This window comes from Nicotiana attenuata, unplaced genomic scaffold (assembly GCF_001879085.1).
Source record: "Nicotiana attenuata strain UT unplaced genomic scaffold, NIATTr2, whole genome shotgun sequence".
NCBI lineage: Eukaryota > Viridiplantae > Streptophyta > Magnoliopsida > Solanales > Solanaceae > Nicotiana > Nicotiana attenuata.
The window spans coordinates 94,445-166,533 of NW_017671758.1; the positions used below are offsets into that span (position 1 = coordinate 94,445).

The window sequence follows — 72,089 nt, forward strand, 5'->3', positions numbered from 1 at the left end:
TTTGGCTGACCCGAAATTGCCTCTTTTTGGGCTCCCATTTAACCAAGTAGGTGACACACCTACTTGTCACCTAGCAGCCTGCGCAGTCTTGAAAAAATACATATATCTCTCTACTCCAATATCGTATCGATAAACAGCTTAATACGTTAGAAACTAGACTCATAGAGATTCAATTTGATGGGTAGAACACCCCATAACTCTTAGTATATTGGGATAAAACCGCAGTTACATTTGACCCAAAGTTTTAGCAAAACTTATAAATGTAACCAGTGATGACTTTCATCGACTTTTGTTCCACAACTCGCTTGACTTCAAAACATAACACACGACTATCATAAGACTAACCTAATTCATAACATAACCTCCTTATCATGTTAAGCACCCTAGTCTCACCCCAAAAGTACATGTTATAACATTCCCATCTTGTCGACTTTCGATGAAACATTGTTTTTATCCATTCCTTTAGGTTCTGAACCTTCCAACCCTCTTTGTACTTGTTGTTCATGATCTTCAATATTTGTAACCTCCAAGGTAGCATGATTAACTCACTTTATATACTTTCAAATATTATCTCATTTTTTAGTCCTACATTAGTTTGCTTACGACACACTATTACGTATGTAAATATAGGGTGTAACAGAACAATAAATGAAGAACAATAAAATGAACAAGAAATAAATATGTAGAGTAATCGTTTAGCACGTTCAGGCAAGAAAAACAGAGAATATAGTGTTGCATTCAATATTATGTGTTCCACAAAATGACAAGGGTCCCATTTATATAGGAGGGGGAATCCCAACATAGTACATGTCTAATAATAATGAGGAAATCTATTGGTACAGCTATACAATGGCTCAGTACGGATTTATGTTACTCCTGCAGACCTGGTCAGCTCTAACCATGTGTATTTGGGAGTTTTATCGCTTTTCCATGACGATCATTGATTGTACTGCTTCGAGATCGACCATAGTGAGCCTTCAATGTGCTCCTTGCACTACAAGAAAAGAGGTCTTTAACGACAACTTCTTTACGACCGGAAATTAATCCAGTCGTTATATGTATACTTATAGTGGCCAATATTTATTCTGGTCGTTAAAGTCATTTTTTACTGTATTTTTTACGAGGGAATAATTTTCGGTCCTTCAAATTGTGTCAATCCCCTCGTTAAAATCTGAATAAAATGAAAAAAAGGAGCGCTCATTTTTCCCTCCTTTTTTTTCTCAACCAACTATCAGCGCATAACCCCAAAAAACCCTACAATCTCTCACTCTAGCTAATGTTATCCCAAAACGTACAACAGATTCAGCAAAAAAAGAGGCAAAGAATCACAAACAAATTGCGCTCGCTGCAACTGTCCACTGCTCCATCGGCGAAATTCTCAAGTTATTAACGCTATATATACAGAGCAAAACTCAACAAATAATCACAAAAAAATCTGGTCTTCTTGTTGTACGTAGCTTATAATTTGTTTTCTCTGGTGAATCTGTGTCAACGCTAATAGTTGGGTTCCTTTCTCCTTCTCGTCAAGGTAAACTCAAATCACTAAACTTGTATGCTCAAGGAATAATACCATTGTAGTCTGTTAATTTCACTGCCTACATACTAATATTTAATGAACCTCCACCTTTACGAGCAACAGAGTGTATAGAAATTATAGATAACAGAGCATAGGATTCAACTTCTGGGAACTTATCATTCCCTCTTCTCTTTAATGCTTGTGATGTTAGGCTGTTACATGCTTGTGATGTTAGGCTGTTAAAAGATTTTCTTCAACTGATTTTCTCCCGTAGGAAAATGGGTTAAGAGAATTAATTTTGGATCATAGAATCTTTGTCTTAGATATTTCCACATTAGCTATAATTATTGTGAAATTGGGTCATTTTTTGATCTCTTTACTTTTCAAACATTAGATTTCTTCTTAGAATTACATGTATATTTTCAAGATTTATAGTTACATCGACACCCTTTATGGAGAGGCTTCTTGCAGTACCTCTGCTATTTGTTTGCTTGCTGGAATATTTGGATTTAAGAATCAAACAAGTTTGTAGGGATTAAATTAGCCTCATTATTTGTAACAATATGTGTTTAGATGTGGTGTTCCTTAGATCTTCACTGATTAGTTCCTGAAAACCTCTTCTTGTGACCATTTGTTATCAAAGCAATCTCCAGAAACATTATCACAAAATATTAATGTATTATTTCAGCAAGATTCAACAGAGAAACTCGATGTACCAATAAAAATAATATGCTAGTGGGATAAAAATAGCAAGGCCTGATGTTGTATTTTTTAAATAAATTTTTTTTGCCTTTTTGTTATTGTAAATAATTAGTACAAAAGAGAAAACTTATTTGACTAGTTCTCTGAAAAGTTCTTTGCTATTTAATTTAATGAATTGAAGTATCATTTTCTTATCTTACCTAGAAGATGATGTTCTGCCAAATAAAGTTGAGCTATATTTCTTGTTAGCCCTTTGATTTTAGTTCCAGGAAATAGAAGTTGTTATATGATCATTGTTCTGTTTCTATAATATTTCTTAGTGATGTTTGTATTCATTATTGTAAAAGTTGTTAAATGATCATTGTTTTGTTTCTAAAGCATTGATCGTGGCTGTGATACTTTAGAAAGCTCACATATGTAACCTCTGTTTGCTTTAACTTTAGATTTTTCAATCTGGATTAGGGATTTAAAAGTCGATACGGTGATTATTATCGATTTTGCTTTAGTATAATTTCTACTAAATACAAGTTGAAGTGTTTGATTATTTGTTAGCTTGTTGAATATATGTTTACTTCTATCTAATACATATATTTTAATCATATATACATATATATTACACATGTACCAGATTATGGCACCTGATAAGAAATGGATGGAACTTGTTCATGACCGACTTGGTAATGCTTACAAGCTTGGGGTGGACAACTTTTTGGATTTTGCTTTTACAAGATTAAGTGAAGCGCGTGTAATACGTTGTCCATGTATCAAATGTTATAACACATCTTTGGGAACACATGAGATGGTTAAGTCACATTTAATAGTACATGGAATAATTCAAAACTATACTTTTTGGTATCACCACGGGGAAAAGTTAGGTGAGCCACAATAAACTCTTGAAGATGTAGAAGATGATGAGTTGAAGGAGCTGATGATGAGGATGAAATACATGGGATCCTAAGAGATTTATACCCTGATTTTGATGCAGATAATACGAACACTGATGGTGATGATTTTCTTGAGGAGGAACCAAATCTTGAAGCAAAAAATTTCTATAGGCATTTAAAGGATTATGAGCAACCATTGTACCAAAATTCAAAAGTTTCTAAGCTTTCTACTATGGTTAAATTGCTTCATATCAAAAGTATTGGGCGTTGGAGTCATGAGTCATTTACAATGTTGTTGAAGATGTTGAAGGAAGATCTATTGGACTTTCTTACAGGAAGATTGATGCGTGTAAGAATAATTGCATGCTATATTGGAAGGATGACAGTTTCTTGAATCTTGCAAAGTTTGTGGAGTATCTAGATGGAAAGAGGATAAATACAGTGGAGAAACTAAATTTAGGAGTGGAAAAAAGATAACGCACAAGATTTTACGTTATTTTCCCTTAAAGCCAAGACTCCAAAGGTTGTTTATGTCCTCAAAGATATCATCTTTAATGACATGGCATCATGAAAAAAGAGTCGACAATGGAATAATGAGGCACCCAGCTGACTCAATGGCATGGAAAAAGTTTGATGAACTTCACCAATCTTTCGCTGCTGAACCTCGTAATGTTCGACTTGGACTTGCTAGTAATGGTTTTCAACCATTTGGAAGTTCTAGAACTCCGTATAGCATTTGGCCTATTGTACTTATTCCTTATAATTTACCACCTTGGCTATGTATGAAGCAAGAGAATTTTATTTTGTCGATGCTTATTCCTGGTCCTGAAAGTACGGGAGATGCAATTGATATTTATCTTCAGCCTTTGATGGATGAATTAAAGGAATTATGGGAAACTCGAGTGGAGACCTTTGATGCGTCAACTAGACAAAACTTTATGTTGCATGCAGCTTTATTATGGACCATTAGTGACTTTCAGGCTTATGCATATTATCTGGATGGAGTACAAAAGGAAAATTAGCTTGCCCATGTTGTAATAAAGAAACATCCTTAATTAGGTTAGAAAATGGTAAAAAGCAGTATTATATGGGTCATAAACGCTTTCTTCCTCTTAATCACAAATGGATGAATGATAAAGAGTCATTTGATGGCACTAAGGAGCGAAGACTACCACCCAAAATTTAAATGGGTGGGGATATACTTGATCAAGTGGCTGATTTAGATGGTTTACCACTAACAAAGGATCCAAAGAAGAAGACCAAAATATCACATGAGAGTAGGGGTGATAATTGGAATAAGAAGAGTATTTTCTTTGATCTTCCCTATTAGAAAACTCTATTATTGCGACATAATTTGGATGTGATGCATATATAGAAAAATGTATATGATAATATTTTGGGGACAATCTTAAATGTCAAAGGAAAAACCAAAGATACCATAAAAACTCGATTGGATTTGCAAGCAATGAACATAAGGAAAGAATTGCATCCAACTAAAAATGGGGATAAATATAAGCTACCAACAGCATGTTACACGTTATCTCCTGAAGAGAAGAAAAAAAATTTCATATTCCTAAAGAACTTAAAGGTCCCAGATGGATATTCATCAAATATATCTCAGTGTGTCAACAGTAAAGATCGCAAAATTTCAGGCCTAAAAAGTCATGATTGCCATGTTCTTCTACAACATTTACTTCCACTTGCTATAGGTGGTGTGCTTTGCAAATCTGTATGTGAACCTCTTATTGAGTTGTCTTTATTTTTCAACTTGCTTGGAGCAAAATGTTTAAGAATGGATGAGTTAGAACAGATAGCAGCTCAAATTCCTATAACTCTATGCAAGTTAGAAAAGGTATTCCCTCCTTCATTTTTTGATGTGATGGTGCACTTGCTGACTCATTTAGCTAATGAAGCTATGATTGCTGGACCCTATTCAATATCGATGGATGTATCCGGTGGAGCGATGGCTATACTTTTTGAAATCTTTAGTTGGTAATAGGGCTTGCCTAGAAGGTTCTATCGCGGAGGGATATTTGGCAACTGAATGTATGCCTTTATGCTCAAGGTATTTGCATACAAAGAAAATAAAGTTTAATTGTCTTGAGTGGTATTATGATGGTGGTGTTATTGAATCTGATGGAGGTTTAACAATTTTTTGTCAACCTGGAAAAGAATTAAGATCTGGAGAATTAGACAAACTTAATCCAGATGAACTAGAGCAAGCACATGTTTATATTTTGAAGAACTGTGATGAAATTCAACCATTTCTCGAGTAAGTACTGACTCAACGTAATAATTAACTTATACTTTATCCATGATTTCAATTAAAATGACATGTTATTCTTTAATTTTTTGTAGAGAGTTTTCACAAATTCCAAGTGATACCTCTCAAAAACATCCAGATAGGGAGTTCATTAGCTGGTTAAAAAAAAGGTTAGTACTAGTTATATACTATTGTTATCTTTTTTAAACATAATTTTTTGTATAGTATTTGCTAATTAAATTATATAATTGATTTTGATAGGTTGTAAAATTGTACAAATGTGATAACAGTAAGAAAATGGACGATTTGCTCACTTTGTCACGTGGTCCCCTGCCATATGTGAGACGTCTCAAAGGTTACATTACTAATGTATATAGGTTTCATGTGAAAGACTATGACAGGGGTTTGAGAACTCAAAACAGCGGGGTGGTTGTAGTTGGTGAGACAGATGAAGAGAACAAAAATATTGATTATTATAGAGAACTCACTGAGATTCTTGAATTGCAATTTATTGGAGGAAAAAGAGTGATCTTGTTTAGATGTATGTGGTTTGATGTATATGACCAAGAAAAGGGAGTTAAAATGGATGAATATGGCTTTGTGAGTGTTAACCCTCACCGATTATTGAAAACTAATGAGCCGTTTGTATTAGCAAACCAAGCATTACAAGTATTTTATGTGGATGATCCTTCAAATAAAGACTAGCATGTTGCAAGAAAAGTCATACCTCGTGATACTTTTGACATTTTGAAAGAAAAGGATGACGATTTGGAGAATTTGGATAATTCTACACAAATGAAAAGGAAAAGAACTCATGAAGGTATTTAACCTTTATAGTTGATGTTGTTAACATTTATATCCTTAGGCCTCTTGCTTCTTGCTTTTCGAGGATAACTTGAACTGATAGTTAGTACATGTATCTAAGTAATCACTTGAGAGCTTGGTTTAACATAACAGTCTATACTCTATAATTTTATAGACCAATGTTTGTAGGGGAATAAGATTTTCATCAAATTTTTTTTCTAACAAAATATTGACCTTCTGAAAAGGCAAAATGAAGATGGGGGAGGTGTGATGGATTATGCTCCATTTAGGACACTCTGCTAATACAAAAGATTTTTCTAGTGTCTTTGCAGTGACATGACGGATTTTATGGTGCAAGTTGCTGTTCTGTTTTAGTAATAAAAGTTTGAATAATATGTAGAAAGGGAAGTAGTTAATTTTGTTGAGGAATGATTGGCCTGATTTTCTTTCTTTGATGAGTGAAATCCAAAGAAATACCCTAAGTGTTGTTGTCTAGAGAAAGTGCGTTAAGTTTGTTTCAGAACTCCACAAAAGTATTTGAAGAACTTGGATAGGCTACAAATTTCCCGAAGTAAACAAATGAATAAGTTGTATTTTTCTTTTTCTTTTTTGAGTTTTTCATATAAATGGCTGAGTGAATTGCACTTGGTTGTATGATGATGACCATCATCAGTTATATAAGTGCTGGTAGAAACTCTTCAAAGCATTCTTTTCGTAACCTGGACTATGTCTATTAAGACATGAGAGTGCAGTTTCCTTCTTCTTCCTTTCTTAAATAAGACTACACTTCTTGGAAACAAAGAAACAAGTCCCCCCATCCCCCCACCCACCCGCGATAGAATGAAGTGATTTTGTTATTAACCTCTTATTTAATTTGATTTTCTCTTATTTGGTTTGGGATGTGTCCAGTCTATCCCTTTGTAACTTTATCTATTCAACTATTGCAGATTGGATCTTGCTGTCTTGAATTTTCGGTATTCTTATCTGCTTGAGCTTTTTCTCAATCTTTGGATCTGATAGGTGAATAATGGATACTTGGTGGAGATGTAGGACTAGTTTTGAGATTTGCTTTCATAACTCTGGCTTGAGCTAGGATAAATAAAGAAAGATTAGTGTTTTTAAAAGCGGAAAGCGCAAAAAAGCGGCAAAGTCCATGTGACTAAAAGAGAAAAGCGAGAAATGAAGCACACGCTTAATACATATAAGTTCAGTACTATAATTATCTGAGAAATTAAACATGACATAAAATTTCCGAAGCATTTTATTGAACGGATCTTCTGTGAAGTAGAGTGTTGCAGAGATGCCAAGTGAAGTGTACCCATAAATCTATGGGCTCGTGACAGGCTTCAGTGACCAACAAGCATATTTCTACTAAGGTGTTGTAATAGTGAAGAGGGGAGAGAAGCGGAGAAGATGTTTTCCTTTTAATTGCATGTCTTCGATCTAGCTCAATTTTTTATCTGGGCAAAGGAAGGAGAACCAGAGTGTGACTCTGCTAATAGATTAAAACATTATTGATGTCTTAGTTAATCTGTGGTGCCAAATTCGCATTTGTTATGTATTTTTGTTATTGGGAGATGCATCTCCCAACTAAGTGTCATATGCAATACGGCATGAAGAACTGAGTGCATAGGAGGCTTGTCAGACTTCCAACGACCTGAGCCAATAAAGATGCATGAAGATTTAAGGTACAGTAGACATAGCATACGCAAAAATTTGATGATCATTGCAAGAACCCGGAAATTTGATGTTCCTTTGAGTAACTAGGCCCTTGTAAATCCTGGAGGTTTAGGTGTTAGTAAAACAAGAGTTAAAGAAACCATCAATTTCCTTTAAAAGCTTTAAGAAAATCAGAATGAATGTAATAAAAAGATAGCCAGACCCATTAAACCTAAGGGTTTCTTTCAATGACAAAAACAAACTGTATGATGAAATATCACTAAAAGGAGAAAAACACTCCAGCTGATTTTGAGTAGGATAGGATAGAGTCAGAACAAGATGCATGTATGTACTCATGTTGTTGATATTCTTGAGTTCGTTTCATGTTAAATGCACCACGAGAACCTAACATTTTGTAACGACCCGACCGGTCGTTTAGAGCTTTTGCATTTTGTTCGTCAGTTTCCGGGCATGACTTGCCCCGTGTGATGTATTACAACTCATGTAAATCGTTGGTTTTGGTTTTCAGGGTAATCGGAATGAATTTGGAAGAACAGTTCCCAGTTTGAAGCTCGAAATTTGAAATATTTGACCAAGATTTGACTTGTTAGTATATGATCTCAGATCGGAATTTTTATAATTTGGTTAGCTCCGTTAGCTGATTTGGGACTTAGGAGTGTGATCGGAATGCATTTTGGAAGTCCGTGGAAGGTTCAGGCTTGAATTGGCGAAATTAAGATTTCGGCGTTTTCCGGTTGATAGGTGAGATTTTGATATAGAGGTTGGAATAAAATTTCGGAAGTTGCAGTAATTTCGTTATGTCATTTGGTATGTGTGTGCAAAATTTCAGGTTATTCGGGCATGGTTTGGTTGGGCTTTTGATCAAAAGCGGAATTTGAAAGTTTTTAGAAACTTAGGCTTGAATCCGAGGTGTTTTGGTTGATTTAGTGTTGTTGAAGTGTTTTGATGATTGGAACAAGTTTGAATAAGGTATTAGGATATGCTGGTGTCTTTGGTTGAGGTCCCGGGGGCCTCGAGTGAGTTTCGGGTGGTCAATCGGACCATTTTGGAGTTCAGAAAATTTGCAGAAAAATTTGTCCAGTAGATGCAGACAATTTGGTCTTCGCGTTCGCGAGTGGATCCTCGCATTCGCGAAGGGTCAGGAAGGGAGGCGTCAGGTTTGCCTTCGCGTTCGCGAAGGGGAGTCACGCATTCACGAAGGGTTGTGATTTGAGGCATCGCGTTCGCGAGAGGCTAGGACGCGTTCGCGTAGGGTCTTTTTGGATCAGTTGGTTTGGGGTCAAGTGATCATCGCGTTCGCGGAAGAGTGAGCGCGTTCGCAAAGGGTAAGGTTGAGGAAAGCATCGAGTTCGCGATTGTCATGTCGCATTCGCATAGAGGAAAAACTGGTCGAAGTAAGTTTGTGCTTCGCGAACGCGAGGGTTTGACCGTGTTCGCGAAGAAGGAAATTCAGGCCTGGGCAGAATGTTTTTAACTCGTCTTGTCCGCGATTTTGAGGTTTATTTCCTCCATAGTTGGCCATTTTGGGAGATTTTTGAAGGAGATTGAAGAGGGATTCAAGGGGAATCGTTGGGAGATAAGATTCTTGGACTAAAAACTCGATTATTATGTGAATTCCACCTAGAAGATCATGAAAAACTAAGCCAAAAATTGAAGAACTAGGGCTTGAGAAATTGGACTTTTGAGTTGGGATTTGAAAGGTCATTTATGGACAGATTTTGACGTTTTAGTATGTATGAACTCGTGGGAAGATAAGGAACCTATTGGTGTAAAAATTTCTGAATTTCGAGACTTGGGCCCGGGGGTCGGATTTTCATAATTTCGGGATTTGTGCCCTTTATTGATTGTTTTCGCTTGGGTTTTTTTTCCCTTAGCATATTTTGATGTCCTCGTTCTGATTTTGGATAGATTCGACGCGCGTGGAGGCCAATTCTAAGGGCAAAGGCGTCGCGAGCTAGAGATTTAGCTGGTTCGAGGTGAGTAATGATTGTAAATGATGTTCTGAGGGTTCGAAACCCCGGATTGCACATCGTAGTGCTATATTGAGGTGAGGCACACGCTTGATGACGAGCGTGGGGTCGTGCACTATTGGGGATTATGACTTGGTCCGTCCCGATTGATGATTTTACCGCGTATTTGATTAGAAACTATTTGCTATCATCATTTATTAGGCTGAATGCTATATTTGGGCTTCGTGCCAACTATTTGAACCCTTTGAGGCTTTTATTTGATATTTCCTCACTGTTTTGACTTACTATTTGAACTCAGTCATGTTAATTTTCACAGTTTTACTACTCAGCCATTTTTACTCAGTTTTGAGACTTAAATGATATTTTTAATTGATGTTTGGGCTGAGAAACACTGTTTTACTATTGCCCGAGGGGCTTGTGATGATTTTTGACTAAGTAAGGCCGAGGGCCTGTATTGTGAGGAAACACCGATACTGATTGGAGGCCGAGGGCCTGAGATATGTACGCCACGAGGTGGCTTGATTGATATGGGGCCGAGGGCCTAGATTTGATGCCACGAGATGGCTTGTTATTGCGCTTGGGTCGTAAGGGGCCCCTCCAGGAGTCTGCACACCCCCAGTGAGCGCGGGTACCCATTGTGATGTGAGATATAGCCCGAGGGGCTGGTATTGTTCTATGTGATTGCCCGAGGGTCTGATATTGTTCCATGTGATTGCCCGAGGGGCTGGTACTGTTCTGGGATATTGCCCGAGGGGCGGATTTGTTGACATTGTCCCCGAGGGGCGGACCTTATATGCTTATCTTTCTTATTTGCCTGTCATTTACCTGTTTTAATTGTGTATTTGTGCCCGAGGGGCGGATTTCTGTGCTTATCTGCACTAGTTGTTCTGCATTCATTTGCGAAACTGTTGAAAAAGTCATTTTTAAAGAAGTTCAAACTGAGCTAAGATGTTTTAAGCGATTTTACAGCTTCACTGCTTTCTTACTGGTTTCTGAACTGCTTCTATACAGCATATTGATGCACTTTTCGTGATTTCTTACCATTCAAATTTTATTTATGATTATTACTCACTGAGTCGGAGTACTCACTTTACTCCCTGCACCTTGTGTGCAGATTCAGGTATTTTTCTGGACCCGGTAGCGGGTATTGGTTGATCGGAGGCAGAATCATCGGAGTTTAGCAAGGTAGCTGCCGGCGTTCGCAGCACTGCTTTTCCCCCTCTTTATACTATTAGACTGTACTTAGTACATTTCAGACTTTGTCAGTTGTATTTGGACCTTAGTAAATGCTCATGACTAGTGACACCCCGGTTTGGGCTGTGTTTGGGTTGTACTTCCGCATTTTATTGACATTATCCGCTACTTAATATTATTAAATCATGTTTTAGACTGTTTTATGTTGTTTAACTATTTAAAAAGCTAAATTGGGTTTAGTTGGCTGGCCTTGTCTGCACGAGAGGCGCCATCACGACCAGGTTCGGGAAATAGGATCGTGACAAGTTGGTATCAGAGCCTAGGTTACATAGGTCTCACGAGACATGAGCAGGTTTAGTCGCGGATCGGTACGGAGACGTCTGTATTTATCCTCGAGAGGTTGTAGAACCTTTAGGAAAAACTTCACATTCTTGAATTCTTATCGTGCGTCTTTGATTAAGCTTGAAATGTAACTCTTTGAATTCCTTCCACACGTTCGTGTGCGCGCATGAGCGCTCAGTATCATATGTGCATCGATGGCTTGCGATTCCCTGATCGAGGGGCGAGATGTGATCTCTGTGTGTATATGTTAGGCCAGTCTGGAAGACTTGAGGCCGGATTGTTACCTATAGCTTGCGCCCTGAGCTGATGATTGCGTGAGCACGTGTTTCTGGATCTATATGTGCTGTTGTGTCCCTATTAAGGGAAGTAATGACGGGATAGTGCGTGATGAGGGTGATGTGACTGCGAGATGTATTCATACGATTTGGAAGCGACAAGGAGGATCTGCTGGGGGATAGAAGAACTATTAGGTGCTTGATTTCCAACTTAATTTGAGGTATAGCCCCAAGTTATGGGCGTGTGATGAATCCTTTCATGTTTTCTAGTTGGGAGTGAAGTAAATTTCATGTTGCGGTATGAGTTCAGACTCAGGGAGACTAAGTGACTGCGTAATGTTTATGACGGTGGAAGGTATACTGAAATACCAGTTTGAGGCAAAGCAGGTGGGTTATCTCCTGCGGAATGTTCTGAGTTTGTGCGATCCTTATGTTGTCTGTTAGAAGATCTCAATTTCAAGTGAAAGATATATGCTGTAATTTGAATCTGAGTCGCTTAAGGGAGTGGGTTTAATTGTTACGAGAGTAAATGCGAGAGTTGCAGAAGATACAAAGTATCAGATGGTCTGTGTTCCACGAGCTTATGAAGGATTCAGTTAATCTCACTATGGTATTATGGCAGCAATAAAGTATATGCGTTACGAGTTATGGTGTGTGTTTTGATCTATGGCTTCGAGCTAAGTGGGGGAGTTTGCCATTGATTAGCTGATTGCATGGTTATGAGCTATATTGGTCCCAGTTCGAGGCGTGCTGGTGAATCAGTTAAGGTTATATCGTGCTTCATAGGTGTTTGAGAATCACGGAATGTCTTGAGTTGTTGTTGATAAAGAATGCTCGGTGCATAGGAAAGGAAAGTGGCTTGGTTGCATCAAGGTAAGGTTATATGCTGCAGTGTCAGAAGTGCTAATGAGGCGCAGGTTGTTCGGTTCTTTTGATCGGGCTAATTGCAGTTTGAGTAGAGAGGATGGCTATAGAGAATGGTTCTAATGCGTTCGGGGTTTTACATGTAATAATTGGAGATTTTCAGGTGAATAATTTGGCTAGAAACTGAGGTTTGCGCTGGAGGGTATCAAGACTTTAGTCATTTCTATATCAATTATGGGATTCTATACATCAGTATTAGGAAAGTAATGTCTTCAGATTCGCAGGAAATCTTTTCAGGGTAGGTATTCTGAATGCGGTGCTTTTGGGAGCATTTGAAAGAGAATTCAGCGGGTTGTGAGCCTTAGACTATGTGGTATTATGCTTGGGTCTCGTGTGGCGAGTCTGGGTTGGGGAATTGTGGTGCTACAGCAAGAGGGAGTATCAAGTCGAAGGTAACTCAGAAGGAAACTCGGATAGATGGGGTAGCTTGGTAGTAGGCCGAATCGGTATGGTAAGGATATGACTAGTTCTTTGGGTGCTAACGAGGTAATGAGTTTCTACAAGTGTTTCACGGCAATGCTCTTGGGCGATAATGGCCTGCGTAGTTTGGTTGAGATAGAAGGATTCAGACCCGACGGTTTAGTTTTGTGCAAAAGGAATCGGGAGAGTTCTTGACGGTTTCTACCACGGTTAGAGGGGTATATTTTCTGCTGGCATGAAGAGCATGTGAGGTGTAATGATTTTATTCTAGGTGGGATCAATGGGAAGTTCTTGACTAGTTGAGTACGTAGATGTTTGTGGCTCGGAAGGGAGATGAAATTCGCATGTTATTCTAGGATGGTATGGTATATGCGGTATGTTGTGGAGGATTGAGATTTGCGTGTGTAAGGTTACGGTTCAGTTCTGAACAGGAGGTCATAAAATCCTTAGGCAGCACGGGTAGTTTCAGATAATTAGAGAAATGAGCTTCAGATGATTAGGGGAATGGTCTTCAGATGATTAAGGAAATGGTATTGCTAGTTGGAGGTAATTTGACGAGGGTTATGTTTCAGAAAAAGGCAATGTGATTAAGTTGATGGTACATCGGTAGTATTGCGGCACTTTCTTGTAGATCGACTGCTGATATTCGGGTTGCTTGGTGGTATAGAAGAATGTTAGAGTATCTCTCGTGGAATGATTGGGTGTTAAAGATGTGGTATGTATTCGGATGGTGGAATTGGGATCGGATATGGTGATTCGTGTTCTGTATGGAGTTGGAGACTGGGAGTTCTCATATTTGGGCTATGTTGTGGTTGTGGGTCGTGTGTAAAAGCACTGTTTAGTTACTATCGGGGTTTGGAGACCCGAGTGGATCTTTTGTTGCTTGGTATGTTAGATTTTGGAAGTGATATTGGGTATAGACTGGTTGTCGCAGTGTTGTGTCATTCTGAGCTATTGCGCTAAGGCGGCGATGTTGGCTATGCCGGGAATGCCACGAATTGACTGGCGAGGTTCGACGGATTATGTTCTTAGTAGGGTGGTTTTATATTTCGAAGACCCAGCGGATGGCTGGAAAGGATTGTCCTTCTTATTTGGGCTTTCGTGATAGATGTCAGTGTAGAGACTCCTACCATTGATTCAGTTCCGGTGGTGAGGGATTTTCAGATGTGTTCTTGTGGCCAGGCATGTCACCGGGCAAGGCTGTTGATTTCGGTATTGATTCAATGCCGGGCACTGTATCGTATAGCACCGGCAGAATTAAAAGAGTTGAAGGAGCAGCTTCAGGGTTTCCTTGATAAGGGGTTCGTGGGCAGGCCAATGTGGATGTGTGTTCTAACTTGAGCCGGCTTGGTTGGATCCGAGTTGTAATGTTGAGGGATGTGTTGATTCGATTTTTATTGAGCTTATCAGTAATCTGGGGAGATCTATGAGTTACCTTTCTGTGTAGCGAGGCGTTATGATTTGTTGGTTATAGGCACATATGGTGCGGTTCTATTGGGGTTTGATAGTGGAAGTCGAGCGGGAAGAGTAATTTGGTATTGCTCGGTGAATGGCGTACCGGTTATGTCCTTTCGGGTTGTGTGGTGTATGTTATTTGCTTCACCGTGGGGATGATAATTTGCTTTGGTTCCAGACATCAAATTGTGCGTGGTTGTCTATTTCGAGCATAGGGAGCTTGAGGTTCAGCTCTTTAAATTGAGTCATTTTCATGATTTGAGTATGTTAGGACTGTTGCTTATTGGTGCGCGTATTGCGCAAGTTGTGACTTTAGTCTGTATTGAGGTGTCATGTCACTAGAGTAGTTGTGTTGGAATTAGATAAGATCGTTGGGATCTTTAATGAATACAACGGATTCGATTTCAGCATGTTGGGAGGAATAAATATCGAGGTTCAGCTCAGAAATTTGCTATGGTCCTTGCCAAAGGATAAGTGGCTTCATGAATGGTTGATCTGAGAAATGGTTATGGTTTATTGCGTGTTTCATTTATCATTGGCAGGGCATGAAAGTGTTGGAATGAGACCTTAGTTGATAAGACGTTTTTTATCGGTATTCGGTTGCCGTGTGCAGCTGCTGTGATTAGAAGTTATCGCTGCAAGCATGAGTTATGTGGTACGTCATGAAACTGCACCTGAGGTTGCAGGTATGGGCTATTACAGCTTGTTCGGGCTTATTTCCAGTATAAATGTGAGATTCTGATCGTATTGACGATTTCATAAGTGGAAATGTGGTTCTATGGTTTATGGGCTAGATTGGATTGTGAAATTTCAGTTACCATGTGTTATCGGACCTATATGAGATAGGGTGATGTGGGATCACCCCCGCGTATATGCATGGTAAGGTTATTCAGCGATTGGTTGGCTGTTGGAACAACTCTGGGCACGTTCGAGGATGAACGTATGTTTAAGTGGGGGAGGATGTAACGAACCGACCGGTCGTTTAGAGCTTTTGCATTTTGTTCGTCAGTTTTCGAGCATGACTTGCCCCGTGTGATGTATTACGACTCATGTAAATCTTTGGTTTTGGTTTTTAGGGTAATCGGAATGAATTCGGAAGAACAGTTCCCAGTTTGAAGCTCGAAATTTGAAATGTTTGACCAAGATTTGACTTGTTAGTATATGATCTCGGATCGGAATTTTTATGATTTTGTTAGCTCCGTTAGCTGATTTGGGACTTAGGAGCGTGATCGGAATGCATTTTGGAAGTCCGTGGAAGGTTCAGGCTTGAATTGGCAAAATTAAGATTTCGGCGTTTTCCGGTTGATAGGTGAGATTTTGATATAGAGGTCTAATGAAATTCCGGAAGTTGCAGTGGTTTCGTTATGTCATTTGGGATGTGTGTGCAAAATTTCAGGTTATTCGGACATGGTTTGGTTGGGTTTTGGATCAAAAGCGGAATTTGGAAGTTTTTAGAAACTTAGGCTTGAATCCGAGGTGTTTTGGTTGATTTAGTGTTGTTTGAAGTGTTTTGATGATTGGAACAAGTTTGAATAAGGTATTAGGATATGTTGGTGTCTTTGTTTGAGGTCCCGGGGGCCTCAGGTGAGTTTCGGGTGGTCAATCGGACCATTTTGGAGTTCAGAACATTTGCAGAAAAATCTGTCCAGCAGTTGCAGACATTTTGGTCATCGCGTTCGCGAGTGGATCCTCGCGTTCGCGAAGGGTTAGGAAGGGAGGTGTCAGGTTTGGCGTTCGCGTTCGCGAAGGGGAGTCACGCATTCGGGAAGGGTTGTGATTTGAGGCATCGTGTTCGCGAGAGGCTAGGATGCGTTCGCGTAGGGTCTTTTTGGATCAGTTGGTTTGGGGTCAAGTGTTCATCGCGTTCGCGGAAGAGTGAGCGCGTTAGCGAATGGTAAGGTTGAGGAAAGCATCGCATTCTCGATTGTCATGTCGTGTTCGCATAGAGGAAAAGCTGTTCAAAGTAAGTTTGTGCTTCGCGAACGCGAGGGTTTGACCGCGTTCGCGAAGAAGGAAATTCAGGCCTGGGCAGAATGTTTTTAACTCGTCTTGTCCGCGATTTTGAGGTTTATTTGCTCCATAGTTGGCCATTTTGGGAGATTTTTTAAGGAGATTGAAAAGGGATTCAAGAGGAATCGTTGGAAGGCAAGATTCTTGGACTAAAAACTCGATTATTATGTGAATTCCACCTAGAAGATCATGAAAAACTAAGCCAAAAATTGAAGAACTAGGGCTTGGGAAATTGGACTTTTTGAGTTGGGATTTGAAGGGTCATTTTTGGACGGATTTTGACGTTTTAGTATGTATGAACTCGTGGGAAGATAAGGAACCTATTGGTGTAAAAATTTCTGAATTTCGAGACGTGGGCCCGGGGGTCGAATTTTGATAATTTCGGGATTTGTGCCCTTTATTGATTTTTTTCACTTGGGTTTTGTTCCCTTAGCATATTTTGACGTCCTCGTTCTGATTTTGGATAGATTCGACGCGCGTAGAGGCCAATTCGAAGGGCAAAGGCGTCGCGAGCTAGAGATTTAGCCGGTTCGAGGTGAGTAATGATTGTAAATGATGTTCTGAGGGTTTGAAACCCCAGATCGCACATCGTAGTGCTATATTGAGGTGAGGCACACGCTTGATGACGAGCGTGGAGTCGTGCACTATTGGGGATTGTGACTTGGTCCGTCCCGATTGATGATTTTACCGCGTATTTGATTAGAAACTATTTGCTATCATCATTTATTGGGCTGAATGCCATATTTGGGCTTCGTGCCAACTATTTGAACCCTTCGGGGCTTTTATTTGATATTTCCTTACTGTTTTGACTTACTATTTGAACTCATTTCATGTTAATTTCCACAGTTTTACTACTCAGCCAATTTTACTCAGTTTTGAGACTTAAATGATATTTTTAAATGATGTTTGGGCTGAGAAACACTGTTTTACTATTGCCCGAGGGGCTTGTGATGATTTTTGACTGAGTAAGGCCGAGGGCCTATATTGTGAGGAAACACCGATACTGATTGGAGGCCGAGGGCCTGAGATATGTACGCCACGAGGTGGCTTGATTGATATGAGGTCGAGGGCCTAAATTTAATGCCACGAGATGGCTTGTTATTGCGCTTAGGTCGTAAAGGGCCCCTCCAGGAGTCTGCACACCCCCAGTGAGCGCCGGTACCCATTGTGATGTGAGATATAGCCCGAGGGGCTGGTATTGTTCTATGTGATTGCCCGAGGGTCTGATATTGTTCCATGTGATTGCCCGAGGGACTGGTACTGTTCTGAGATATTGCCCGAGGGGCGTATTTGTTGACATTGTCCACGAGGGGCGGACCTTATATGCTTATCTTTCTTATTTGCCTGTCATTTACCTGTTTTAATTGTGTATTTGTGCCCGAGGGGCGGATTTCTGTGCTTATCTGCACTAGTTGTTCTGCATTCATTTGCGAAACTGTTGAAAAAGTCATTTTTAAAGAAGTTCAACCTGAGCAAAGATGTTTTAAGGGATTTTACAGCTTCACTGCTTTCTTACTGGTTTCTGAACTGCTTCTATACAGCATGTTGATGCACTTTTCGTGATTTCTTACCATTCAGACTTTAGTTATGATTATTATTCACTGAGTCGGAGTACTCACTTTACTCCCTGCGCCTTGTGTACAAATTCAGGTATTTTTCTGGACCCGATAGTGGGTATTGGTTGATCGGAGGCAGAATCATCGGAGTTTAGCAAGGTAGCTGCCGGCGTTCGCAGCACTGCTTTTCTCCCTCTTTATACTATTAGACTGTACTTAGTACATTTCAGACTTTGTCAGTTGTATTTGGACCTTAGTAGTGCTCATGACTAGTGACATCCCGATTTGGGCTGTGTTTGGGTTGTACTTCCGTATTTTATTGACATTATCCGCTACTTAATATTATTAAATCATGTTTTAGACTGCTTTATGTTGTTTAACTGTTTAAAAAGCTAAACTGGATTTAGTTGGCTGGCCTTGTCTACACGAGAGGCGCCATCACGACCGGGTTCGGAAAATAGGGTCGTGACACATTTGCAGGATTTCTAATTTATTCCATAAAACTTGAAAGCCTTAAGCACCAAACAAGATTCAAAAGACTGTTTCCTATCAGCTTTTCTTTGAAGGACAAAACAAGATTTCATCACCCTTCCCCTCTTAATGATTTTTATCTTTCTCAGTTAACCGTTACTCCATACTTTTATCTTATTTTAGGTTGACATGAATCCATCAAAGATTCAGAAGACTGAAATGAGAGCAACTTCAAAGAATGTACATCATGCATATATTCAACTTGGTGCTTTAGCAAGGGGAAGACACAACTTTGGATCTTTGGGCTCTATAAAAACAAGTATTGGAAAGAGAATTCTGATTGGCGAAAGTAAAAATCACAACTCAACAACCTTTGAGCAGAATAAGTTTGCATATACTAATAATCTTGTACCCCCTGGTTTCCCTTTGATCCCCTCGCTCAAGACACCGAAGCGATGCAAGGTCTCATAAGTTTTAAATTTTTTTTTGTTTTGTTTCTTATTGGACTGGTATTGGTTTTATGTTTGACATAAATCAAAATTTGCAGAAACAGGAATGGGTTTGAAGAATGTAAATCTTGCATTCATTCAACCCGCGGCTTTAGCAAGGGGACGAGGGCAAAGCTATCGATCTTTGGGCTATGCAAAAGTAAATTTTGGCAAGAAAAATCTTTATGATGGGGCTTCTAAGAAAAATAAGCTAGCACATAATAGTAATAATCTTATGCCTCCTGGTTTTGATACGATGGAAGACAGTATTCCCTTCACTCAAGAAGCTGAAATGATGCAAGGTCTCAAGTTTTAATTATTATTTTTTGTTTGTCATAAGACTGGAAGTTATTTTATTCTTTACTCAAATCAAAATCTGCAGAAGTTGGAGCTACTTCGAAGAATGTACGAGACACTTACAATCAACCTGGTGCTTTAGCAAGGGGACGCGGGCAAAACTTTAGATCCGCGGGCTCGGATAAAGGAAGCGTTGGAAAGAGAAATATGATTGGGGAAAGTAAAAATCACAACTCAGCAGCTTCTGAGCAGGATAAGCTAGCACATAATAATAATAATCTTATGCCTCCTAGTTTCGATCCGATGGAAGACGATGTTTCCCTCGCTCAAGAAGATGAAATGATACAAGGTCTCAAGTTTAATATTTTTTTTGTTTGTTATAAGATTGGAATTTATGTTACAAATTAAAATTTGCAGATCTATGTGAATCTGAAAACCCGAAAAAGGTGAGAGGAAAGAATAGGAACAAAGATGTTGCAGGACTCAAACCTGGAGAAAAGTTTAGAGTCAACTTTTACCACAATTGGGTTGTTGGGAAGCATCAAGCCTCATTTTCGAGACACTTGGGTATATTAGTTTGTGATCGTAATATGTGTCCGTTGCAAGTACATTCATGGAAGGACATCGGAGAAGATAAGCTGGAACACATGTGGCGAGTTGTTACGGTAAGCTTTTAAAGCACTTCTAAAGCAATACTTTCTTGGTTGAATTGCTCTTTTCGGGAAAATTTAACATGGGATATAATCTGGAATCACTCTTGAGAAAGAGAAGTTTAGCTGGTCATATTTAGCAGCACATCTTCTCTTTAAAATTTATTAATGAAGGCAATGTCCTGAGTTGGATGGCCAGGCCTGGTTTTAGCAAAAAGCACACATTCTGGCATATTAATGCTCATTCCACGATCCAGCTATATTGGTGAAACTGTGGGGAAAAAAGGAGACTAGAGTGCCTGTGAACTTAATCATGAAATGAAATTCAACTAGATTAGTTGACGTTTTTGAATCTTCAATCAGAGGGTATTCTATCTGAGTTAGTAAACAATGTCGCACATGTAAACTATTTTGTAGAGCTGTAGTTGTTATTCATATTTTTGGGAGGTTGAATTTTCAAAGTAGTATGTTGGCTTCACTTTTGCTTTTGCTGGTGCAGTACAGGGACCGCAAGTGATTTTTCCTATCACCATTCTTCCACATAAATGAATCTCACCTGGTGTACTATATGCTCTCACTTTTGTGAAAGGGTATTCTTCAGTTGGAGAGATCAATGGGTAGTGCAGAGTTTCCATCAATGATTGCAACCTTTATTTCAATTAGTAAGGAAACAGAGGGTTCCCACGCTGTTATACTTACTAATTGAAATTTCTAACCTTCACCACACCAAAATAACAACATTTTAACTTGGAAAACAAAGGAACAATTTTCTCTATAATTTGGTTTCCTCTTAATCCTTATTTTTAAGCTGGTTTGCATTTATAAGTTGTCTTTCACTGCATCCCTTGCCGGGATCACTTCTTGAATCTCTGTGTCTAACTTAGAGAGTGTGTTTCTGTGACTATGAAGTGTTATCTAATTAAGATGCTAGTTAGAATTTTTTTTTTAAAAAAAAAAACATCTCAAATATATATTTTCCTGAAGTAGATTCTTGTAAATGAGTATCTTAGAGATCTCTGTCAATTACATTATTAATAGTGTGAAATAGTTGATGCTTTAAAAAGCTTCTAGACACTGAAGTGGGCTGCTCGAAAAACAGAACTCGGTGCTTCCCCTAATGATGTGTCGCAACACTAATAGAAGTGCACTTTGTTACATCTTATTAAACGTTCATGTTACCAATATATCTAGCTTTGGATTTTCTTTTCATACCGCATGAAAATATTTAAAGTGTTATAAGAGATTTTTTTATTCTGTCAGAGATCTTTGTACTTTTGTTAACTTTGGTATCTCAAGTAGTAGAAGGCTCTCCTAAAATGGGCAAGGACAGTGAGTTGTTTGGCTTAATTGCATGGGTTTGGGAACTCTAGCATCTAAATGAAACATTCGAGTTATGCAGCTCTCACATTTTCTTGTCTCTATGCATACACAATTTTTTTCCTCTCTAAATGTAACCATTACAGAGGTTAGGTTGGTTGATGAAACTTAGAGATCTTAACTGAACCTAGTACGTATTCTAAACTTTGAATATGCCATAATGTGGAATACATTCATTTTTTTAGTTTACATGAAAATTTTTACTTTCTTGATTAATGATTTTGCAAAATATTTTAGGACAAATTTGACAGTGATGACATGAATCATCAAAGAGATCATGTCTTAAACCATATGAGAAAGTTATGGACCAACTGGAGAGGATCATTGCACAGATATGTGAAGTTTAAGCCATTGCATGAAGCTCTAAAAGATGTCTCGCAGGAGGTAGACAAGAGTGATTGGGAATGGTTGGTCAAAGAACACTTTTTAAGTAAAAAAATTTAAGGTAAGACTTCATAACTACTTTTAACTTCTTATTATTGTAAGTAACAGTTCATGATTTTAATGGTTTTTTCTTAATATAGGAAATAAGTATTAGAAACTTGATCAATAGGTCTAAGTTGAGAATGCCTCATCGTACGGGTTGCAAGCCGATTAGAGAAATTATTTACGAACTGGTAAGTGCACAGTGCAATCCTATAAAAAAACCTCATCTTTGTTTGACTTGTTTATTTAAATGTGAAGGGAGGCAAAGACGATAATCCACCGAACATGGCAACTATCTTCTTTGAGACTCACAAGAAACATGACATGCTTGTAGAACCTGAAGCTAGTAAAAAATATGTATGTTTATTGATGAACTTCATTTTACATCCTTCATTTTATTTTGATGTATTTTGTTATTTTAATTTTTTTTTTGTATTTTATAGGCTGGCATACAAGAATTGGTTCAATCTGAGCCGTCTCTTACGAACATCAAGGTAGTAGAAAGATGCTTCGGACCTCAAAACAAGAGTCACGTGATTGGATTAGGGGGTGGTATAACCACTAAGGAGTTGAAAGGCGGTAGCTCCTCAAAGGCTGCAATACTTGCTGAGCTGAATGCAACTCGAAAAGAAAAAGAATCACTACAGACCGAGCTAAATGCAACTAAAAAAGCAAAAGAATCACTAGAAATACGTATGGACAACATAGATTCTAAGTATGAAAATATTATAAGCTTATTGGTTGATCAACCTTCATCGGCACCATCTTCAAGTCAACAAAGTACAAGCTGAAATTAATATTTAACAGGTTCGTAGCTTTCTACCAACTATGACCTCATGAATATCCTTAAATAAATTTAGTGAAGTCTTTTGTTGTTAGTTAAATAAAGTACCGACGTTGTCATATGTACAGTTACTCTAATATTGAAATCCAATTAAAAATGTGCATCTCAGATTCATTGTTTGAACGTATAACATTATTGAGATTTGAGGTCCAGATCTGTTTTCCGCTGCTTGCACAGATAGCCAAATCCTTTTTGCAAAATGTTGATCAATGTGCAGGTTATGATGATATGAAACTCCCTTCGTTGAGATTTTAATGTCATTTCTATTGCCTTTCCATTCTTGCTGCTCCATTCTTCCTCCCAGTAGCTCTTGCATATGTAGGAAAAAATAGTTTTGCCCTGCATACTGTTGAGTAAGTTTACTGTACAGCAACGAACCAGTACACTATATTTGCGATCATTTTTGTGTGTCATCTCTCTGCTTTCCCTTGAAACCTTTGCCTGTATTCCATATTGGTTTGGTTTAATAGCATGCTGCATCTATATTTTATCCCACTTTGTATCCAATGTGCCTGAATTGTATTGCTAAAGACTGCATAGCAAGTTTTATGCGCAGTATTATTCAGATTCTCTGTTACATCCAGTAGATGTATTTGAACAAATGAGGCAGATTAGGTAGTCTATTTATTTGTTTTACATATAACTTTGTATATATGTTAGCTATCTTTCTTTTATTTCTTTATATTGGTGATTAGCCTACGTGTTAGCAATCTTATGATAAATTGAGCAATTCTTGCAGCATATTATATATGTCGTCACAGAACATTGAGCTTGCTTCTTTATATATTCCCTCTTTACCTTCAACACAGGTAGAATATTCTGAATAAACCTGAAATGCTTCTGTATAGATTACGGATATAAATTCCTCTCCTCTCACTTTTGCATTACATTAGTAACCGAATGTTACCCGTCAAAAAGAAAATGTTAGTAATTGAATTTCTTTCACGTCTGAAATTCACTTGTATTCTGTGCTACATATTCCTTTTGAAGGATCCTTGTGTTTGTTATAGGAGAACATGGCATCAGATATGCTTCTAACTAAAAACTTCTACATGTAATTTTTGGTGTTTGTCGTATCTATCAGTGGCCATTGTTGTTAAAGATAATAGTTTCTTCTAAGGTTCTTCCTAAACATGATTGTGCAAAAGGAGGCAACAGTAATACTTTTTTGTATTGTATCATTTGCTCCCAATGATGTTGCTATTATACTGTTGGCGAGCATTTGTAATACGTTTTATGATACGCTTAATGTTGGATTTAGTAATGTAGTTATAAGAAGCACTGATTGTTCATAGTATTTTGAGATGGTCTTCGTTTCGTGGTTTTACATTTTACTGTGTGGTAGCAACTTACCAATCTTAAATCTTGTTTTCTTACTCAACTAATATAAACCTTTTTTAACAGATAAAGGGCCTGAAGTTTGAAGAATTTTCCATAAAGATAGTTCCGAGCAAGTTGAACAAGCTAGAATTGTTGAAGAACGAGGGAAATCTATGTTGTTTTATTAGGAGTTGTAGTCGTTATCCGTACAAACTACTATTTTACTTTCTCTTTAATTTTTTGTTTTCTTTAAAGAATTGAAAACAAGGATCATGCTATTTGGATGTAATATTATTGCTACTTTGATTAGTTCTCTATAATTAAAAAAGATATTTTATGTCAATACTGACTTCATTCTTTGTATGATTTCGAATACGTGTAATATATTTATTACTTAAAATTTCACATTAGCGAAGGGAAATTTTGATTTTTAAAAAGTATGTCGTTGAAAGTACATAAAATTAACGAATGGAATTCCGGTCGCCAAACACTAACAACGACTGAAAATCACTTACTGTTAGTGATGTTTTTAATGACTGGGACGACGTATAACGATGGGAAAATCCCCTCGCTAATCTTGGTATAACGACTGGGTTCCTTGCCATCGTTAAAAGGGTTCTTACGACGGGATTAAAATCCGGTCATTTACCTTTAACGACGGAGGCACTAACGACCGGCAACGACCGATTTTTATCCCATCGTAATTGATTGATATCGACCGGATTTGGAGTTTTAACGACCGAATTTCCCATCGCTAGAGACATATTTTCATGTAGTGCTGTCCCTCGGGGTCGTACCTCACGCTCTGCTTCGGGCTTCTCGAGGTTGGGCGCGGAGTGGCGTAGTAGCCCCAAAGTCGAACTCCCCAATTTTGGCCGTACACACGTAGTGTAATTTAAGTAACTTAGCATTTTCACACACGATTTATCAATGGTCGATACTAACGATAAAAGGCTACCAATAAGCTTAGCTTAAGTTACCATGGGATGGTGTAAAGTATCTTTTACATCGTTCAATGCATGGAATTTAGAAAACTAAGTGAAGGCTAACATTTTCTCATGGTCAATTATATTACTTTCTTTCAGGAAAGACAGCCTCAGATACATACTTTCCTATTTCGCCTAGTGATCTTAAAAATTGGTGTCGAGTCCAATACTGAGCAATGAAAAGACCCTTTTAAATGAGATGAAAAGACCCTTTTAAATGAGATGAAAGTTACTGTTTAAACAAACAAGCATGAGCCAGTATAGCTAACCCCATGGAAAACCTGGCTGGACTTACGGTAACATTACCAAGAGTTGAAATTTTCAAGAAATTTGAATCATTTAATTCAACAATGAATGAGTTTTGGATACATGAGAAAGGGAAAAACATTGGTCAAACACACAGGTCTACTGAAATGTTATTTTCAGCACGTGACGACCCTCATTCTCAATACTTGAAAAATAACGATTTTTATTTTTTTTTTAATTTTAACTCTCATGCACTGATAGGTAAGATAATCTTTACATTACCAGATAACCTAAAAGATTACAACGGTAATTTTTCATAAAAAGTTGGATTGATAATCCGAAAAATAAGGCAAGTTATCTGCTTTAACAGGCTAAGATACACTAAAGGGAAGCCCAATTGATGCACAAAGTATCCCCCACTCATGCAGGGTTCGGGGAAGGGCTGCACCCAAGGTGTGTGATGTAGACAGGCTATCATAATGTAAGCATTAGTGACTGCTTCCACGACTCGAACTCATAATCTAAAGATTAAGTTATATTCATGTTGAAAATTTCTATATATTATTAGTGCACAATGTTTTTACTCGATAACGTCACTTTAAAGATAATTAAACTTAACTGCCCATAATCAGTGGAATTTATACGAATTGAAGAAAAAAAAAACTTGAAAATGTCAGCGGAATGGATATGATAAATTTTTTAATTATTTGCGAACATATTGGCGCTGGCATTTCCCTCTGCCCGCTCTAAGTATAAATAATTCCACCCTGTACTTCAACTCTAGACCAAACCCAACATCCCTCTCAGCAAAAGATTAGGAGAAAGAAGAAGAGGAAGAGATGTCAGCATTGAATCATCTGTTTGAACTCCAAGACACAATCTGTTACGTGCAATGTGGCTACTGCACTACAATATTACTTGTAAAATTACATATATCTTTCTTGCATTTTGGTTACTCTTTATCTCTATATTTTATCGGTTAATTTGTTATCCAAAAAATTGCAGGTTAGTGTCCCATGCAGCAGCTTATGCAATAAGATAGTAACAGTGAGATGTGGCCATTGCACTAGCCTCCTTTCTGTTAACTTGATGAAAACTTCTCTTGTTCCTCTTCATCTCTTTGCTTCCCTTAACCAATCCGAGGTCGAACTATAATCGTATTTAATCTCTTTTGAGTTTAATTTCTATACATTAATCGTGTACCGAAAAGATCGTCATGAAAAAGAAAGATTAGTAATCTGAAAAATAAGTCATGTTACCTGCAGTTATAACTTATTTAAATACATTGATATAGTGGAAATTAGAATTTTTACACTGTCAATATATGTTAAATTCATTTTCATTTCTGTCGATGTTAATTGAGTTAGAATCTATCTTTCCCGCTTTCAGCAGCAAAAGCTAGAAGTTGACAAGGAGGACATTGATGCTAATAAGAAGAGTGTAGACTCAGAAATCTCATTTGTGGCCTCATCAGATGAAGAAGATCAAATAGAGAATGTTGTTCCAGTTTATCAAGTCGTCAACAAACGTAAAATATCTATTGTATAGATGATTTAAATTGTCCTAATTAATTATTTTTACGTTACTCACAATAAGAATCTAATCATATTTTTTCAGCTCCAGAGAAAAGACAACGAGCCCCATCAGCTTATAACTGCTTTATCAAGTAATTTTTAGTTTGAACATTAAGAGACTCATAATTAACATTAGTTTATAGTACTGTACTAACATTATTTGTGTTTTACAGAGAAGAGATCAAGAGGCTAAAGACCATATACCCCAACATGACTCACAAGCAAGCTTTCAGTACCGCAGCAAAAAATGTGAGTTAAATTTATTTAAATTTTTATTATGAACAATAAAACTTTTCTTAGCAAAATCTTAGATTTTAAAATTTTATTGGTTTTATGTTCAGTGGGCCCACTTTCCACCAAGTCAACATAGAGGAGATAGAGAAAGCTGTAGCCTAGGAGACAGAAAGATGCCAAAGGTACTCTCCAGAGTCTAAACGAAGTGGTAATTGGAGTAATATTATTAATTTTTGCATAATGATTGAAGAAACATGTGTGATAATCCATATATGGAAATACTACATTGTTATATAAGTTAATCCTAAAGTAATTAAGCAATATAAATCGGCTACTATCTTTTGATTATTATTAGCAACTGCTAAACATGAATATATAATCTAATTCGCCTTCTGCACTTGTAAAATCTATATTATTAAATTATTTCTTAGTAGTAGTCAATTTTTTCAAGGGCTATCAATACTAATTGCATCTGTCCCCGAACATTTTCGGACAAAGACATTGGCATGCATGCAGATGCAGTCATTCAACCTGAGGATTTAAGATTTCGTAGTTCCATGTAATGACGGTGCGGAAATTATTTACATAATGTATAATTAATAAGGTAATTATAAGTAAAATATTTATGATAATCTTAGATGAAAATTATGATAAAAATGGTAATATATTAACTTATACTAATAATGTAAGAAAAATTACATTATCAATGTATATAACTTAAATTCTTTTATTATAATATTTTAAAATAATTACAAAGTTCAACAAGTTATATGATGAGAACATTTCTTGATGAACATCATGGTATGACACTGATTTTGATTGAATTAAATAGCTTGTTAAATGCACAACCACCATATATCAAAATTAATGATATTTCCCTTAATTGGTATTTAGAAAAGAGTATCGTGACAAATTTTAGTCATTCATATCTGTTAAATTTAATCTTTTTTTTTTTTATAGATTTCTGCTGCAAGAAACTCTCAGGTTCCAAGAGATTGCAATGGTTTCTTTGAAAGAAAGGATTCAAACATGACTCCCTCTAATGAATGAAGAGATATAGCTATCATCCCTACTGTAGTGGAATGGAAGAATTGAATTGTGTCTTTTCTAAACTGCTGATTTCACTTTCCTTTTGTGTTAAAGATGCCATTATTATTTAATGGGTTACTAAAGTTTCTGTTTGCAACTTTTAGAAGCTTGAAAAGTAGTGAAATGATGATAACAATATTTCTGATGCATGACGTGAACCAATGATTGATGTAGCTTGTTGAAAGAAGTTTCTAATAAAGGGTATTCTTGTAGTACAAAAACCAGAACAAAATGACAAAGAATAGAGGAAATTAAGGCATGTAAAAGCTCAGTGGCACGTAGATTACTTTCAACTTTTGCTAAATTTCAAGATTTATTGTTGGATTACCAAGAGTTCAAGCTTTAAATCAAATGTTTCAACGTTTAAACACACATAAAAAGAAAAAAATGGCAGCCCGGTGCACTAAGTTAAAATACGACCTCCAAAACAAGGTTAACAAAGGAAAAGGAAAAAAAGATAAGACTTTTGAATACTAAGTGAGCTGGCCTTCCTAATTAGAAATCTAACTGTAATCATTATGTCAAGTTCCAGAAAACCCTAGTTCTTCGATATTTAATATCTGTTCCTTAATTTGCATTTATTTCCATTGTTTCCTTCTTCCAAATCTTGATTCTCTTTGATAATGCCTGCCTGCCAAAGGAAACTTTACGTGAGCTCATATAAATAAATAAATGTAAGTACTAGTTAAGTTATGTTATCATTTTTTAGTTGAGTGTAAATATTTGTATATGTTTGTGTTTCTAAAGTAAATAAATGAACGGGCATTACTTAAGAAGGGTCGTGAAGATATATTGTTGAAGTAAACTTGAAAGAAGTCCTTGTTCTCCTTCAGAAGCTCTCTCCACACTGTAATCATGGTTTACAATCAATTATGCCAAGAGATTAAAAAAAACAGAAAATTAATACACTCTACTCTCCCCAGACCTCACTAGTGAGATTTTACTGGGTATGTTGTTGTTGTTGTTCTTGTAAAGAAGGCGAAATAAATTGTTCTCTTTCAAACAAGAAATTATTAAGTGAAACTTCCTTGATGATGACTGATGATAATATTAGATACGATCAATAATTCAAATTTTTACAACTGGAAAAGCACGTTTTGCATGATCAGCTAGCAACATGGAGATTAAATAGAGATGAAAAACCTGTTAATGTTACGAGTGGAGGGATTCTAGCATGTATAGCTAGCGCCTTAACGCATCGATCTCTATCCATGCCGAGAAGCAAACATCTCTCTATGAGATTTTGAACCTGCAACAATGTAATTCAACATAATATAGTGAGTTTCAAAAGCTAATTAGAAATCATGCAAAAGAATGATTATCATTATATAAAAGGAGTACGATCGAGGACGAGAGGAGTTTGCCAAGTCGCCTTCATTAGCATAAGTAGAACTTATCTCAGTATATTATGTACGTATATTCTATACATATTATAGATATATACATGAATTATTACTAAAACTTCAACAAATATTAAATTTTTAACCCATAGTCTCAATCGTATGATGAATTCAGTATTAAAAATCTTAAAAATTGAACCTAATAATTGGGGTGGGAAAAAAAAATCAAAGCACAACAAGAGTAAATGAGAGAGACAAAGAAGGTATACCATTCTAATATAACTATGAGGGTGGCAACACAAACAGGGAAAAGGATACTCCTGGTTTTGATACATTTTAAGTAGTTTATTTTATGAGGAAATGGACAAAAGAAAATGTATCGAATGAGTCAAAGAAGAAGAGAAATATAGGAGAGAGAAAAGAATAAGAGGATGAGAATGCAAACAAATTAAATGGGAAAAAGCGCAAATTAAAGGAGAAAGGTATAGGGAGAGATATTTAGAGTAAGAGATGTAGAGTGTGTCTTTGTTATCCAAGAGGTATCTAAGTGAAGGGCCAAAATAGCACAAGAAATCCAAACAAGAGATCAATCTCATCTTTTAATAGATAAGAAGATGAATCGCCATTTGGGTTTTTTTTTTTTTTTTTTCCTTTTCGTTTTGTGGTTTAAAAGATGAAGTTTTGATAAATATGACTACATCTTCGTGGCTTAGCCTATTGCCACTGAAATTCCCCCGTACATGTTAATTAATGCCTATAGTTTGCTGCTTCTTTGGGACCCATCAATTGTCATCAATATATGCAACGGTCCTTGCCGCCCTCATATCACCTTTGAATTCTGTTTGGCGACCATTTATTTTGAGTACATATAAATTTTCATAATAAATGAAATTAGTAACCCAAAAAATAAGAGATCGTAATATATTATAGCATATTATATTATACTAATAATACTGAACTATTTTTGTCACGATCCAAAATCGAACTAGTCATGATGACACCTAACCCAACCCGCTAGGTAAGTCAATTAACAACTATCCAATTGCAATGAAATTTATTGACACAATTGAGTAGAAGAAAATATCTGAATCCTATACATTTTTCAAGGACTGGTAGTACAAATTATGAGCTTCTAAGATTAGAATTTACAAAGCTGGTATGAAATAAATACATCATATGTTCGAAAAGTACATAAACAGATTTTTATATTCTAAGGCTACCACGAACAAGAGGCAGCTACAACCGGAAGGCAAGTACGTCTTCAATTCCAGCTCCCATCGATCACAGCAACATCAACAGCCAACATCTGCACGCAAGGTGCAGAAGTATAGTATGAGTACAACTGACCCCATGTACTCAATAACTAACAAACATAACCTTAGGTTGAAAGTAGTGACGAGCTGGAACAAAGGTCTGGTCCAACACCAATAGCCAACAACAGTTCATAACAACGTAAAGTGAGTAATATAAGAAGTAACTCAGAGATAAAATGCTCAGCTTTTTCATAGTTTCCCGAATAATAGTTTTGCTTTTCAAGTATATCAAAGAAAACCCAAATCTTTTACCGTAATCGTCGAAAATATGAGTAAGTTTGAAAATTATAATTTTTCACAAAAATCCTTCAACAATAAATAAGATGTTTCATTTTCTTTCCAGATAGAAAGTGTAAAATATCTCTATATGCCCATATGTCAATATGTGTGAGAAGTCATGAATGACGTGATACCGTACAACATGAGGAAAATGCATCTCTATGCTTGTATGTCAGGTCTGCTTGTCAATGCAATGTATCTCAAAGATGAACTCATGTACTCACATTCTCAGAGTACTCAATCTCACTGTCTCACACTTTCCACTCATCATGCTCAAGCACTAAGCACTGTATATGGCCAATCTGGCCCAGGAAAGATCCATCTCGGAATATATACGTCAACTGACTATCAGTCACTCAGTACTGAGTACGGCCAAATCTAGCCCGTAGGAAAGATCCATCCCTAGGTATATAAATGCTTCGGACAAGATCCATGTCCAGGGAAGATCCATCCCTCAATATAATCAACCGCCACTACTAAAAAACGGCTAATTTCCGACCGAAATTTGCGACGGAAAATAGTAGTCAGAAATTTCCGACGGAATCGGTCGGAATATTCATAAAAATATAATTTTCAATTTTTAATAATACTTACGACTAATATTGCGTCTATGTCCGTCGTAAATTTTGGCGAAAAGTTCCGCGCCATTTTTAGCGACCAATTCGGTCGAAAATAATTTAAAAAAAATAATAAATAAATAAATAAAAACTAGCGACCGATTTGGTCGGAAATGTTTAGTAAAACGAGGTTGACTACTTTTGACCAACCTACCGACCGAATCGGTCGGAGAGTTTTTTAAAAAAATCCTAAGCGACGCCCTTTCTTTTCCTTTTCCTCTTTTCTTCCTTCTCTCTTCTCTCTCTCACTTAAACTTCTCTCCGCCTAAACCCGCCGCTTCTATCAACGAGCAGCACTCGCCGGAGCCGCTGTAAGTCCGTCGAGATCCTCCACTGCCAGGTAAGTTTCCCCACCCAAACCCTCCACTGTGTACAGATCCTCCAGTCCAATCATTGAAACTTATAGAATGAGAAAAAGACAACTTGTCTTAGTAATTATATTTAAAATTTTAAGTAAGAAATTGGGAAATTTTATTTTGTTAAAGAAGATATATCTTGATACCCCTAATTTCCTATATCCCCATTCGGCAGAAATTAACTGCTTAGCTTCCCAGGATTTGATTGCTTAATAAGTTCAACAACAGCATGTCCATCTGGTTTAATTTGTAGCTATAAAACTATCGACTAGCACGTTGATATATGGCTGACTATACTTTCAGCCATTTCAATGACTAATAGCGTAAAGATGAGATGGTCCTTTAGGAAGAATCTGAAGAAAGGAGCAATATGCCAAACATATGGAATGACGTTAGCTAGCCTTGATTGTGATAGAGGAAAAGGATTTTATGTGATTTTGTTCTAAAGGATAAGAATATAGATCTGTTGAGGTGCCAAATTATGTTTGTACACAAATAAAGGAAGAAAGTAACTCAATCTGATAGCCACCTTACATGGTTTATATCACTCCAGTAAAATTAAAGCACCGGAAAAAGCTGGAACGCGGCCATATCAATATGGTGGCAAACAAATTAACATATGCTTTCTTTAGCTTCTATAACAAATATTTTGTGCCTAGTGTTTTGACATTTTCCCTTAGGCTGTACGGCTTTTGATCTATCCAGATTGAGTCTCTGTTGCTTCTGGATCACAGTGATTAAGCTTCATCAATTATAGATTGTTCTAATAGTTGGTCATATGGAAGATACCAGACAAGGATGACAAAGAGAAGTGTTTCAACCGTGTATAGCATATATATGCTGCATTGCATATAGGATTGTGAGCGAGTTGTAGTTGTTCATGTTCATTATTCAGTTTACAATCCTTTAGAAGTGTACCTTTTATCTCCTAAGCCAGATCTTTGTAAGATCCTGTCCATGAACTCCAGTGAATCTTTGTTAAACTTAGAACTTCTTCTGCTTTTACCAAGAAATGTTTGTTTGCATACTTGCTGATTTTCGGGGGGCTTGTGACATGCAAAATCTACCAGGAAAACTCTTGGCCTGGTATTTTTGCAGTAAACGTACCAAAATAATACTAGTACTAGTACTAAAGTTGTCACTGAAATGTGAATAAGCTCAGGGTATAGCTGATCTTTCATTATTATCAATTCCATGAGATGGACTTTTGAAAGCATGGTACCAAATTTGGTGAGTATATCAGTATTATTTAAGCTTAGCTTGTTGATGAGTATCTCCACCTTTCTTTCCCTTCTCTTTATAGTACTCCACTACGTAATATTTAAGTTTAGATATGAAAAAATGGGGACTGTACAGTATGGCCAAGAAATGTCGATTGCCTCTAAATGAGGAAGGACTGTCGCTTAAGGAAGGTAGTGCTAATATATTAATATATTAAATTTGGATCCTAATCATGGTTATTTATGCCCATTTATTGCAGCTTTGATAATTTGAACTGATAGGAGAAATTGTTCATTTGCTAAAAAGACTGGACCACACGTAGTAGTAGCTGCTTCCCCCAATATGTATCAAGTGTCACAGTCGAATTTTGGAAATAATTTATCAGATTTATATCAAACAAATAAATGCATCAATAATTCACATAAAAAATACTAACTAAATAATATATTTATTGCTATAGTTATTTATACTAGTAACTAACAATTTATTGGTATACATTCTAGAAACACACAAATGATCTAACTGACAAAAGATCTTTTTTTCTTCTCGCAAGCAAAATGTGAATTATTTTTTTCTTTAACTAATAAGAATTTAGTAAAAACTTTTTGCCTTCCATACCCCAGAATGGAAGGCAAAAAGTGAACAAGCAAAGGCAAATCGTGTCTCTAAAAAAGGTGGCTCGTTGCACACAGGAGGTTCGATTACTTTCGAGGCCCATAAACTAAAAATGGTAATTATTTATAAATTTTTTTTTAGTTTTACATATAGAATTTTACGTTTGTAAAGTCTAACTCATACTTTTTCTTATGAAGGAAAAGGAAAGAGGGCGAGATATGACTTACGCTGAGGTCTTCGAGGAGTTGCATAAGAAAAAGAAAAAGGATGGTACAAGAGAACACTGGGTGGAGACGCGTGCGTCAGACACATATGTAAAATTCTAACTTCATAATTATTTATAGTTTATTAATATTAGTTTGTTTACTTAATAGTTATGTTTTTCATTTCAGGAAGATTATCATAAAAGGTTGGAAGAATGGCAACAAACTCAGCCTCCTTCAACTCAATCAACACCTGATGATATGGCTTCATTGTGGACAGAGGCAGCGGGTGGAGCAAACAAAGGCAGAGTCTACGGACTAGGAGTACATCGACCTACAGGTCATCCAAACCCACTCTTAGACAATTCTTCTCCTCAAAATCAAGAACAGATGGAAGATATGAAAAATGAAATTCGTGGATTGAAGCAACAATTGGACTCCCAAAACGGAATGTTTGTTAAGATGCAGAAATTCAGGCGTAAACATGGGCATGATTTATCTGATGATGAGGATGAGCAAACTGAATCTGATTTGTAGTAGTTTAGTTGTGATGTTTTGGTTGATTGGTAAACTTGATTGTGAGAGACAACTTTATGTATTGCTTTTAAACTTGAACATGGGCTGCTATTTGGATGTTTGTATGCCCAAAATTGTTAGGGTTTAAATGTTGGTATTGTTGGTTTAAGTTATGTAATGGTTGACATTGTTGGTTTAAAATTGTTAATGTATTGTTTAATTTTAGATAGTGTTAATGTATTGTTTGGTTCGTATTATTGTATTAATGTATCGTTGGTTCAGATTGTTGGTTGGTATTTTTTTGGTTGTGATAGTTTGACAGGTGGTGTAGCTTCGAAATTGGGCATAATCCTGCCCAGTTTTTGTACAAATTCCGACTGAAACGTCGAAAGCTCCCAGATTTAACATAAATTGTCATATTTTCGACTTATTCGGTACGGAAATTTTTTTAAAAAAAATATATTCAGAAGTTTTCGACGGATTCCGTCGAAAATTAAATAAAATTTAATTATTAATTATGTATTTTTCTTGTATTATTACGACCGATTCAGTCGGTAAATTCCGACCACTTTAGTCGGGAAACTGAATTATTTGGTAGTCTGATTTTCGAAATTTGCGACCACTTTAGTCGGAAATCACCGACGGATTCAGTCGGAAATTATTTTCCGACCATCGTTTTTCCTACCGACAAAATTCGGTCGGAAAGTAGTCGGAAATACGTGATTTCCGACCAAATTCCAACCGTTTTGGCCATCGAAAATCTGCCATTTTCTAGTAGTGCGCGCTCACTGGGGGTGTGTCCAGACTCCGTAGGAGCTCCTTTAGCCCAAGCGCTATCATAAATCAGTATAACCNCTTCGGGAAAGGATCATGGCAGAGGCCCACACTTCCAGGTATTCCGTACACCCAGGTTCTACAAAAATGTATCATGATCTCAAGGAAGTTTATTGGTGGAACAACATGAAAAAGGATGTGGCGGACTTTGTGTCAAAATGTTCAAACTGTCAACAAGTGAAGGCCGAACATCAAAGGCCCGGTGGGTTAGCTCAGAATATAGAAATTCCAATGTGGAAATGGGAAATGATCAATATGGATTTTGTGGTGGGGTTACCGCGCACTCCACGTAAGTTCGACTCAATTTGGGTAATCGTGAACCGACTCACGAAGTCAGCGCACTTCTTGCCAGTTAAATCTACCGACACAGCGGAACAGTATGCTCAGTTGTATATCAAGGAAATAGTCAGGTTGCATGGCACTCCAGTCTCAATCATTTCAGATCGAGGGGCTCAGTTCACGGCCAACTTTTGGAAGAAATTTCAGCAATGTTTAGTTACGCAGGTAAATCTTAGCACGGCTTTTCACCCACAGACCGACAGGTAGGCGGAGCGGACTATTCAGACACTTTAGGACATGTTGCGTGCTTGTACTCTTGATTTCAAAGGTAGCTGGGATGACCATTTGCCACTCATAGAATTTGCTTATAACAACAGCTTCCATGCTAGTATCCAGATGGCACCATTCGAGGCATTGTATGGTAGGAGATGTAGGTCTCCCATTGGGTGGTTCGAGGTAGGGGAAGCAGAAAAAATAGGGCCGGACCTTGTGCATCAGGCCATGGAGAAAGTCAAAATGATTAAGGAAAGGTTGAAAACTGCTCAGAGTCGCCAAAAGTCTTATTCGGACATTCGTCGCAGAGATTTAGAGTTCAAAGAAAATGATTGGGTATTTTTGAAGGTTTCCCCCATGAAGGGTGTCATGCGGTTTGGAAAGAAAAGAAAATTGAGTCCGAGGTATGTTGGGTCGTACAAAATCATTCAGAGGATTGGACAGGTGGCATACAAGCTTGAGCTACCACCCGAGATGTCATGTTGAAGCAGAATTCCATGTGTCTATGTTAAAGAAGGTAACGGGGGATCCGTCTACTATTGTGCCAGTTGAAACGGTTGAGGTTAATGAAGAACTGTCATATGAAGAAATTCCAGTTGCCATTCTTGACAGGCATCCGGAAGTTGAGAAACAAAGAAATTGCCTCCGTGAAAGTGTTATGGCGAAACCAGTAGGTTGAAGAAGCCACTTGGGAACCGAGGAAGAAATGAAGAAGAAGTACCCACATTTGTTTGTATAGCCATGTAATAGCTCTTATGAATTTGGTTCCTACGAACTCTGTATTCTTGAATTGGTCTATGTAGAACTGTCTTATTTTGGTTATATGTTGCCTATGCGACCATGGTTGGTGTCGTTGCAAGATATGTCATGTCTAAGGATTGTGTAAATGCTACTAGGATATGTTTCTAGAGCTCTCTGGCGGGTGGTTAGGCCTAGATACAAAGGAAACTCTGGCGAAATTTTTGGAAATTTGTGGAGTTAGCCAATTCAAGGCTATGGATATGTGTCATGGTGTGAAAAAGCTGGAGTTGCCTAAGGATTGCTAATAAGTGAACCTTGATCCTCATTCGGGGACGAATGGTCCTAAGTGGGGGAGGATGTAAGGCCCCGTGAAATTTTTTTACTTAAAACCCGAGATCTCGTAGTGCCGAGTTAGGAATATTTGTTAGAAAGTCATAAAATTCTCGCCGCGGTTTGGACCCTTTGAATTGATCTGTGCATTAAAAAGTTAAGGAATAATGTTTTTCCAGAGGAGTGCATTTCTGCGGTCCACTATGCAATCGCAAAATAGCTATGCAGACTGCATAGTCGCCGAGTCAGACAATGTGTTAGTTAATTTTAAGGTCAACTATGCGGCCAATTATGCGATCGCATAATCAATATGCGGGCCACATAGTCATCGCATAATCCCCTTGGCATTTTTGCGAAGGACAGTTCTGCGGTGCATTATGTGACCGCAGAACAGGTATGCGGACCGCATTTCTGTCGCATACCCAGACAGTTTGTTCAGATTTTGGCGACCATTTTTGCGGTCCCTTTTGCGGGCCGCATGTCCGTTATGCGATCGCAGATTTTGTCAGGGCTCCTATTTCCTAACTTTTAAAACCCGACCCCATTCCATTAAAAGCACCCCCTTAGACCCCTTTTATGCAATTTTCCTGAAAATAAGAGTGAGAAAGGGAGTTCTAGAGAGAGAGAGAGAGGATTGTCTTCATCAAGTCCCCATTTGATCTTAGCTTAAGCCCTTGAAGATTATCAAGTAAAGTCTACTAGGTCTTCATCCTAAGAGGTAAGAACTTCTGCCCTAATCTATAATTTCGAAGTTATACTAAAATAAGTGATCACGGGTGAGTTCGTGGGTATAGGAATTAACTATCTTGCATGCATGAGTGACAATGGGGTTTAGGAAGATTGTGAGTTAAAAAGATGGCAATTGGGGTGGAAGGTGATAAAAATCTCTCACAAAGCGGTCCAAAAAACCACAATGCACCCCTAGTGCTTGACAATATACTCAAATGAGCTAGAATTTTAATCATGTCCCTAATTCTTGGCTTAATTTGTAATTCTAAAAAAAATAGATCGAAGTTGCTAGGGAATTTTGGAATTTATTGTAAGGATTTAAGGAAAAGCTCCATTAAGGTATGTATGGCTAATCCTCTTCTTCTTAGTGTTGAATTCATAGTGTCCAAATAGTTGGCGTGAGTTTCGAATTGATCATACTTGATGAATTGCATTGATGTGTTGGGTGACGGACTTTCGTCCCAAAATTGTTCTATGTGTTATTCTGAAATCATGATAGCTAAAAATGTGATTATGTTCTCCAAGTGTTCATTATTTTCCTTATGTGTGCATGCCTTATATGATAGCCCCTTGATGACGCGGATGATGAAGTTTTATGAACGAATTAATAAAGGGAACACTTGTGTTGAAATAATGTATCCAAGTGCCAAGAAGTAAATTAACATAAAGAGGTGTTGTACCACGTAATGGGAAAATGGAAGGAAATGGGAACTAAGGAGCAATTGAAAGAGGTTATGTCCCAAGTGAGATGGCTTAGCCGATCGGTATGAGATTGGACGCCATGTTGTACACATGGTGGCATTTACATTGGGTTTCTGATTATCATTGTGGACTTGGATATGTCTCACTTGGGATGGCTTAGCCGGTCGGGCCGAGACCGGACTCCGTGTAAAACTCACGGTGGAATTATATTATAAGTTATGGCACTTGGCACTAAGGAATATTAACCTAAAGGAATGGAAAGACTTACCCCGAACCATGTGAAACTTGTTTGGTGTTTTCCTTGTAATCCTGTGAAGTACCTGTTGATGTTATAACTGCCCTCTATTGTTCACTATTCATCCTATTAAGAATTGTGTTTGCCTTACATACTAGTACTATTCGATAGTACTAACGTCCCTTTTGCCGGGGGTGCTACATCTTTGAATGGATGTAGGTGGTTCCGTTGCTGATAGTGCCGATCGCAGATAGTGGTGCTCTCTTGCTCTCTTCACAGCTGTCTTTGTGAGCTCCCATTCCTCTCAGGGGTTTTGTAGTTCGTCTTTTGTGTAAATTTCCACATTTTGAGGCATGGTCGGGGCCTTGTGGCCGGCATCATCATTTTGGTCTTCTGTATCCTTAGAGGCTCCGTAGACATTTATGTGGGTCATGTATGGGTGCCGGGGTAGTCATAGGATCACGTTGTATTTTGAAACTTTTCTCTACTAAACTGTCAACTGTTTGTACTTTTGGGAACTCAACTATGGCATGTTGTATTTAAAGTAAGAATCTAACTAGCAATGTTTATGCGTTTATATAACAACTCTCCCTCACATGTTTAACAATTGATAATGCACAACCTCCTCAGATATAGAATGAGTCGGGTGCGAAAGGCTAGATAGGCTTGCTCGACCGGGTTCCCTCGATAGCGTGCCGGTCGCACTCCCCGAAGTTTGGGGCGTGACAATAAGGCTGAAGGTTTGATAGATTACCTATTGAATTGGTTATGTGACTGTTTGCACCAGAGTCAACATACATAGCTTCATCTTCAGCCTGTGTGTTCTGCAGATTAACAGCAGAAAAAGCATGTGGCAGATCCTCTGTAGCCCGATAGGCATAGTCCCGCCTGTAGAAGCATTTTAAGGCTGTGCGATTGTTTCTTCCACATATTTGGCAATTTTCCTTTCCCTATTGTTGTCTTGAATTTGCAGTGTTTTGAGTAGCTTGATTAGTCTGATTGCTGCCTTGTCCTGCAGGTCTGAAACCTCTTCCTCTTGAGGAGAAGTTTGAGTTTCCTCTTCTGTTAGAGTGACCTCCACGACCTCTTCCTCTTTGAGCAGCAAAAGCCATATTGTAGCCTTGTTGAGACACTTCTTCTTCATCTTGTCTCATGTCAAAACCTCTAAGAGCATTGACAAACTGGTTCAGTGTAGGATATGGAGCCTTTCCCAGTATGATAGTCCTAAAGGTTTTGTACTTTTGACCAAGTCCTCTAGCAAAGTTGATTACTTTGCTGTCTTCATCAACAGGCTTGTGTATGGCTGAGAGAACATCACATATGCCTTTGAACTCCTTCAAGTATTCATCAAGCTTTTTGGTTCCTAGCTTGATGTTCTGCAGTTGTTGCTTAAGCTGAAATTCCTTATCCTTGGTTGCCTGCAGGTATGCTTCCTCCAGACATTCCCACATTTCTTTGGCAGTTGAACATCCCACTATGAGGTACATGCTTTCTTCAGTCATTGTAGCAGATATCCAACTCCTTAGGAGCGCATCTTTTTCCTCCTAGTCAGTGTTGTCATCACCTCTGTCGACAGTCTTGTCAGCACCATCAGAAGTAGATGAACTGCTTGTGTCTGGCTTGCCTTCCTTGATCAGGTTTGTCACCTTCATTACATGAATCAACTGGAGTATTTGTGTCCTCCAGATCAAATAGTTTGATGGCTTCAACTTAACTGGAGAAGAGGCAATCAGATAGTGCAGGGAAGCAGGTGGTAGACACAAAGAGGTTGAGGGTGTTGTTATGGCCATGTTTGATCGTGTGAGCAGCGTAGCTTCAGTGTGCTTTGATACCATGTAGAAAATCACCAGATTAAGAGGAAATAGTATTGAAGAATCGTGTATTTTCACATACATTACACAACCATAAGTGACCGAATTTATATAAGTCACAAAACAACTAAAAACTAGGCTAAGTGACTACTACAAATGACTTAGAGTTCTACTACATGTATGACTTTTACATTGAGTTAAGTACAAACTCTACAATGCAATCTAACTATCATTATCTCGTTCAAGCTTATACTTATCATGATCAACTTCTTCAACACTTTCGATATTAAATATTTTTGCCTAGTTGTTCTGCCTCTTTTTGCATGCCAAACAATCCCGAAACTTATTTTTGATGCCTCTAATGGATTTTTTGTGAAATTTCAGTCAAGTTAGGCTTTTGATTCACTCCATTTGACCTTATAATAAAGGAGATATGTTGGTTTCAATATTTGAAAATAGTGCAGATTTTTAAATACGAAGTCAGTGGTAGTTTCGTAATTAATCTGAAAAATCCGACAACCCAATTCTTAGTAAAATGACCATAAAATCCTCATACGATGTCCAAATTCGATGATTCTTTTTGCTATGGCTCCATAATTACGATACGGATCTAATGCTTCAATCAAAATAGAAATCGGAGCTCATTTGTTCAATGTGGTACCATTTATGCTCGAAGAAACGACGTCGAAACAAAAGAAAAAACGAGCGCAACACAACCCAAACCTATCCGAAACTCACTCGAGCCCCTCGGGACCTTGTATGAACATACCAGCAAGTCAAATAACATAATACGGACTTACTCGAGGCCTCAAATCACGCATAACAACATCGAAACGACGAAATGCACCTCAAATCAAACTTAATGAACTTTCGAACTTTCGACTTACAAAAACTCGCGCCGAAACATATCAAATGAACTCGAATAAACTCAAATTCTGCACACAAGTACTAATACATCATACAGATCTACTTGTTCCCCCAAACTACCGAGCGAAGTGCAAATGCTCAAAACGACCGGTCGGTCGTTACAATTTTTTACTTAACAGATAAGTTATAAATCCATATTTATTTTACCGAATAGGACCTGGACACTTGTGTATTCTAGACATTTCTAGTTATTTAAATTAAAGAAGTACACACTTCGTTCCATAAATTCTAACTTCTTTCAGACTTTTTACAGTCAATATACTGGAGTTACTCGACTTGAGTCAAATGTTATATTTTTTTTAAAGATAAAATAAGTATAAACGCCATGAAAGTATTAGTGTATTACTCCAAGTAACAGTAATTTTCATATACATTTTTTATTTTGTCAAAATCAATTCATTTTGTGGGACTTTAATTACGGAATGGAGGGACTAGGGTCAGGATTTATGTGGATCAAGAAACAAATATCAGGTAAATAAACCATTTATTATCCTGTGAGTCATACAAATGGTCAATATGTTTTAGCTTGTATCGTAGCTAATATTCAAATTCTTATAATGATCCGTATGTACGAAGTAAGTCCAACACAATTACTCCCTCCGTTTCATAGGTACTTTCTTTTTTAGTGTGTTCCAAAATAAATGACACATTTCTAAATTTGGAAATAATTCAACTTTAAACTCCTCATTTTACCCATTTTACCCTTAATGAGAAGCTTTTATAACCACACAAAAGTCATGGCCCCACAAAGCTTTACCCCTTAAGCTTTTAAGACCACAAATTTCAAAAGACTTTCTTTTTTTCCTTAAACTTCTTCACAAGTTCTTAAACGTTATATTTATGCTCTACCTTTTCCCCCTTTTTTTCCTCTTTCTCGTTGGCATAAAATCCATAATTTTAGCTTCTATAGTACCATTATAGTTATAAATAAATAAAAGTTTTTGCTGATTCTAAGGATTTATAGTTTAACGACCTTAATTCTCGGGCACAGCATGTATGTTGGTGGTACGATCTATATTTTCAAAGTCCATAATCAGTTACCAGCCCTCCACCACCTTTTCTTCAAAATTTCTTTCCTTCAGAAATCAGAATCAATCATCAATGTTGTTGCAACAACACATTTGGCTTTGTTGTTGCAATAACCCATTTTTTCTTTTAGGTCTTTAATTTCAAGAACCAAGAAACAAAACCTTTTTATCTACTTTTTTTCTTAAAATTTCAAAAAAAAAATCAAAATGGAAGCATTAAGAGTATCTTCAAACCCATCCTATGAAAGATTACCAACATCGTTCTACACTTCAACCCCAGCAGAGACAAACAACAACGTTAATTGGACGGATTCAAATTCCTCAGAATTCGACAACCTAAGCGTGTCACAAAAAGTTGGATCTCTCCTATTTGTTGCGACCATGGTTTTTGTTCTCATAGTAGGCCTCTTCGCCCTATTAGATTTTAGTATGTCAAGAACGATCAATCAATCAAATGCTCAAATCATCGAGATGCATGGAATTCGTTTACAATCAATAGTCATTTACGATTTACAATCCAAAATGAATTCAACATTTATCGCCGGATGTAATGTCACGTTCAACGCCACGAACAGACGTGACGTGGAATATTTTTACGATAAGGGAGTGATTTGGGTGATATTTGATGAGAAAATTATGTGGACATTACCAACACCAGAATTTTATCAAGGAATTGGAGAGACAACGTTGGTTAATGCTTCTGCTAGTCCAGCAAAAATGGAGACAGATTTATATGTTCCAAGAGCACTAGCAAGTGATAGAAAATTGCATGAATGGGAAATGTTTAAGGTAAGGTTTGATTTATATTATAGGGGAGGTGTAGGAAGAAATGGATTTAATTTGGGCGGGTTGAAATATTTTTGTAATGTTAATATGACTTTTCGTGATGAGACTACTCTTGTTGGTGGACCAAGTGATTGTATTGGTAGAGTAGAGGATATCACTAGTTGTGACAATTTATTCTTTTGTTCTAATTGAAAACAAAGCAAGCGGCATAAGCTAGCCCATTTTGATTAAATTAAAATGCTTTTTTTTTTGTGCGTTTGGATCTAGTTTTCAGATAATTCTTTGTTGTGAGAGAATTGATATATTATATTTTCGTAAGTTCGATCATTGATATTGCTTATTGTGCCTTCATTTCCATTTGTTTGAACTATTCCAGAGTACATGATAAAATTTGACTAATTTCCGGTGTGAATTAGGACATATATTCTTTATGTTTTTTGAAATAAAGTTTATATATTTAGGAACTGCATAAAGTGTTATGAGTCATAATAGTTAACACTTCAAAAATTTTAAAAACTATTCGCATAAAATATGGTCAAATAAAATCATGTTTGACTCTCCAAAATAGTAAAAGCTTCATTCTTTTAAAACGGAGGGAACAACAAACTTCATGCGGACCAAGGACGGATTTAGGGGGCGAAAGGGTGTTCATCCGAACCCCCTTCGCCGAAAAATTACACTGTATATATAAGGTAAAATTCTGTTTGTATCTCTATATATTATATTCTGAATCCGCTTGAAATAACCTAAAAGCACAATTCAGTGGGCAAGGGGGTTCAAAATCTTTGTTCGGTTGCTAGTTCAATTTCCTTTGAATATAATTTCTTCTAGTTTTTTCAACTTTTTTCTTTTCTGAACCCTCTTAGCGAAAATCTTGCCTCCGCCACTGATCCGGACTACCAAGAATTGGGATGGTTGTGGTGGGATTTAGTATGCATTTCTTGATTTCATTTTTTCCCCTCAAGACAAGCTCAATATCTCTTTTTCTTTGGTTCAGAGATAGGTAAGGTAAGGTACAAGTTATACAAAAATTAGTAATATAGTGATTATTATGCAAGAATTAATTCTTTTTTAATGTTTGATTATATAAAGAATTAGTACATAATATACTGAGTACTTCAGCAGGCATCAAGAATCCGGGAGAAATTTAAAATAGCCAGATTTACAAGTGGACGTTCAAAAATAGCCCAGTTTCAAAAGTAATCGAAATTTAGCCACTTTTCATATAAAGATAAATCTGAGCGAAAACACTGTTCAAAACCCGGAAAATACGTCAGTATATTATGCTGGAGTTCCAGCATAAGTATACTTGAACTCCAGCATATTATACTGGAGTTCCAGTTTAAGTATGCTGGAACTCCAGCATAATATGATGGAGTTCCAGCATAAGTACACTAGAACTCCAACTGTGATGACCCAAAAAGTCATCACTTGTTTTTAAACTACATTCTGTATTTCCGAGGCCCTGAAAACCTCATTTAGCGTCACCTCAATTTGCGTGCGCAGTCCGGGCGCGTAGCCGGAGAGCCTAAATGTGAAAATCTATGAAAAATGATAAGTTTTGACTATAAAATGAATAAATTTGACTTCGGTCAACGTTTTGGGTAAACGGACCTGGACCCGTGATTTGACGGTCCTGGAGGGTCCGTAGAAAAATATGGGATCTGGTCGTATGCCGGGAATCGAATTCCGAGGTCCCAAGCCCGAGAAATGAATTTTTAAAGGAAATTGTTTTCTGAAATTGTTTAAGGAAATTTGAAATGAAATCTGATTAGAACACGATGGTATCGGGCCCGTATTTTGGTTCTGGCGCCCGGTACAGGTCTCATATATGATTTAAGATATTTCCGTAAAATTTGATGAAAAACGGATATCATTTGACGTGATTCAGACTTAAATTGCTAAAGTTGATGTTTTATGAAGTTTGAGAAAAATCCTTTGATTTTGAGGTTTAATTCGTTGTTATCGAGGTTATTTTGGCGATTTGATCGCACAGATAAGTTCGTATGATGTTGTTGAGTTAGTACGCGTGTTTGGTTAGGAGCCCCGAGGGCTCGGGTGTGTTTCAGATGTGATTCGGGAAGTTTTGAACTTAGGAAAAATTGCAGAAAATCTGCAACAGGTGCCCGGCCTGTTGTTCTTCGCGATCGCGTAAGGCAAATGGGGGCAGGGGTATTTTTGTCTATCACAAACGCGAAGCCACAGTCGCGAAAGCGGAGCCTTGGGGGATTGCTCATCGCGAACGCGACCTGTGTGACGCGAACGCGTAAGGTAATTGGGGAGGGGTCACCATTTGTGCATCGCGAACGCGACCTTTGGTCCGCGAATGCGAGCCCGTATACGGGAACGCGAAGGCTTAACCAGCCTGACCCATCGCGAACGCGAAGGGTCTGTCGCGATCGCGAAGAGTAAATTCGCCCAGTTAAATTTTAAATTTCCAGAACAGTAGCCTTACGGGGTTTCATAAAAATTTCATAAACCCTTCCTCCTCCAAAGCTCTTAGGCGATTCTTGAAGCACTTCTTCACCAAAACTTCTTGGGTAAGCAATATTTAACTTGTTTTCTTCATTTTCCATTAACACCCACTAGATTTCTAGGCCTAAAACATGTAATTAAGGGTAGAAAATTAGGGATTTGGGTAGAACTAGGGCTTTTTGATTAATGGTGATTTAGATCTTGTTTTGGGGTCGAATTCTGAAAATAATTATATATTTGGGACCGTGGTAGAATGGGGGATTTGATTTTGGTCCGAACCTCGTGTTTTGACCAAGCGGGCCCGGGGTTGATTTTTGGGTTTTTGGGAAGAATGATCGGAAAGCTATAATTAAGCATTGGAATTGGATTGTTTAGCATTTATTGATGTAATTGAATCGATTATGCATAGATACGATTGTGTTGGAGCCAAATCCGAAAGGAAAGGCGGTATTTAAGGCTTGAGTTGGCCGTGGAAGTTCGAGGTAAGTGTTTGGTCTAACCATAGCTTGAGGGATTAGGAGTTGTGTCTATTTGCTACGTGCTAATTGTGGAGTACGAAGTATAGGCATGGTGACGACTATCTATACGTTGGTGTCAAGCATGCCCGTAAGTCTTGTGTTATAATTTGTTATGACTCCGTTGTGGTTTATTATGCCTCACATGTTATTATCATCATTGTTCCCTTGCCGGAAAGTTATTATGTTGTTCTGTCCCCTTGCCGGTATTCCTTGTGATTATTGTTGGTTGTAACTGGGAGCGGGTGGTACGCCTACCACAAGATATGATGAAATGGGAGCGGGTGGCACGCCTGCCACGAGATGTGAGATGAATTGTGAAAGCATAAGTGATAATTGAACCGTTAGAGCATTGGCTCGAGTTGCGAAGAGGGTTGTGAAGTAAAAGTGAGAAAGAGAAGAGATCATTATGTTGCCCCTTTTGCCGGGCTATTGTTGATTTATTTGTTATCTCCCTTACCGGGATGTTGATGTTATTGATGATGTTCCCTTGCCGGGACCTAATTGTTGAATTGTTGCTCCCTTGCCGGGATTCTTATTGTAATTTCATTTATTCCCTTGCCCCATTGTTTGTGATTGTTGTTTGGGTGAGGAAGAGAGTTAAAGCACGAAGGGTGATATCGTGCATTGTTTTTGTGAGAAAAGAGTGTAAAGCACGAAGGGTGATGCCGTGCCGCACGATGTACCATTCCGTGCCTATTATATTGATTTCATGGCGAGGATGAGAGTAAAAGCACGAAGGGTGATGCCGTGCAATTTATATTGATTCTTATGGTGAGGACGAGAGTAAAAGCACGTAGGGTGATGCCGTGCACTTGTCCTTGATTTTCCTGATTCTTGCCGATAATTGTGTTATGTTGTCCTTTACGTTTATTTACTGATTTTCTGTTGTTACTTGATTTTATTTCGATGTTATGGATTGCCTTACCCTATTTGCCTTGCGATTGTTGCTTGGGTGAGGAAGAGTGTAAAGCACGAAGGGTGATGCCGTGTACTATTTTGGTGAGAGAGTGTTAAAGCACGAAGGGTGATGTCGTGCACTTGTCTTTGATTTCCTAATTTTTATTGATAACAGAATTACGGTTTCTCTACATTAAATTGTTGGTTTCCTGTTGATACTTGTTGTACCCCGCAGCATGATCTCCCCTTCCTATTTTCAATTGAACTGTGGCGATCTTCATATTTATTTGTTGCTCTTCTGTTACTATTCGATGTTTCCCCGTAGCATGTTTCCCCCTCCCATACTTGACCGTATATTACTGTTCTTCTTTTCTGCTGTATGTAGTTAAATTGCACAGGCTTATTTGGTAGTCTGGTCCTAGCCTCGTCACTACTTCACCGAGGTTAGGCTAGGCACTTACCATCACATGGGGTCGGTTGTGCTGATACTACACTCTGCACTGTGTGCAGATCCCGGAGCAGCTTTCGGACAGTAGTTGGAGTACTTCCTTCAGTCCACCCGGAGACCCAAGGTAGTTCTGCAGGCGTCCGCAGGCCCTAGCGTCTCCCTCTATCTCTATTTCCTGTTTCCTTATCCTTTATTCAGGAATAGTTATTTATGTTTTCTTCAAACCTTGTATGTAGTAATCTTAGACAGTCTGTGACACTGTGACACCAGATTTTGGGTATTGGAGGTTTTAGAAGTTGTAATAGACGTTGATTCCAAATATTTTAGTGTTACCTTCCGCTTAATTATTTAAAGTTCCGCTGATTTCATGTTATCGCTTATATTTGTTAAAAAGAAGTAATTTGTTAATGAAGTAAGTAGTTAAGTTTTGGCTTGCCTAGCTCCCAATAGTAGGCGCCATCACGACTCCCGAGGGAGGGAAATTCGGATCGTGATAAGTTGGTATCAGTGCTCTAGGTTACATGGGTCTCACAGTTCGCAGACAAGCTTAGTAGAGTTTGAGGGATCGGTACGGATACGTCTGTATTTATCCCCCAGAGGCCACAGAGTTAGGAAAATTCCATATCTTTTCTTTCCTGTCGTGCGATTTTGTTCTCTCAGTGCTAAATTGAAACCCCAACTCTTGTCCTTTTGCGAATGGCGAGGTCACGTACCGCTTCTTCAGCCGGGCAGCAGCACAGACCGATGATAGATCAGCTACGTCTTCGGAGGCTTTGTGGAGATTGGATAAGTTTCCCCAAGCTCTTCACTATTACATTCAGCGGTGCATCTACTGAGGATCCCCAAGATTATTAACACAGCTGTCATGAGGTTCTCAGAAACATGGGGATAGTTGAGACCAATGGGGTCAATTTTGCTACTTTTTGCTTGTCTGGATCCACCAAGACTTGGTGGAGAGATTATTGCTTGGCTAGACCAGCCGGATCGCCAGCTTTGACTTGGGAGCAGTTCACACAGCTATTTATGGAGAAGTTTCTCCACATCACTCAGAGAGAGGTATTAGAGGGGGAGGTAGAGGTATTAGAGGTGGAGGTAGAGATGCTAGAGGTGGAGGTAAAGGTATTAGAGGTAGAGGTGGAGGTATTGTTCTGGTTTGTGGTAGAGAAGCTTCGGCTTTATTTTGCGCCATATCTGGTCATGCCTAGTGATTCATTGAGTGTTCCTGTTTATGTGTCTACACCGGTGGGTGATTCTATTGTGGTCGATCGAGTCTATCGTTCTTGTATTGTGGTGATTGGGGGTCTTGAGACTCGTGTAGATTTGTTGCTTTTAGACATGGTTGACTTCGATATTATATTGGGAATGGACTGGTTATCACCTTACCACGCTATCTTGGACTGTCATACCAAGACTGTGACCTTAGCTTTACCGGGTATGCCTCGTTTAGAGTGGAGAGGGACTCCTGGTCATTCTACCCGCAGTGTTATCTCGTATGTGAAGGCTCGGCGTATGGTCGAGAAGGGGTGTTTGGCCTATTTAGCATATGTTCGTGATTCGAGCGCTGAGGTTCCTTCTATTGATTTTGTGCCCGTTGTTCGTGAGTTTTCTGATGTTTTCCCTTCAGACCTGCCAGGTATGCCACCCGACAGGGATATTGACTTCTGCATTGATTTGGCTCCGGGCACTCAACCCATATCTATTCCGCCGTATCATATGGCCCCGCTTGAGTTGAAAGAGTTGAAAGAGCAGTTGCAAGATTTGCTTGAAAAGGGTTTCATTAGGCCTAGTGTTTCGCCTTGGGGTGCGCCAGTGTTGTTTGTTAAAAAGAAGGATGGGTCGATGCGAATGTGTATTGATTACCGACGGTTGAACAAGGTTACAGTCAAGAATAAGTATCCATTGCCGAGGATTGATGATTTGTTTGATCAGCTTCAGGGTGCCAAGGTATTTTTGAAGATTGACTTGAGATCTGGCTACCATCAGTTGAGGATTAGGGCATCCGATGTCCCTAAGACAGCTTTCCGCACTTGGTACGGGCATTATGAGTTCTTGGTGATGTCATTCGGGTTGACAAATGCCCCAGCAGCTTTCATGGATTTGATGAACCGAGTGTTCAGGCCTTATATGGATTCGATCGTGATAGTCTTCATTGATGACATATTGATATATTCCCGCAGCTAGGAGGAGCACGAGCAGCACCTTAGAGTGGTTCTTCAGACTTTGAGGGACAGCCAGTTATATGCAAAGTTCTCGAAGTGAGAATTCTGGTTGAGTTCAGTTGCATTTCTGGGTCATGGTGTGTCAGCAGAGGGTATTCAGGTTGACCCGAAGAAGATTGAGGCAGTCAAGAACTGGCCTAGACCAGCATCATCTACAGAGATTCGGAGTTTCTTGGGATTGGCAGGCTACTATCGTCGGTTCGTGGAGGGATTTTTATCTATTGCAGCCCCGATGACCAGGTTGACCCAGAAGGGTGCCCAGTTCATATGGTCGGATGAGTGTGAGGCGAGCTTTCAGAAGCTCAAGACGGCTCTGACTACGGCACCGGTGTTGGTTTTGCCCATAGGTTCAGGTCCTTATACAGTTTATTGTGATGCTTCTCGTATTGGGCTTGGTGCAGTGTTGATGCAGGATGGCAAGATCATTGCCTATGCTTCGCGGCAGTTGAAGATTCATGAGAAGAACTATCCGGTTCATGATTTGGAGTTGGCAGCCATAGTTCACGCATTGAAGATTTGGAGGCATTATCTGTATGGCATGGCATGCGACGTGTTCACGGATCACAAGAGTCTTCAGTATTTGTTCAAGCAAAAGGAGTTGAATCTGAGGCAGATGAGATGGTTGGAGTTGTTGAAGGATTATGATGTCACCATTTTATATCATCCGATAAAGGCCAATGTGGTGGCCGATGCTTTGAGTAGGAAGTCAGCCAGTATGGGCAGTCTTGCTTATATTCCGGTCGATGAGAGACCGCTTGCTTTGGATGTTCAGGCTTTAGCCAATCAGTTCGTGAGACTGGATGTTTCTAAGCCCAGTCGTGTGTTAGCTTGCACGGTCGCTCGTTCTTTATTATTGGAGCGTATCCATGATCGGCAGTATGATGATCCCCATTTGTGTGTCCTTAGAGACACGGTGCAGCGCGGAGGTGCCAGACAGGTTACTTTAGATGATGATGGGGTTTTGAGATTGCAGGGTCGAATTTGTGTGCCTAATGTGGATGGACTCTGAGAGTTGATTTTAGAGGAGGCCCATAGCCCCCGGTACTCTATTCATCCGGGCGCCGCAAAGATGTATCAGGATTTGCGGCAACATTATTGGTGGCGTAGGATGAAGAAGGATATTGTTGCATATGTCGCTCGGTGTTTGAATTGTCAGCAGGTTAAGTACGAGCATCAGAGGCCTGGTGGTTTATTTCAGAGGATTGAGCTTCCCGAGTGGAAGTGGGTGCAAATCACTATGGACTTCGTTTCTAGACTCCTGCAGACTCGGAAGAAGTTCGACGCAGTATGGGTCATTGTTGATAGGCTGACCAAGTCATCACATTTAATTCCTGTGGCAGTCTCCTATTCTTCTGAGAGGTTAGCTGAGATCTACATTCGGGAGATTGCTCGCTTTCATGGTGTGCCCATATCTATCATTTTGGATCGGGGTACGCAGTTTACCTCGCGTTTTTGGAGAGCAGTTCAGCGAGAGTTGGGCACACGGGTGGAGTTGAGTACAGCATTTCATCCCCAGACGGACGGACAGTCCGAGCGGACTATTCAGATTTTGGAGGATATGCTCCGAGCTTGTGTCATTGACCTTGGAGGTTCGTGGGATCAGTTCTTGCCTTTAGCAGAGTTTTCCTACAACAACAGCTACCAGTCGAGCATCCTGATGGCTCCTTATGAGGCTCTATATAGTAGGCAGTGTCGATCTCCGGTTGGATGGTTTGAGCCGGGAGATGCTCGGTTGTTGGATACGGATCTGGTTCAGGAGGCCTTGGACAAGGTCAGGATCATTCAGGATAGGCTTCGTACAGCTCAGTCCAGGCAGAAGAGTTATGCAGACCGCAAGGTTCGAGATGTGGCTTTTATGGTCGGTGAGCGGGTATTGCTCCGAGTGTCGCCTATGAAGGGCGTGATGAGATTTGGGAAGAAGGGCAAGTTTAGCCCTAGGTTCATTGGTCCATTTGAGATTCTTGATCGAGTGCAAGAGGTGGCTTATAGACTTGCGTTGCCGCCGAGCTTATCCGCCGTGCATCCAGTATTTCATGTGTCCATGCTTCGGAGGTATCACGGCGATCCATCCCACGTGTTAGATTTCAGCACTGTCCAGTTGGACAAGGACTTGTCTTATGAGGAGAAGCCGGTGGCTATTCTAGACCGGCAGGTTCGTCAGTTGAGGTCGAAGAGTTTTCCTTCTATTCGTGTTCAGTGGAGGGGTCAGCCTCCTGAGGGATCGACCTGGGAGTCCGAGTCCGATATGCGGAGCCGTTATCCCCATCTTTTTCCCGACTCAGGTACTTCCTTCGAATGTCCGTTCGAGGACGAACGGTTGTTTTAGAGGTGGAGAATGTGATGACCTAAAAGGTCATCACTTGTTTTTAAACTACACTTAGTGTTTCCGAGGCCATGAAAACCTCATTTAGCGTCACCTCGATTTGCGTGCGCAGTCCAGGCGTGTAGCCAGAAAGCTTAAATGTGAAAATTTGTGAAAAATGATAAGTTTTGACTATAAAATGAATATATTTGAAATATGAGATCTAGGTGTATGCCCGGAATCAAATTCCAAGGTCCCAAGCCCGAGAAATGAATTTTTAAAGGAAATTGTTTTCTGAAATTGTTTAAGGAAATTTGAAATGAAATCTGATTAGAACACGATGGTATCGGGCCCGTATTTTGGTTCCGGCGCTCGGTACAGGTCTCATATATGATTTAAGATATTTCTGTGAAATTTGATGAAAAACGGATATCATTTGACGTGATTCGGACTTAAATTGCTAAAGTTGATGTTTTATGAAGTTTGAGAAAAATCCTTTGATTTTGAGGTTTAATTCATTGTTATCGAGGTTATTTTGGCGATTTGATCGCATGGATAAGCTCGTATGATGTTGTTGAGTTAGTATGTGTGTTTGGTTAGGAGCCCCGAGGGCTCGGGTGTGTTTCGGATGTGATTCGGGAAGTTTTGAACTTAGGAAAAATTGCAAAAAATCTGAAACAGGTGCCCAAGCTTGTTGTTCTTCGCGATCGTGTAGTCACTCTCGCGATCGCGTAAGGTAAATGGGGGCAGGGGTATTTTTGTCTATCGCGAACGCGAAGCCACAGTCGCGAACGCGGAGCCTTGGGGGATTTCTCATCGCGAACGCGACCTATGTGACGCGAACGCGTAAGGTAATTGGGGAGGGGTCACCATTTGTGCATCGCGAACGCGACCTTTGGTCCGCGAACGTGAGGGCTCGAGAAGCTAAAGCTTCGCGAATGCGAGCCCTATACACGAACACGAAGGCTTAACCAGCCCGACCCATCGCGAACGCGAAGGGCCTGTTGCGATCGCGAAGAGTAAATTTGTCCAGTTATATTTTAAATTTCCAGAACAGTAGCCTTACGGGGTTTCATAAAAATTTCATAAACCCTTCCTCCTCCAAAGCTCTTAGGCGATTCTTGAAGCACTTCTTCACCAAAACTTCTTGGGTAAGTAATATTTAACTTGTTTTCTCCATTTTCCATTAACACCCACTAGATTTCTAGGCCTAAAATATGTAATTAAGGGTAGAAAATTAGGGATTTGGGTAGAACTAGGGCTTTTTGATTAATGGTGATTTAGACCTCGTTTTGGGGTTGAATTCTGGAAATAATTATATATTTGGGCTCGTGGGTGAATGGGGGATTTGATTTTGGTCCGAACCTCGTGTTTTGACCAAGCGGGCCCGGGGTCGGTTTTTGGATTTTTGGGAAGAATGATTGGAAAGCTATAATTAAGCATTGGAATTGGATTGTTTAGCATTTATTGATGTTATTGAATCGATTATGCATAGATACGATTGTGTTGGAGCCAAATTCGAAAGGAAAGGCGGTATTTGAGGCTTGAGTTGGTCGTGGAAGTTCAAGGTAAGTGTTTGGTCTAACCTTAGCTTGAGGGATTAGGAGTTGTGTCTATTTGCTACGTGCTAATTGTGGAGTACGACGTATAGGCATGGTGACGAGTATCTATACGTTGGTGTCAAGCATGCCCGTGATTCTTGTGTTATAATTTGTTATGACTCCGTTGTGGTTTATTATGGCTCACATGTTATTATCATCATTGTTCCCTTGCCGGAAAGTTATTATGTTGTTTTGTCCCCTTGCCGGGATTCCTTGTGATTATTGTTGGTTGTAACTGGGAGCGGGCGGTACGCCTACCACAAGATATGATGAAATGGGAGCGGGTGGCACGCTTGCCACGAGATGTGAGATGAATTGTGAAAGCATAAGTGATAATTGAACGGTTAGAGCATTGGCTCGAGTTGCGAAGAGGATTGTGAAGTAAAAGTGAAAAAGAGAAGAGATCATTATGTTGCCCCTTTTGCCGGGCTATTGTTGCTTTATTTGTTATCTCCCTTGCCGGGATGTTGATGTTATTGATGATGTTCCCTTGCCGGGAACTAATTGTTGAATTGTTGCTCCCGTGCCGGGATTCTTATTGTAATTTTATTTATTCCCTTGCCCCATTGTTTGTGATTGTTGTTTGGGTGAGGAAGAGAGTTAAAGCACGAAGAGTGATGCCGTGCATTGTTTTTGTGAGGAAAGAGTGTAAAGCACAAAGGGTGATGCCGTGCCGCACGATATACCATTTCGTGCCTATTATATTGATTTCATGGTGAGGATGAGAGTAAAAGCACGAAGGGTGATGCCGTGCAATTTATATTGATTCTTATGGTGAGGACGAGAGTAAAAGCACGAAGGGTGATGCCGTGCACTTGTCCTTGATTTTCCTGATTCTTGCCGATAATTGAGTTATGTTGGCCTTTACGTTTATTTACTGATTTTCTGTTGTTACTTGATTTTATTTCGATGTTATAGATTCCCTTACCCTATTTGCCTTGTGATTGTTGCTTGGGTGAGGATGAGTGTAAAGCACGAAGGGTGATGTCGTGTACTGTTTTGGTGAGAGAGTGTTAAAGCACGAAGGGTGATGCCATGCACTTGTCTTTGATTTCCTAATTTTTATTGATAACAGAATTACGGTTTCTCTACATTAAATTGTTGGTTTCCTGTTGATACTTGTTGTACCCTGCATCATGATCTCCCCTTCCTATTTAATTGAACTTTGGTGATCTTCATATTTATTTTTTGCTCTTCTGTTACTATTCGATGTTTCCCCGCAGCATGTTTCCCCCTCCCATACTTGACCGTATATTACTGTTCTTCTTTTCCGCTGTATATAGTTAAATTGCACAGGCTTATTTGGTAGTCTGGTTCTAGCCTCGTCACTACTTCACCGAAGTTAGGCTAGGCACTTACCAGCACATGGGGTCGGTTGTGCTGATACTACACTCTGCACTGTGTGCAGATCCCGGAGCAGCTTTCGGACAGTAGTTGGAGTACTTCCTTCAGTCCACAGGCCCTGGCGTCTCCCTCTATCTCTATTTCCTGTTTCCTTATCCTTTAATCAGGAACAGTTTACTGATGTTTTCTTCAGACCTTGTATGTAGTAATCTTAGACAGTCTGTGACACTGTGACACCAGTTTTTGGGTATTGGAGGTTTTAGAAGTTGTAATAGACGTTGATTCCAGATATTTTATTGTTACCTTCCGCTTAATTATTTAAAGTTCCGCTGATTTCATATTATCGCTTATATTTGTTAAAAAGAAGTAATTTGTTAACGAAGTAAGTAGTTAAGTTTTGGCCTGCCTAGCTCCCAATAGTAGGCGCCATCACGACTCCCGAGGGGGGAAAATCCGGATCGTGACACCAGCATAATATACTGGAGTTCCAGCAAAGTATACCGGTCCAGTATAATATGCTGGAAGTTCATACACAAGTGCTCGAATCTCCAGTATATTATGCTGGAACTTTCCGTGTGTTGGAGTTCCAGCATAATATGCTGGAAGTTCATACACAGGTGCACCGAACTCCAGTATATTATGCTGGACCGGTCTCTGTTGCAGCAAAATAGTGGCTATTTTTCATTGACTTGGTAACGCTGGCTATTTTTGAATGACCAGTCCGAAAACTGGCTAGACCGTGCTATTTTTACCAAGAATCCTATTGAAGCCCATAACAGACTTCAATTCCATGAATTTCAATATCAAATGTCCAATGAGAATTCACCTGACAACAATTTCTCATTCTTTAAGTTGCTATGTCGGATTTTATACCAAAATTAATTTTTCTTAAAAGACCTACCAAATGATGTATAATATTATGTTGAGTTTTAGCAGGGATTAACTCTATGCAAACACAAACCAAACGGGCCCTAAGTAGCTGTATTCATCTAGAACATCATTTAAATTATCCTTTTCTAAGAAAATTTTCAGAAAATGTTTCATTAAGCTCACCATGTCCATATATATAGTGTGGGAACTAGCAAGGTGTAAAACCAGGGGCTAAATCATTCAAAATCTTATACTAACTATCAATGAAATTTCTACCCACAAAAGCTCACCATCGCTGATCTTTTTTTTTTTCCTTCCATATATTCCTTGTGGAACATGATTTTCATGCGAATGAAGTTTATTTGGAGTGTTTGATTAATTTCCACAGCATCTTCATTATATTGATGGGACAATGACAAGACACTATATTTAGTAGTGGTCCTAACCCTCTTGTCATCAACGAGGATTGGGTTCGCTTGGAACGATGGTCATCCAAGATATTAGGAGTTATTTTGCTGTTCACGGGCACAAAAATACTGTGAACTAAAAATATATAGCATGGAATAAATACTTATCGCAATTAGGTTTTACATTAAATTAAATAATTTAATCCTAGCAATTAAAATAGTAATTAAAAATTTATTTACTTAATCATGATTAAGTAATAAATGTGTGTGTAAAAGATACTCCTTCCTTTCCAGTTTATGTGAACCTATTTTCTTTTTGGTCCGTTCCAAAAAGAATGACACTTTCTAATTTGGAAACAATTTAGCTTAAACTTACAATTGTACCCTTAATAAGAAGTTTTTATAACTACACAAATACTCTGAACCCTTTTTTGACTTGTTTAGGATCACAAATTCCAAAAATTTTTATTTTTTCTTAAACTCCGTGCCAGTCAAATAAGTTCACATAAATTGAACGGAGGGAGTAACATGGAATAAATACTTATCGCACTTAGGTTTTACATTTAAATTAAATAATTTAATCCTAGCAATTAAAATATTAATTAAAATTTTATTTACTTAATCATGATTAAGTAATAAATGTGTGTGTAAAAGATACTCCCTCCGTTCCAGTTTAGATGAACCTATTTCCTTTTTGGTCCGTTCCAAAAAAAATGACCCTTCCTAAATTTGGAAACAATTTAGCTTAAACGTATAATTGTAACCTTAATGAGAAGCTTTTATAACCACACAAATACTTTGACCCTTTTTTGACTTGTTTAGGATCACAAATTCCAAAAGTCTTCATTTTTTCTTAAACTCCATACCCAGTCAAATAGGTTTATATAAATTTGAACGGAGGGAGTATATATTTTGTATATACATTTTATTTGTAAACATCGAACACACATAAATATTTGTCATAACATGATGTGACTGGTTTTCAGCTTTCTGTCAACATTGCTCTGCAACTATTAAATAAGAAAAATAAAAAAGCATAAATAAGAAATGATCGTACCTAAACTTTAAAGATTCATGTTATCTATTGTGAAAGTTTATACTTACTAGGTGTTTCGTAATTAGTTATCATATGATGTATGTGTTTTATGGAGTTCAATTTTCTTTCATTTCTAAAATGGGGTTTTTTGTTCCTATATAATATTTGAAATGTATTTATCAAGATCATCTTAATTTTATATATTATCCGTCATAAACAATTGCTTATATATACAATTCATTATTAGTGTCCTAAATTAGAGGTTCAATTAGACTATTTTTTTTGCTCTCCTCTCCTTTTTCATATTCTTTGTCGCCTCTCTCCATATACAATCCATTATTAGTACATTATATTATGGGTTTCAGTTACACCTTTTTCTTTTTTTCTCTCTTCTCCTCTTACCAATAGAACCTTACTGTAGTATAGCAATTCCAATAATATCGAACCACAGTAACATAAAATGGTTCACGCCTTAATTGAGAATCAAATCTTATAAAACTATTTTAATAGCTTGAACCAGAAAGTAGCGTCAAACCAAAGAAATAGAGACATTGACGACAAATAGCAACTAAACCAGACAAGTTGAATGTCGAAATATTCAAATTTGATACAAAGTTGATACATCTACAATAACATATAAACTAAAATATATTTTATACAACTAATTATATAGTACACAACTTATTTATAACTTATCTACAACTTTCATACATCATTTTACCCAGTTAAAAATACAACAACATCATACAACTTAAATATAATTTTTATACAAATTTTGCATAAATATGTCTTTTCTATATGATTTGTATGTGATGTGTTATTCATTTTCTCTGAAATTTCAATTAAAACTTCTTCTAATTTTAATACATATCAACAACTTTATATAAAAAGAAAGTATTTATGACTTAAATACAAATTTCATGCAATGATTCATATATTATACAACTATTTTCAACTTTCATACTACATTCAAATAAAAATATATATAACTACATTAGAACAAAATTTAAATACAATTTACATACAATTATAATGCAACTTTAGTACATCTTCTTTATATTCGGTTTCAATCTGAAAATTCATCCAAAATCAACTCTAATCTTCACCGAACACCCTCAAAATTGAGATACAAACTTCAAAGAATATTCTTAATCGTTTGCAATAACATCCATTCAAAATAAATAATAATTTTTAAAAAATCAAATTCAAAATCAAAGTTTCAAAGCTTTTGATGGGTTCCAATGGCAGGCGGGGCAACGAGCAACTACTGGTTCGATGGAGATAAGCGACGACATCAAATCTATTATTGAATTCTCTTAAGAAAAAAGGAGATGAGAAAAGAGAAGAGAATCATCGAGATCCAAAAAAGAAAATGTTGGGCTAAAATATGAAAATAGAGAGAGAGGAGAGAGATTTGTGGAAATGGTGGATTTGTGGAATTTTATTTCCATTTCTTCAATATGCATACTTCATGTATAGTGTAATTGGTTGATAATAGGTGGTCGAATAATGAGGTGACACATGGAATCGAAGATAGGCAAAAGATGAGTCAACAAATAACTGGGACTGGGTGTGAGGCGTGCAACCAATACCGGGTGGATACCGAAGGAAGCATAGCTAGAAACAGAGATTTGAAGGCTTGACATCGGACAAAAATTTAATGATCATCCGTTACAAATAATATTGGCATTCAAATTCATCTTTTATACCCTCATCAATGACATTATTATTGACATTCAAGAGGGAGCTTGATTTTAGGATCTTGTCTTCCTAGGAAGAGCTATAAATAGCAGGGTTAACAACCATTGTACGGACATGAAATATTCTGCACAAAAAGCTATCTATATTTTTCTACATTGAAATCAAACACCTGACATATTTCTTGCTTCTGCCATCGAACAGCTAAGTCCCTAGCCAGGTTGGTTATGTCCTTTAACTTTATTCATTAATCTAATTTTTTTGTGCTTATTTATTTATTATTTTTTGGATCAAATCGATCCTCTTGTCTATAAAATACACTATACATTCAAATGTACTATTTTATGGGTAAATAGCTTGGCACCTACTGTGGGGCATAGACAGTTACGTAATTGCTTTGATCCATTGTCCTTTACTGATGAGTTTTGATTCTTTCCTTAGTAAAGATTAGATATGGCAGCTAATGATGTCAACAATGCTTACAACGATGGAGCACGCGGTGAACGAGAAAAAGTGTCCCAGCATGATGATTCCATTAGCGAGAGCCGCAATGAAGGGGATCTAACAACCCCAATTCGCGAAAGACAATATCCTCGGCATGTGCAAAGCCAAATCCCTGATGATGCATAAGACGAATAGGTTGCTGAAATGGTTAAACTCCTGAGGGAACAATAAAAAGCAATGATGGTAGAATTAAAACAAGCGTTGTCGGGTGCCTCCAATAATGCGAATGGAAGGACCTCGGTTCCTTGCAACGTTCTCACAAATCACACGGCACAGAGAATCGATAACAACACTCCTAGGGACGAGGACAGTTTCGACGAGGCCGGAGGGACCGCTAGCGGATCTGGAAATAACAACTTAAGTGACCCTTTCAAAATCGAGCGAATGGATCAGAATGCAAAAGGGTTTTATGCTCGGATAGACCAGATTCCCGACGCGCTGCTGGTGTTAAAGGGCCCGGATTCGGAAAAGTGCACGTAGTTTCCGTTTAAACCAAGTGCGGCACCAAATTTGATCCCAAAGAGGTTCAAAATGCTAGATATAACGAAGAATGATGTTACTTCAGATTCGCAGGAGCGCATCACAACCTACACCACGGTTGTGAAATGAAACGATTTGGCTCAACATGGGATCGAGTCGTTTCTATTGAAGAAGTTTGGCGAAACCCTCACGAAGGAGGCCATGACATGGTATTCTCTTTAACCTGAACACTCAATCGATTCTTTTGAAATGGTTGCATATTCGTTCATTAAGGCCTATGTTGGAGCAAGAAAGGTTCAGGCCAGAAAGACAGATATATTCAGAATTTCGCAAAGAGAATTCGTGCTGCTACGCGAATTCGTAATCCGGTTCCAAAAAGAAGGATGTTGTTACTAGCGATTTCGGATGAGTGGGCAGTGGAGGCATTCACGAAAGGTCTCAATTCATTGAGTTCCGATGCCTCCCGAAAATTAAAAGATAGCTTGCTCGAGTTTCAAGCAACCATTTGGGTAGATATCCACAATCAGTACGAGTCGAAGATAAGGATAGAAGACGACCAACTTGGTTCTTAGATGTCATCCAAGGAACACGGTAGCAATAAAAATCATGATAACTTTAAACTTTGATACAGATCGCAAGTCCTTACGGGAGCGTTTCCTATTGTACGAGAGGACCGATGGGCATAGCAGTAAAGGTTTTAGTCATCGGATAGGCTTCCGACAGAAGGATAGATCATGATCGAAATAATAGGTCGTTGCAAGAAAAAGAGGTGTCGGGGTCCCGAAATCTTGCATATCCCAGGCTATCAGATTATAACTTTAACATCAACTTGGTAGAATTAGTATCGGCGATGAGGAATATCAAGAAACACGGTTTCCAAAGCCAATCCGATCGGATTCCAACCTGAGGGATCTTAGTTTGTGGTGTGAATTCCATGGGACTCACGGCCATAGAATTGGGGACTGCCGACATCTGCGTGAGGAGGTGGAGACACTGCTAAAGAACAAGCATCTTAGGGAGTTTTTAAGTGACCGCACCAATATCAATTATGGTCGAAGTTGGGACAACGCGGAGCCATCGAAGACATCAGCAGGGTCACCTCAGATGACTATCAATATGATCTTCGGAGGAGCGAGATCAATGGGATAATTTGGTATCAAAGAAAATAAAGATATCGGTGACTCATGGCAAGAGAGTCCCGGAAGTCTCGAAATATGACATCACCTTTACGAATGAGGATGCTGACGAACTTCTTCTGCCACACAATGATCTCTCTCTCTCTCTCTCTCTCTCAATGTTTTAGATTTTAAAATTACGCGTGTTTTGGTTGATCCAGGAAGTTCGGCCAATATCATATAATGGAGAGTTCTGGAGCAAGTGAAGTTAACAAGGAACATCATCCCAGTGACAAAGATCGTAGCTGGCTTCAATCTGACAAGCATGACAACCCGAGGGGGGGAATTCTGCTGCTCACACGCGCCAAAGGAGTAACGAAGACCACTTTGTTCGAAGTGGTAGATGACGACATGGGCTATAATGTTATCCTCAGAAGGCCGTGGATACACGAAATGAAGGATGTGCCCTCGACCTATCACCAACTATTGTAATTTCCAATGACAGAAGGGATAAAACAGATAAGAGGATCAACTGGCAGCAAGGGAAATGAACATTGTAATAATTTCCAACAGTAAAGGCAAGGAATCCAAAAAATAGCAATTACAGGAACCGATGTCTTCTCTCATCCAAACTAAAGACGAAAAGAATGAGGATTTATCAGAATTATATAAGGTACTGAGGTCTTCTCAGGTACCGACGGAGACGGATGCGGCCAAATCAATTGCAGAAAAGCTCGAACAAGCGGCTTTGTTTGAAGAATTTTTCGAGAGAAAATTCCATCTACGGACAGGATTAAGTCCCGATCTTTGGTTAGAACTTATAAATATCCTCTTAGCTAACGTTAACTGATTTGCATGGTTGCACTCGGATATGATACGTATATCAATGGAGGTAGCAATCCGTAAACTAAGCCTTTATCCATACTTCCCGCTGGTAAGACAAAAGAAATGCCCGATGGCGAATTTCAAAAATGGGTTTTTTAAAGAAGAGGAGATCATCTGAAACATCTCCAAGAAACTTTCAACATTCTAAGGAAGTACAATATGAAGCTCAACCCGGAGAAATGTGCCTTCCGGGATGGCTCCGGTAAATTCCTAGAGTTCCTCATCTCACTAAGAGGGATCGAAGTAAACCCCAACAAAATCAAAGCTATCGAAGACATCCCTGACCATCTGAAAAGCGTAAAGGAAGTGCAGAGGTTGACCGGCATGTTGGGGGTGCTAAGCAGGCTCATATCAAGGTCCTCAAAAAAGTTCCACCACTTATTTTCTCTTCTGAAAAAGAAGAACAACTTCGTGTGGACTCCAGAATTCCAACAAGAGTTGAAGGACCTAAAATGGTACCTGTCTAGCCCTCTATTGCTATCAAAATTAAGGAAAGGTGAACAAGTGCTGATTTAGTTAGCAATCTTGAAAGTAGCAGTAAGTGTCGTTCTGGTCCGAGAAGATGAAGATACGCAATTTCATATTTATTACGTTAATAAAATATTATTGGGAGCGGAGACACAGTATCCGCACCTAGAAAAGTTAGCCTTAGCTCTAGTAGTTGCTTCTCTAAAGCTTAGGCCTTACTTTCAGCGTCACCGAGTAGCCGCTATGACAACCTTTCCCTTAAGGAATGTCCATCATAAGCCTGAGTTATCAGTATATTTGGCTAAATAGGCAGTCAAAGTTAACGAATTCAACATTGAGTGCAAACCCAGAACTACAATCAAGTCACAAGTTCTAGCTGACTTCGTGGCGACTTCGGTCCCGAGTTAATGCCCTTGGTTGCTAAGGAAGCAGTCATGGTGTTGGTAACGACATCAGAAGTTTGGACCTTGTTTACAGATGGAGCCCCTAACGTAAAAGGGTCCGGTCTTGGGGTAGTTCTAATCACGACCTTGGGAGAAACCCCAAGGCAGGCCATTAGAACAGTACCATAAACTAACAATGAAGCCAAGTACGGGGGTTTGGTTGCAGGATTTAACTGGCCCGAGGACTAGGTTCTGAGGTCATCGAGATAAAGTACAACTCCCACTTGGTGGCAAGCCAAGTGTATGAGATTTTCGACACAAAGGAGGAACGCATGCAACAGTACTTGAAAAAGGTTCAAGTGTTACTTGCACAATTCAGAGAATGGTCGATCGTCCACATTACGAGGGAGGAAAATGTAGAAGCAGACGCATTGGCTAATTTGGGGTCATCCATGGAGATGAAAGGATTTGATTCTGGTACAGCCATCCAATTGCTTCATTCGGGGTTAGATGTGAACGGCTACTACGAGGTATACTCAACAACTTAATCTGGGACTGACGGAATGAGTTCATTGAATATCTCAGACATGGTAAGTTACCTGAAGATCCAAAAGTGTCCGGCCATTGCAGACCAAACCAGCTCATTATTGCCTTGTTGACGGACAGTTGTATAGGAGATTGTTCCATGGACCACTGGCTCGGTATTTAGGGGCCTCGGAGGCAGACTACGTGATGAGAGAATTCCACAAAGGAGTTTGCGGAAATCACTCCAATGCAGACTCGTTAGTTCTCAAGTTAGTTAGAGCTGGCTATTACTAGACCCGGATGGAATAGGACGCAAGGACATTCATACAAAAGAGCGACAAATGTCAATGTCATGCGCAGCTAGTGCATTAACCAGCAGAACTTTTTCATTCGGTGGTATCATCGTGGCCATTCATGAAATAGGGGATGGACATAGTTGGTCCTTTGCCTTTAGGATCCGGGAAGGTAAGATTCCTTATCATTTTAACTTATTACCTCACAAAATGGGCTGAAGCAGGTCCTTACCAAAAAAACGGAGAATGTGAAGTGGTTGACTTCATATAGGACCATATAATTTGCCGATTTAGAATACCAAAGGAGACTGCTTGTGACAATGGCCGCAATTTGTGGGTTCAGAAGTCACTAAGTTCTTGAAAGGGTTAATTATCAAACGAATTACATCTTCACTATACTACCAGAGTGCTAATGGGCAGGCAGAGTCAACCAACAAGATAATCATTCAGAACCTTAATAAGAAGTTAGAAGACGTTAAGGGCAAGTGGCCAGATGAGCTACCAGGTGTGCTATGGATATCGGACCACGGCAAAGTCGAGCACAGGTGAAACACCTTTCTCTCTCGTATACGGCTTGGATGCTTTGATACTGGTGGAAGTGAGGGAGCCGCCTTTGAGGATTTCCCGATCAAATGAAGAAGAAAACAATGAAGTGCTGCTGGTGAAGCTAGACCTGCTTGAGAAACACTGGAACCTGCGTACATGAGGATGGTGGCCCAAAAGCAAAGGATGGAAAGGTATTATAATCTCAGGGCGAATCTTTGTTATTTCAAAGTGAGAGATCTAGTTCTAAGGAAGGCTACTCAGAGCACTCGGGAAGTCAACGGAGGAAGCTAGGACAAACGTGGAAAGGTCCTTACTGGATTTTAGCTATCACCCGTAAAGGATCGTATGAGTTGGAAATTCAAGATGGAGTCAAACTAGCATGCAACTGGAACACAATTCACCTCAAAGATACTATTGTTGAGGATCCTTGCTGGTAGTGAAAGTATGTGCTGCACTCTTTTTCCCTTTGACCATTTTTGTCCCTATCGGTTTTTTTTGGCAAGGCTTTTAACGAGGCATCAACGTAAATCATACTATGAAGGGAGTAATACATGATACGACACCAAGAGTGCCACAAAAATCGAGGACTGTTAGAATCGGGATCAATGTCTCATCAGGACCGGGGACTGCATGACCAGCTCTGTAGAAATAAGTTGTACAAGTTAGCCACATATATCGGCAACTTTATTTACTTAAGAAAATTAATACCTATGCACTTTTAAAGATATAGGGAATAAAGCAAAGTCCTTTTATTTTTATCTTATTGCTTGTCCAAATAATGAGTTAATTTATTTATTCATTTGAAAGTTAATAAAAACTTCAAATGCTTGTGCTGGAATAAACAGAAGACGTCCTCTTTAAGAGTATCGTAAACATAAGGGCCCTCTCTTATGAAACCCTCACAGTAAAAGGTAGATTCTGGATGTTTTTCTGCCCGGAATCAAAGGCTATCGGATGAAAAAATATACTTGAAGCTTTATCAACTAAATGTAAAAAGGAAGTTTTTGCGGTTACAGCATCATGAAGCTTGGCCGAATTAGCCTTAGCCTCTTGGAGCTTTTCGTATAATTGGGCAGCTTTTTGGCTGTGGGCCATTCTATCTTGCTCAATTTGCTGTAATTTATAAGTACGGATTTTGACTGCTTATTAGCACCTTTTTTTCTTTTGTTTTAGTCTGAAAGTATTTAATTGTGTTCCCGAAATTAATGAAATTGTAAAAATTGTAAGAATGCTGGAAGTTTGGTCTCCCATGATGAAATCCGACTCAAAAAGGAGTGTTCCGAGGCACAAAGCAATAAAGGGAGCAGAAGCAAAGATGTGCGGTCCGCAGAAGAAATTGTGGATCGCAGAATTCCATCTGCGGCCGCAATCCAAGCTGAAGAGGCCAACAGAAGATTGACATTTCTGCGGACCACATATGAATTGTGCGGCCGCAAAACAGGGTCTGCATTGACAAGTATTTTCAAGTTAAGAGAATGTGCAGAAGACCAATTCCTTGCACCTTGCAGAAGTGTGGACCGCACAAGAATTGTGCAGCTGTAGAAGTTGCCTCACGGCCGCAGTCAAGAAATGTGCAGCCGGAAAATCCTCTTTCCTGCAAACTGAAAAATTTGCGGACTGCACATGGAGTTCTGTGGCCGCAGAACCTCCCAAGGGGAATTTTTGTCCGTGATTTTTGGCCCAATAAAATAGACGAGTTTCACAAATTTAGGTCAAGTTTGAACATAAAAAGATGCTATAGTCGTTTCTTTTTACTACTTTAGGAAGTTTTAGTTTATTTGAGTATTTTATCAATAGATTTCATCATTTTAATCTTTCATTATGAGTTTAATTAGATTTACTTCTTTATTTCTGTAATTTTCATTATGAGTAGCTAGAATTTTACTAGGGTTGTGACCAAACCCTAGTGTGTAAAGCTTATGGGTATTTAATTTAGTGCTTGTTTATGATTGGGTGTTGATTATTTAGCTTAGTCCATGCTTCAATTTTAGAATTAATGGTTGCAAACATTGGTTCATACCTATTTGACTTAGTCTCTACTTGAGAAAGAGGGACCTAGTCTAGGATAACAGCTAACAAGGAATTGGGTTGATTGAGAGATTGATTAGCCTAATTAAACGGTTCAAACTAGAGATAGTAAGAACCCGACTTGAGCTCATATCAACTATTATTTTTTATACCTATTTGGACTTGAGAAAGTCAAATTACACAAAATCACTCTCCGACCGAGAGGTATTGAGTGGGTAATGCAGAGTTGAGAGCTATAATACACCCCAATCAATAAAACAAGCATTAACGTCTTTATCCCACTAGGCAAGCACCTAGGTTATGGTCACATCCCTAGGCCTTTAAACTATTTGGAAAAACCTCAAAAACATTCACCTTTTGTATATTTTCTTTAGCTTGTATTCATTAGAGTAACATTAGAAGTAGAAAACAAAACTCTGTTGTGGAAGTACAATTTTTGGTAGTTCACTAGCTTGCTTCAAATATATACTCCTAACACCACTCATAACTCCCAGTGGATTCGACCCCGACTCATAGTTGGGTAATTATTATTGCATACAACTTTATCATATCTCTTAATGAGGTGTGTTGTGGACGTCATCAATTTTTGGCGTCGTTGCCGGGAAGTTAAAATGGTGTTAGCTATATATTTGGGTTTGTTTTTGGAATATCTTCTTTTCCTTCCATGTTACTAACTTATGTAAAACAATCTTAGGTACAATCTTGGCAGCAAACAATGAACTCGGAAATTTTCCTTTAGGGGATGTGGACGTCAACGGTGAGCAAGTTGAGGAGGTTCATCTTGAACCTCAAGCCAATAGAAGAGGCCGAGTGCCTCATGACAATGTCCCTGCTCCACCCCCACCTCTACCACGAGTGGCTCCACACCGCATGTTACCCAATGAAGGTTATGCTAGTGCAAGTCCCTCCCCGTATTAGGGCAGGCAACTTCTAAATCACCAATGTGATGCTCACTTTTCTTGAGCAACGGGGTTTTTTCACCGGTGCGCTGACTCAAAATGCGTATAAATATTTAAAGGGGTTTGTGGATACTTGTTGGGGGAGGAAACAAACAAATGTCTCCGAGGATGCACTGAGGCTAAGGCTTTTTCCCTTCTCTCTACGGAGGAAAGCTTTAGATTGGTTGGAACGATTACCGAACCATTCCATTCACATTTAGGATGAGTTGGCGGAGAAATTTATTGCTAAGTTCTTCTCTCCTGAGCATATGGCTACACTTCGAGATGAGATTTTGGAGTTCAAGCAAGAGCTGAATGAACCACTACATGAGATATGGGAACGCTATTAGAAAATGTTTAAGGAATATCCCAACAATGATATGACGGAAAACATGATTCAACAAACCTTCTATCGTGGGACTAATACAACCAACCAATGTGTAGCGAATCAACTTGCCGGTGGGAACTTTATGACTACGCCTTATGCGGAGGCGTGTGAGATTTTGGATGAAATGGCGAAAACATCATCGGCATGGCAATCCCGGGCCAATATTCCATAAGGTGATCCGAATATGATCCACCATCACAAAGAATTGCACGATCATGGGCAAGCCATTGCCGAATTGACTACTACCATAAATCAACCAGCAATGGCTCAATTCATCAAGTGCAAAATCCTAAGCAAGTCAATGCCATGGAAGGGCTAAACATGATGGTGAACAAGAGGAGTACCAAGAGTCCACAAGTGCAAAATCGAGCGGAGAATTATGTGCAAGAAAATAGTGGTTTTGAGCAAGATGATTCTTATAATGAACAAGAAGAGGAGGTGCAATATGTGAACAACTTTCAAGGGCAAAGAAACAACTTCCAAGACCCAAACCAACAACAATGGCGGCCTCAAAGCAATCAAGGCAATTGGAATTCTAACAACAATCAAGAAAATTGGAGTGGTGGCAACAATTAAGGGAATTGACATAACAATAATAATCAAGGAAATTGGAGTGGGAATAATCAAGGAAATTTGGGGGGGGGGGGGTAACAATCAAGGCGGATGGAACAACAATCAAGGCAACCGGGGGTCGGGTTTTCAAAGGCCCCCGATATATCAACAACCGAGCAACCCGCCTCGTTATCCTTCCCATGGTCCAAGTTCTCGAAACAATGAGATGGGGCGTATTGAAAATATGTTCAAGCAAATGATAGAAAAGAATGTCGATTTGGATGTCGAACTTTCCTCACACAACACATCAATCCGCAACTTAGAAGTTCAAATGGGGCAAATCTCTCAAGCTCTAAATTCTTGTCCTAAGGGGGTACTATCAAGTGACATAGTACTAAACCTAAAGGTTGGAAACAACACGGGGCATGCCATAGCCGTTACTACAAGAAGTGGAAGAGGTGGTAATGCCCCCACCTCAAGTCAAAGGCAACTTCTGGATGATGAGCAAGTGGTGCAAGAAGAAGAGGTCCCAAAAAATATGGTTCAACCTAATGATGAGGTTCAAATTGATATTGATGATAGTGTGGAAGAGACTCAAGAGGAGGTGAACCTGTCTAGGGATCACATTATTGACATACCGGAGCCAGTAGTGCAAAAGGCTAAGGCACCATTGCCTAAGCCTCCACCTCCATACCCTCAAAGACTTGCCAAGAAAAATGGTGAGAATCAATTCAAGAAGTTCAACCAAATGATAAACAGTCTCTCAATCAATGTGCCATTAGTTGAAGCCTTAGAACAAATACCCGGTTATGATAAGTTTATGAAGGATATCGTGACAAATAAGCGGTCAATGAATTTTGAAACAATCAAAGTCACTCATCAAATGAGTGCAATTGTGCATTCAATGGCTCCTAAGTTGGAGGATCCCGGTGCTTTCACGATTCCTTGTACAATTCGTAGTGCCAAGTTTCCTAAAGCTCTTTGTGATCTTGGGCAAGTATCAATTTGATGCCCTATTCAGTTTTCAAGACATTGGGAATTGGGAAACCAAGACCCACCTCTATGAGATTGCAAATGGCCGATCGTACTATGAAGACACCCTTGGGAGTGATTGAAGATGTCTTGGTTCGTGTTGATAAATTTATTCTTCCGGCGGACTTTGTCATTTTAGATTGTGAAGTTTATTATGAGGTGCCGATTATTCTTGGGAGACCTTTCCTTGCTACGGGGAAGGCTCTTTGTGATGTTAAATTCGGAGAACTTACCTTCGGGTTGGTGATGAAAAAGTGGTTTTTCATGTGTGTAAGTCCATGCGGCAACCAAATAGCAATAAGGTGTGCTCTTTTGTGGACTTGGTGACCGATGTTATTGTTGATGACATAAGTGGTACAATCAATGTTGGTGATATATTGGAGGCCTTCTTGCTCAACTTTGATAATAACGAGATGGATGGCTTCATGGAACTTGTGACCTCTTTGCAAGGAACGGGGTCGTACAACTATGCACCTCGGAAATTGTCCTTGAATCTTGATAATAGGACAACTCCTCCTACAAAGTCTTCTATTGAAGAGCCTTCTACATTGGAGTTGAAGCCATTGCCTCCACATCTTCGGTATAAATTTCTTGGTCCTTGTTCTACTTTACTAGTTATTCTTTCCTCTTGTTTGACTAACGCGCAGGTAGATTCCGTTTTGGCGGTGCTACAAAAGATGAAGAAGGCTATTGGGTGGACCTTGGCGGATATTCAGGGGATAAGCCCCGCATTTTGCGTGCATAAGATCAACTTGGAGGATGGAGCCAAACCATCTATTGAACATCAAAGGAGACTCAATGAGGCTATTCAAGAAGTTGTCAACAAGGAGATTATCAAGTCTACCCCATCTACGATAGTTCATGGACTTCTCCGGTTCAATGTGTCCCAAAGAAGGGGCATGACGGTGGTTACCAATGACAAGAAAGAGTTGATTCCTACAGGAACGGTGACCGATTGGAGAGTGTGTATAGACTATCGCAAGCTCAACAAAGTTACAAGGAAGGATCACTTTCCACTTTCTTTATTAGATCAAATGCTCAATAGATTGGCCGGTCGTGCTTTCTATTTCTTTCTTGATGGGTATTCAGGCTACAACCAAATTCTTATTGCTCCTGAAGATCAAGAGAAAACAACCTTTACATGTACCTATTGTACTTTTGCCTTCAAGCGGATGCCATTTGGTTTGTGCAATGCACCGGTGACTTTTCAACGGTGTATGATGGCTATTCACGGACATAGTGGAGGACTACCTTGAATTTTTCATGGATTTTCATGGATGACTTCTCGGTGGTTAGAGATTCTTTTGATGATTTTCTAGAAAATTTGGATAACGTGTTGGCAAGATATGAAGAAACAAATTTGGTGCTCAATTGGGAGAAATGTCATTTCATGATTGAGGAAGGCATTGTCCTTGGCCATAAAATCTCAAAGAATAGAATCTAAGTTGATAAGGAAAAGATTGAGGTGATTTCTAAACTTCCACCTCCAACTTCAGTGAAGGGTGTGCGGAGTTTCTTAGGCCACACGGGATTTTACCAGCGTTTCATCAAAGATTTCTCTAAGGTGGTGAACCTGTTGTGCAAGCTTCTTGAGAAGGATGCTAATTTAAAATTTAATGATGATTGCATGAGAGTTTTGAATTGTTAAAGTTCAAGTTGACAACTACTCCCATCGTCACCGCTCCAAATTGGAGTGTGCCTTTTGAACTCATGTGTGATGCAAGTGACATATTGGTTGGGGCTGTTTTGGGGCAACACATCAACAAGATTTTTCATCCGGTCTACTATGCTGTAAGACTACGAATAGTTTCCAAATCAATTATACCGTTACAGAGAAAGAGCTCCTTGTCATTGTGATTGCAATTGAGAAGTTCCGCCCGTTCTTGATGGGTGCAAAATTCATTGTCCACACGGATCATGCGGCGCTTCGTTATCTTATGAGCAAGAAGGACTCTAAAGCTTTGTTGCAAGAGTTTGATATTGACATCCAAGATAGAAAAGGGAGTGAAAACCAAGTGGCGGATCACTTGCCTCGTTTGGAGGAAGAAGGGAGGCCGCATGATGGCCTTGAAATCAATGACTTCTTCCCCGATGAGCAACTCTTCGCTATTTCAATGGTAGAGGTGCCATGGTTCACTAGCAAATTTTCTTGTGCGTGGAATCATTCTGGATGAGTTCTCTTCAAACCAAAGGAAGAAGCTCAAATGGGATTGTCAAGATTATTATTGGGATGAACTATACCTCTTCCGAATTTGTACGGACGTGGTGATTAGAAGATGTGTACCGGAAGAAGAACAACGTGAAATTCTTGGGGCTTGTCATTCTTCGCCATATGGTGATCATCATGGTGGAGCGACAACGGAAACCAGAGTGCTTAGTTATGTTTTCTATTGGTCCACTCTTTACAAGGATGTAAGTGAGTTAGTGAAAAGATGTTATGAATGTCAACGGGTCGGTGGAATCTCAAAGAAAAATGAAATGCCTCTCACTACCATTTTGGAGATTGATATTTTTGATGTATGGGGTATTGACTTCATGGTTCCTTTTGTGAGTTCTTGTGGAAATACCTACATCTTGGTCGCGGTGGATTATGTGTCTAAATGGGTTGAGGTTGTTGCTCTACCCAACAATGAGGCAAGAAGTGTGGTGGTGTTCTTGAAGAAGAATATTTTCATAAGGTTTGGTACTCCGCGGGCTATTATATGTGATGGGGAGTCACATTTTTGCAACAAGGCTTTGAACACTTTACTTGGCAAGTATGGTGTTACACATAAAGTCACGACTCCCTATCATCCACAAGCTAGCAGTCAAGTGGAAGTCTCCAACTGGGAGATAAAGAGTATTTTGTCGAAAATGGTGAATGCTAATTGGTCGTAATGGTCCAAGAAGCTTGATGATGCATTATGGGCTTATTGGACGGCTTACAAAACACCTATCAGAATGTCGTCATACCGGTTGGTGTTCAGGAAAGCTTGTCACCTTCCGGTGGAACTTGAGCACAAGGC

General features: G+C 38.8%; 4 protein-coding genes across 6 annotated transcripts; 3 read left to right on the top strand and 1 right to left on the bottom strand.

The window, feature by feature from the left end:
• The first annotated feature begins 25,859 nt into the window (after nt 1–25,859).
• On the top strand, nt 25,860–28,135 carry LOC109210054 (axial regulator YABBY 4). 3 transcript variants are annotated; one of them, XM_019373427.1, is made up of 7 exons: nt 25,860–26,020; nt 26,106–26,243; nt 26,493–26,628; nt 26,718–26,766; nt 26,848–26,923; nt 27,016–27,090; nt 27,869–28,135. In XM_019373427.1, the coding sequence occupies exons 1-7, from the start codon at nt 25,940–25,942 to the stop codon at nt 27,956–27,958; spliced, it is 645 nt and encodes a 214-aa protein (XP_019228972.1). In that variant the 5' UTR covers nt 25,860–25,939; the 3' UTR covers nt 27,959–28,135. The 3 variants fall into 3 exon arrangements, with proteins under 3 accessions (XP_019228972.1, XP_019228973.1, XP_019228971.1); XM_019373428.1 differs by having other exon boundaries at nt 25,861–26,020; nt 26,490–26,628; nt 27,016–27,116; nt 27,869–27,949; XM_019373426.1 differs by having other exon boundaries at nt 25,864–26,020; nt 26,490–26,628.
• A 145-nt stretch (nt 28,136–28,280) lies between these two features.
• Nucleotides 28,281–29,850, bottom strand: LOC109210055. Its single transcript, XM_019373429.1, has 4 exons — nt 29,607–29,850; nt 29,141–29,246; nt 28,767–28,844; nt 28,281–28,628 (listed from the first exon to the last, which is right to left on the bottom strand). The coding sequence occupies exons 1-4, from the start codon at nt 29,670–29,672 to the stop codon at nt 28,576–28,578; spliced, it is 303 nt and encodes a 100-aa protein (XP_019228974.1). The 5' UTR covers nt 29,673–29,850; the 3' UTR covers nt 28,281–28,575.
• A 3,409-nt stretch (nt 29,851–33,259) lies between these two features.
• Nucleotides 33,260–34,550, top strand: LOC109210052. Its single transcript, XM_019373423.1, has 4 exons — nt 33,260–33,314; nt 33,747–33,853; nt 33,936–34,052; nt 34,131–34,550. Exons 1-4 carry the CDS (start codon nt 33,260–33,262, stop codon nt 34,476–34,478), a joined length of 627 nt encoding a protein of 208 aa, XP_019228968.1. The 3' UTR covers nt 34,479–34,550.
• Nucleotides 34,551–42,359: 7,809 nt separating this feature from the next.
• Nucleotides 42,360–43,387, top strand: LOC109210053. The gene has a single exon (XM_019373425.1). It carries the CDS (start codon nt 42,554–42,556, stop codon nt 43,322–43,324), a length of 771 nt encoding a protein of 256 aa, XP_019228970.1. The 5' UTR covers nt 42,360–42,553; the 3' UTR covers nt 43,325–43,387.
• Nucleotides 43,388–72,089: the final 28,702 nt, after the last annotated feature.

Bases quoted from the DNA above. Each gene is read 5' to 3' on its own strand.
- LOC109210054 (XM_019373426.1), top strand. From the start codon at position 25,940: ATGTCAGCATTGAATCATCTGTTTGAACTCCAAGACACAATCTGTTAC. The intron at 26,021-26,105 runs GTAAAATTACAT...AAAAAATTGCAG, and splicing joins ACTGCACTACAATATTACTT to GTTAGTGTCCCATGCAGCAG. The intron at 26,629-26,717 runs GTAAAATATCTA...ATATTTTTTCAG, and splicing joins TTATCAAGTCGTCAACAAAC to CTCCAGAGAAAAGACAACGA.
- LOC109210055 (XM_019373429.1), bottom strand. From the start codon at position 29,672: ATGTATCAAAACCAGGAGTATCCTTTTCCCTGTTTGTGTTGCCACCCT. The intron at 29,247-29,606 runs GTATACCTTCTT...ACATTGTTGCAG, and splicing joins CTCATAGTTATATTAGAATG to GTTCAAAATCTCATAGAGAG. The intron at 28,845-29,140 runs GTTTTTCATCTC...CCATGATTACAG, and splicing joins TCCACTCGTAACATTAACAG to TGTGGAGAGAGCTTCTGAAG.
- LOC109210052 (XM_019373423.1), top strand. From the start codon at position 33,260: ATGGCCAAGAAATGTCGATTGCCTCTAAATGAGGAAGGACTGTCGCTT. The intron at 33,315-33,746 runs GTAGTGCTAATA...TCCATACCCCAG, and splicing joins AGGACTGTCGCTTAAGGAAG to AATGGAAGGCAAAAAGTGAA. The intron at 33,854-33,935 runs GTAATTATTTAT...TTTCTTATGAAG, and splicing joins AGGCCCATAAACTAAAAATG to GAAAAGGAAAGAGGGCGAGA.
- LOC109210053 (XM_019373425.1), top strand. From the start codon at position 42,554: ATGGAAGCATTAAGAGTATCTTCAAACCCATCCTATGAAAGATTACCA.